Source organism: Ahaetulla prasina, chromosome 2 (genome assembly GCF_028640845.1).
Source record: "Ahaetulla prasina isolate Xishuangbanna chromosome 2, ASM2864084v1, whole genome shotgun sequence".
NCBI lineage: Eukaryota > Metazoa > Chordata > Lepidosauria > Squamata > Colubridae > Ahaetulla > Ahaetulla prasina.
Genome location: NC_080540.1, coordinates 173,339,798 through 173,411,346, shown reverse-complemented (window position 1 = coordinate 173,411,346; position 71,549 = coordinate 173,339,798). Strand labels below are relative to the sequence as shown.

The 71,549-nt window shown below is 41.5% G+C and overlaps 2 protein-coding genes and 2 pseudogenes across 2 annotated transcripts; all 4 read left to right on the top strand.

Moving 5' to 3' along the window:
* The first annotated feature begins 12,042 nt into the window (after window positions 1-12,042).
* Window positions 12,043-26,024, top strand: LOC131191594 (lysozyme C, milk isozyme-like). The gene is made up of 5 exons (XM_058169886.1): window positions 12,043-12,095; window positions 14,534-14,699; window positions 16,219-16,380; window positions 25,430-25,508; window positions 25,611-26,024. The coding sequence occupies exons 1-5, from the start codon at window positions 12,075-12,077 to the stop codon at window positions 25,693-25,695; spliced, it is 513 nt and encodes a 170-aa protein (XP_058025869.1). The 5' UTR covers window positions 12,043-12,074; the 3' UTR covers window positions 25,696-26,024.
* Window positions 26,025-28,479: 2,455 nt separating this feature from the next.
* Window positions 28,480-29,419, top strand: LOC131191403 (olfactory receptor 1361-like; annotated as a pseudogene).
* Window positions 29,420-39,148: 9,729 nt separating this feature from the next.
* Window positions 39,149-40,078, top strand: LOC131190619 (olfactory receptor 5C1-like; annotated as a pseudogene).
* A 12,223-nt stretch (window positions 40,079-52,301) lies between these two features.
* Window positions 52,302-53,231, top strand: LOC131190618 (olfactory receptor 5C1-like). Its single transcript, XM_058167965.1, has one exon. The coding sequence runs from the start codon at window positions 52,302-52,304 to the stop codon at window positions 53,229-53,231; it is 930 nt and encodes a 309-aa protein (XP_058023948.1).
* The last annotated feature ends 18,318 nt before the right edge of the window (window positions 53,232-71,549 follow it).

The following is a 71,549-nucleotide window of genomic DNA, read 5'->3' as shown; positions in this document are numbered from 1 at the left end:
CCTGGAACGTGCCGACATGAAGCTCCTAATAAATAACTGGATTTCTTTTGAAGCTTGGCTCGAGGCTCATGATTTAGTTAGGGCATCCGTTGGAACCCTGACAGCAAGGCAGCTCTCTCAAAACTAATCAAAATCACTGGGACTCCTGAGCCCCAGGGTCTCCAGCCGCTCTCCAACCCCTGAGGTGCGTCGATAGAAACTCAGGCTACCATGGAAGAGGGTGGAACATCTGAAGAGAGCCTGCTCCAGGAGACCCAGAGAGAAGCAGAACTTGTCTACAACCAGGGACTTCCAAGACTCAGCAGCCAAGTCGCAACCGGCATGCAGCCCTCCCTGACCATCAAAGCCAAGACGCCCATCCCAGAGACCGAAGCAAAAAAGGATGAGTATTCGTGGAAAAGAATCTCTAAAGCAGCTGAGGTCGAATCCCCACCACAGTGCCCAGAATGGGAGAAGGCCCCTGAGTGAGCTAAGAAGAGTGGATTGGATGTGGGTTTGGGCACAGGCCAGGCTCCCAAAGCTCCTTGCGGAACCCCTAGGGAGATCCATAAAGCAGCTGAGGGAGGAATTTGATTGGGCCACAATTTGTGATGAGGGGCCATGCTGCCCAAAAGAATTTGATTGGGCCACAATTTGTGATGAGGGGCCATGCTGCCCAAAAGAGAGGGAAATTACAGCTGAGTTCTTTGAAGTGAGGAGACACAGATGGGAACACAGCAGGGGTGAAATGCTCCTGGTTCGCACCGGATCGCCCGATTAGGTAGCGATAGCAGCTGCTGGTTCGGAGCAAAAATCTCTGGCCCCGCCATCCTCGCCTCTGCTGAGCCGCACCATCAGCTGAGGTTTTTTTTTTACTTTTAAAATTTTTTCTTCAGCTGAAACATACCTTTAAAAGTTAAAAAAACCTGCTCTGATGATCGCAGGGCTGAGCAGAGATCATCAAAACTCTTTAAAAGTTTTTTTTAAAAAAACCTCTTCAGCTGAAGGGGAAAAAAAACAAGAAAAAAACCCGAGGTTTTAAAAGCCTCCTGTTCTGTCTCCGTCCTCACTCGAGTAACGAGCTGACCTTCAGCCAGTGGATACACGGCTCTTATCAGTCCTGGCCGGGAAAACGCAGCTGCCTGCCAAAAAGTTCAAACAGATTAAGACTTCAGCTCACTTTGACACGGTTCAGCTAATTTGCTTCCCGTAGAACTGAAAGCAGTCCCAAAACTCTTTATATATTCTGTGGGGTGGGGCTCCTGCCCCACCCTTTCCTTTGATGACACCGCCTCTCTGATCTTCTGAAGTGCGGATCAGTCCAGGCTTGATTGGTATGGTTATCAGCTGCATCTGTAGGCGTAGCCTGAGGAAGGGAGGAATCAGGGAATGTTGGCCTCATTACGTCCTCTGACTGGCCTGGTTCTGGCTCCTGGAGCCAGGCCAAAGGAATCGGTGCTCCTGAGGTAAGCCTTACCGGCCCTTCCCCCTCACTCTCAGAGTCACTTTCGGACATGGGGCCAGGTTCGGAGGCTGGAGCCACAACACCTCCTCTGAGGATCCCAGAGGAGTTTCCTGATCCTCACAGGCTTTTAAACTCACTTTTTTAACAGCCCCCACTTACAAGAGCCCCCACCCATGCCCAGCCAATTCCCCCTCCTCACTTACCTATAATTATTGCTCTTTCGGGCTGGCAACCCCATGCTTTCTTCAGCTACTGAAGAAAAAAAAAGCTTGCTTTGACTTCCTGCTTTGCTGGCTGAGGAACTCTGGGATTTGAAGTCTAAAATAATAAAATAAAATAAAATAAAATAAAATAAAATAAAATAAAATAAAATAAAATAAAATAAAATATTTGTGCAGCTTTCTGAGATTTGGTGTGTTTCTGTAGTATTTCACTCTAACTACATAAACACACAAAATCTCAGAAAGCTGTATGTGGCATTTTGTGTGTGTGTGTGTGTGTGTGTGTGTGTGTGTGTGAGTTGTGTGTGTGTAAAGTGTGAAAGTTGGTTTTTGAGCTTTTTGTGGCTGTGTGAAGTGCAGCTGCTTTTACATTGTGTGTGAGTCAGTTGTGTTGTGTTATGCCATGCCCACCAATTAAGCCACGGCCACAGAACCGGTAGGGAAATTTTTTAGATTTCACACCTGGAACACAGCTCCACTTCTCTACCCACCAGAAGGAGAAGGAACCCGCGGCTGCAGCCAGTGCTTCCTCCATACAATAGGCAAGCCACCCAGGACAGACACCTAGAAGGAGAAGAAAAGGAATAGCTAGCAGCCCTCCACAAGAGGAGAGCCCCCCCAACTGCAAGACATAGACAACTTCCTACAACAGCTAGAGGCCAGATTTGAGGAGGCAGAAGAGGATCCAAATGTGGAAGATGAGGTCAGAAACCTAAAGCAGAGGTTAAAGAACACATCCGTGAGTTCAGGAGAGTCATAGGGAATATACCCCTTTTGCTGGAGTGGCTGCTAGTTCATTTTTTCAGAACAAGCCTGGACAAGCAAATTGGCTATCGGGACATCCTAAACTGAGGCTCTGAGTGGTTCCAAGTAGCCATAAAAATTGATGGCAGACATGAGAAAGCAACCGGACACCAAAGAGAGAGGTCAACTAGACCAGAGGCCATCCAACTGACGTGGAGCCACAGTACCACATTCAGCCCCAAAACCAATTCTCCTACAAATGCTACAGATGTGGGGGGATAGGCCACATGGCATCTGCATGCACGACCCCAGCCCCGAAACCAAAACCAGAGCCACCACCCAGGGCATGACCAGAACAAGGACCCAGGCATGCCACCGACACATCCCAAAAATTCCTCCAGGCTGCAGAGATCCCTACCTCTGAAAGGGGGGGGGGGAAGAACTCCAGCCAATGACGACCAGTCACTGGATTCCTACGACAGCAAGGACAAAAATGACCCAATGATGAGTGAATTGGTCCACCCTTTCATCTTTCCAATATGCCTCACAGCCCCAAAAACAGGAACCCAGGGGATTTTTCAAGCCCTAATAGACTCAGGCTGCACTAGATGCTTGATCTACCTAACCACAGTCCTGAAACTTAGAGTGAAGGATTAGAGTGAAAAGGCTGTCCCACCTGGTTCAAACAGGTCGATGGGTCCCTATTGGGGGGTGCCTATGCCACCCACCTGACCGAACCAGTGAAGCTAGAACTAACGAATCACTGGGAAATAATTTGATTCGTAATAGCCCCCAAAATGACAGACGCAGCCATACTGGGACTCTCCTGGCTAGACAAAAGGGCCCGAGCATTTGGTGGCAAGGGAGCAGCTGAACTTTGAGGATAGCAAGGGGACTCCAACCCCCTCCGCACCAGCAAACAGAAGCACCACCCATGCAGGGAACCCTCCAGAAGTGCCCACCAGAACAACTAACAGCCACCTCTGACAAAACCCCAGCGGTCTTCATGCAGTTAATAAACGAGGTGCTGCACGAGCATCTCTATATGGGGGTCCTTGTCTATTTGATTGATATCCTCATCTACACTGAGGCCATGAATGACCACATACCCTTAGTTCTCCAGATACTGGAAAAACTTCTGGCAGCCAACCTGTACATCAAGCTATCAAAATGTGAATTTCACTATGCACGGCTAGACCACCTGGGCTACCAAGTCTCAAATGAGGGCATAGAGATGGATGCAGCCAAAGTACAAGCTGTCCTAGGCTGGCAACCCCCTCACAGCTACAAAGCTACAAAGCTTCCTAGGGTTTGCAAATTTCTACGGGCAATTTATCCCCTTCTTCATGAAGATCGCCAAACCCATGATGGACTGCCTAAAGACAGGGAGCCCAGGGACAAAACCCCACCTGGGACAACCCCTACAGTGGGACCTAACCTGCCAAAAGGCATTTTAAACACTAGCACGGAGGCAATTCTGGTAGTCCGGCATAAAGAAATATCTGGACAGTTATGTGAAAAGTTGCATCATCTGTGCCACAATGAAGAAATGACCAGGAAACACTACCTTTCACTGAAGTCATGTACAATAATGCTGTTATCCAAGGGATCCCCCCTCCTTAGTCAGGTTAACCGACTAGATGTCAATGCTGAAAGCAACCTGGGAGAATGTCAAGAAAGTGCTAGCTAAAGCGTTGCAAATCTATAAGAAACAGCCAGACAAACACCGAGCCCCATGACAGCCATTCCACTTGGAGGAGAAGGTCTACCTCTCCACAAAATACTTGAGGTTAAAACTCCCCAGCAAGAAACTGGGACCAGAGTTTATGGGACCATTCCCCATAGTAAAGATCATCAACCCAGTCACAGTGCAATTAAAATTGCCCTGACTGCTAGGGAAGATACACCCGGTATTCCATAGTAGCCTCTTAAAACCCGTGGTCGGATTGACTCTGAGGCTACTACCCCACAAGCCTCTGGACCCTGTAGTCATAGGGGACCAAACCCATTATGAGGTGCAGCAAATCCTCGACTTGAGATGGCACAGGAGACAACTCCAATACTTAATCAAGTGGAAGGGCTACTCCTTATCAGAGGCATCTTGGGTAAAGAGTAGGAACATCCAGACTGACTGCCTCATAGCAAAATTCCACACAGACAACCCAAACAAGCCTGGGGGTGGGGTCGCAACCCTAAAATCTATACCTGTACTCAAATTGTTTTTGCTTTGCACAGGCTGTCTTGTGGGGAGCTGAATGTCAACTCGCAAAGCATCCCTAGCCTGCTCTCGAGTTGTCATAGGCAAGGGGGATGAGAAACCAACAAAGCAGCATGGCAGCCAAAGACAGGAGCACATTCCAGACATATCACTCTCAAGGCTGTCTCCCAGGGTTACCCACAGTGGCAGGAGGGGAGTGATCTCTACCACCCCTGAAATTGCTTCGTTGGCGACACACCCTGGGGGGAGGGGGGAAACAGGGTCATGATTGGGGTGCAAATTACATGGGGTCAGAGTTGGCTTCACCTGGAACATGCTGACATGAAGCTCTTAATAAATAACTGGATTTCTTTCGAAGCTTGGCTCAAGTTTCATGATTTAATTAGGGCCTGTCGGAACCCTGACAGCGAGCAACCAGACGGATTGGGCGAGTGGCCGGCTGCGCAGGCTCTTACGTAGGGCTTATTTTGGGGGGAGGGGTAAGGCTTTTATTAGGAGGACTAATATAATACATCTCTGATGACACTAAATTTTATTATTATTTTTATTTGTCACAACAGTATTTATAAGCATAAGCATGAAAATAACTATATAATATATAAGCATATATATGAGCATAAGTATGTAATAACTATATTAATTGGATATAATGAAAGGAAACAATAGGACAGGAATGGTAGGCATGTTTGTGCACTTATGCACACCCCTTATAGACCTCTTAGGAATGGGGTGAAGTCAATAGTAGAGAGTTTTTGGTTAAAGCTTTGGGGATTTTGAGAAGAGACCACAGAGTCAGGTAGTGTGTTCCAAGCACTAATAATTCTGTTACAGAAGTCATATTTTCTGCAATCAAGATTGAAACAGTTAACATTGAGTCCAGAGATGCCGTAGGATTTTAGTTTTAGGAGACATTTGTCATGTACCACTGAGTCAAAAGCTTTACAGAAGTCTATGTAAATTATATCTATTGTTTTGCCTTGATCAAGATTTATAGTCCATATGTTTTTGCAGTGAAGAAGTTGTAAGTTACATGATAGTTCTGAAACCAAATTGTTTATTAGAGAGTAGATTGTTTGTTTCTAGGTGGAGGGTAATGGACTGATTGATGATAGATTCCATAACTTTACAGATGACACAGCATAGAGAGATAGGTCTGTAATTTTCAACTAAGCTGGGGTCTCCTTTTTTGAAGACAGGGATGAAATTAGGGGTTTCAACTGGATTATTTGGTGATTATTCCATCTCAGAATAACCGCTGCAATACTTTTACTTTGGATCTTCAGGGCTGCCAATAGCATCAAATGGCATTTTACAAAAAGTAATAATTTAAATGACAAAGATCTCTTCTACATTTATACATGTTTGTGTAACAGAACAGACACCACTTTAGAAGATCATTACTTTCTGAATGAGGAAGAAGAAAAAATGCCTCTTCAAGGATGCAAAAGAAAAAAGAATAATCCCAAAGGCTAGTAAAAAATGTTTTTAATAGGCCTGAATGCAGATTTCTTAATGTCTCAAACAACAAGACTACCTCTGTGGTTTGGTTTCTTTATTTTGCTCTGAGTCTTACAATTTTGGTAATAGCTGATTGCATAGACAATAGTAGGTAAGTTTAAGCAGTCAGACATAATTTTTATATTTAAAAAAAATGTCCATGTGATTTTCTCTTCCCTCAAAGGACAATAGAAAAATCACCGAGCTAATTTGTCTTGCCTAATGTCTCAGGGCTCGACTCCTCAAAGATTTCTGTTGTCATTAAAAGTCCTATATGATTAATTATAGAAGTAAATAGATCTCATTAAAAGTTCTTTTAGTAACTAAGTTTATTAGCAGCTCTTTCATTTTTTTTTTAACTTGGCTGCTATATTGCCTGAGGTGTTCTCGGTGTCAGTTCCCCTGTTGCTATTCTTACTATGAATTTCTATCAAAATGTGCCGTTCATTATTTTTCAGTCTTATACTATGCCCGAGTGTACAGTTCTGGAGAAAAGTATTTGCCTCTTTCAAATTTTCTGAACGTTGGTAATTGTGAGAAACATATCACAAAATGCAAAAAGTATTGCATTGTAGCTTTTGCAAGTAAAGGCAACCCATTATCGAATGTAGTAATCTATTTTCCAATAAGCTGTGTCATAAGTCCTTAACCACTTTAGAGATCATTCATGTGAAAGGCAGTGGTGGGTTTCAATATTTTTTACTACCGGTTCTGTGGGCATGGCTTGGTGGGCGTGGCAGGGGAAGGATACTGTAAAATCTCCATTTCCACCCCACTCCAGGGGAAGGTTACTGCAAAATCCCCATTCCCTCCCCACTCCTGGGGGAAGGGTATTGCAAAATCTCCATTCCCACCCCACTCTGGGGCCAGACAGAGGTGGCATTTTCCAGTTCTCTGGACTGCTCAACATTTCCGCTACCGATTCTCCAGAACTGGCCAGAACCTGCTGAAACCCACCTCTGGTGAAAGGGACAGGCAGAAAATGAGGTATATTCAGCATTTTTTTTTTAACTTGGCTGCTATATTGCCTGAGGTGTTCTCGGTGTCAGTTCCCCTGTTGCTATTCTTACTATGAATTTCTATCAAAATGTGCCGTTCATTATTTTTCAGTCTTATACTATGCCCGAGTGTACAGTTCTGGAGAAAAGTATTTGCCTCTTTCAAATTTTCTGAACGTTGGTAATTGTGAGAAACATATCACAAAATGCAAAAAGTATTGCATTGTAGCTTTTGCAAGTAAAGGCAACCCATTATCGAATGTAGTAATCTATTTTCCAATAAGCTGTGTCGTAAGTCCTTAACCACTTTAGAGATCATTCATGTGAAAGGCAGTGGTGGGTTTGAATATTTTTTACTACCGGTTCTGTGGGCATGGCTTGGTGGGCGTGGCAGGGGAAGGATACTGTAAAATCTCCATTTCCATCCCACTCCAGGGGAAGGTTACTGCAAAATCCCCATTCCCTCCCCACTCCTGGGGGAAGGATATTGCAAAATCTCCATTCCCACCCCACTCTGGGGCCAGACAGAGGTGGCATTTTCCAGTTCTCTGGACTGCTCAACATTTCTGCTACCGATTCTCCAGAACTGGCCAGAACCTGCTGAAACCCACCTCTGGTGAAAGGGACAGGCAGAAAATGAGGTATATTCAGCATTTATTTTTTTTTAAAAAAGGCAAATGTTAAAAAGTTTTGGAGGCATCAATTTAATATTCTCAAGAAATCTAAAAAAAAAGGTAAGAGGAAAGCTGCCCACCATTTTAAGCAGTGATTTGCCATATTTCAGCACTTCAGCTGTTGCACTATGAGGATTGAGCATAAGACTGTTTTGATAGTTAAATAGCTCCACCTCCTTTTTTTACTGAAGAAACAAAAGTTTAACCATTATATTAAAAGCAATTCAAACAGATAGCAAATTTGAAAAAAACAATCACACACACACACACACACGATCTTAAGAAAAAATGCAAACATTTTGACATTAATTATTAAAACTTATAATAACATTTTTTTATTTCTATTATTAATTTATTATTTTCTATTTTATTATTTCTCAAACAACATTTTTAGAGACAGCTAAACATAATCTGGTACATAAAACATTTTTTACTGCATTTAACAAGTGATACCCCATAATTAAATAATTTTATGATTAATGTAGAGCTTTTCTAAACAGTTTGTTGCTGAAATTTTTGGTAAAAATTATTATTATTATTATTTTTTTTATTTGAATTTATATCCCGAATTTATTGAATTTATTTGAATTTATATTATTTATATTTTATTTGAATTTATATTCTCCGAAGACTCAGGGCGGCTTACATTGTGTTAAACAATAGTCTTCATCCATTTGTATATTATATACAAAGTCAACTTGTATTGCCCCCAACAATCTGGGTCCTCATTTTCTCAATTAATGGATCCATTAATCCCCATTCCTTAGTTGAGGAGACCCAAAGCATGCCAATCCACTTGGGCCAGGTTGGATAAATAAATAAAAACAACTGAGGAAAGAGAGTCCCTCAAGTAACTTGGTCCCAAGCCATAAACTGAGTGACAACCAGCACCTTGAATTGCCTCTAGAAACAAACCAGCAATCAGTGCAACTCACGAAGTAGTGTTGTCACATGTGCCAAGTAACCGGTGCTATTTACGACTCACGATGCCACATTTTGCATCGGTTGAAACTTTTGGATGCTCTTCAAAGGCAGACCTTTGTAGAGCACATTGCAGTGGCCCAGAAGGAGGTCCCAAGGGGATGAATGACGGTAAGCAGAGCCTTCCAGTCCAGGAATAGGTGTCACTGATGCACAGCCTGAAGATGTACAATTCTAGTGATACCTTCCTAGTCATGGCTGCCACCTGCTCCTCAAGCAGGAGCCATGACTCCAAGAGGAACTTCAGATGGTTCAACAGGTCTGTGTGAGGCAGTAGCATCTCATCCAAAACCAAAGATGAAGCATCCCAAGCAGCAGAAGGTCCAACTACCAAAAGCCACAGTCTTGCTTGGGTTGAGTCAAAGCCTGTTGCGCTCTATCCAAGTCTCCACCTACAGTCATAGATATGTGCTACATGACAATATAAATATAATAAATAGATTTTTTGGGGTCTTTTAATGACCCTGTAATCCCTTACATTGGGGTGGAGTCGGGGGAACTGAATAGAGTAGAGTAGAGTAGAGTAGAATAGAATAGAATAGAATAGAATAGAATAGAATAGAATAGAATAGAATAGAATAGAATAGAATAGAATAGAATAATAAAGTTGGAAGGGACCTTGGAGGTCTTCTAGTCCAACCCCCTGCTTAGAAAGGCATATACCATTTCAGATAAATGGTTATCCAATTTCTTCTTAAAAACTTCCAGTGTTGGAGCATTCACAACTTCTGGGAGCAAGTCATTCTTACTGATCAATTGTTCTAACTGTCATAAAATTTCTCCTTAGTTCTAGGTTGCTTCTCTCCTTGATTAGTTTCCACCCATTGCTTCTTGTCCTGCCTTCAGGTGCTTTGGAGAATAGCTTGACTCCCTCTTCTATGTGGCAGCCCCTGAGATATTGGAACACGGCTATCATGTCTCCCCTAGTCCTTCTTTTCATCAAACTAGACATACCCAATTCTAGCAACCGTTCTTTCTATGTTTTATAAAGTCCCTAATCATCTTTGTTGCTTTTCTCTGCACTCTTTTAGGGGGTTGGACTAGAAGACCTCCAGGGTCCCTTCCAGCCCTATGATCATATGATTTTATCTGAGTTCTTTTCCAGTGTCTTCCCACTTCACTCTACTGTATGTGCATGGAATTCTTGCCACTATATTTTCCCCGTTTAAATTGGTGCGTTAATAAATGGGCTGGGGGTGGAAAAGTCTGTAGTCCTAAAATAACTCTTAGATTATACATTAACTGCTTAATTTTCCTGACTGTGTTGAACAATAGTAATTCATTTGATTCAAATCCTGAAAATATTTGGACGATCTTTCTCCATATGTGGGCGACTTATCCAGAATAATTGTAACCATCATCCCTCGGTCCAGGTTTTTTTTATTTATTTATGTTTATTTATTTATTTTGTCACACAGTATATATAAGCATAATCATGTAATAACTATACAATATATAAGCATATATATGAGTATGTAATAACGATATTAATTGGATATAACGAAAGAAAACAATAGGACAGGAACGGTAGGCACGCTTGTGCTCTTATGCACGCCCCTTACGGACCTCTTAGGAATGGGGTGAGGTCAATGGTAGATAGTTTTTGGTTGAAGCTTTGGGGATTTGGGGAAGAGACCACAGAGTCAGGTAGTGTATTCCAAGCATTAACAACTCTGTTACTGAAGTCATATTTTCTGCAATCAAGATTGGAGCGGTTAACATTAAGCTTAAATCTATTGTGTGCTCATGTATTGTTGCAATTGAAGCTGAAGTAGTCTTCGACAGGAAGGACATTGTAATAGATGATTCTATGAGTTAAACTCAGGTGATGTCGAAGGTGGTGTAGTTCTAAATGATGATCTCTGTCCATTTATAGTTTTGCAGTGTTTGCATACCACTCAATCCTACCTTTTAGAAAGAATTGCAGGAAAGAATTATGGCAATCATATCATATGGAACTGAATTCTTCTCATAATATCTGAACTCTTAACCAGCTGGAGTTTTTGTTATCAGGGTTGTGCATTAGAGTTTTGGAAAGCTACGGTTCTGTATCAATTAAAAGAAAAAGGAAGATGCATTGCTATGCCAGTCCCAATGATCCTATTTCTAAAGACATATTGATAAGGTGGTGCAGCCTATTTCCCCTCATTTATGCTCTCCCTTTTTTATCTTGGCTAGGTCAGAGGGAATAATTGCTGAAGAATTATACTTTGATATAAATGTATAGATTTGCTGATTTTTATACATGACTAGGGAGTAAGATTTACAAAAGGCAGGTTAGAAAGCCACACCGTCTAGCCAACTGATGCTTAGTCAATCGCACATAGTTGAAATAAACCATGAGCCAGCACAATATGGTGTTGGAAGAAATAGCCATCTGGTTCAGTTCCAAGTGGGGAGAAAGACACTGGAAACATGGAGGCTGACTGCAAAGATGGTTTATAGATGAACAGGACCACAAGGGTTTGAAGTAAGTCCTGGTGTAGCTGAAAACATGGAGTGGAGCGTGAGGGTTATTTATACCCTCTCTTGGGCCTTACCCTTGAGCTTCCTGTTCCTGTGGCAAGGGCATGTATTCTATTGGTTGCAGTAGGGGTCACAGCAGGGGTGAAATCGAAAAATTTTCCCTACCGGTTCTGTGGGCGTGGCTTAGTTGGTGGGCGTGGCTTGGTGGTCAGATGACTGGGTTGGCGTGGCCAATAACAATAAATAATAAAAATAATAAACAAAGTATAATAAAACAATAAGAGGTACCAAAAACCAACTTTCGCACTTTACACACACACAACACAACACAACACAACTGACACACACACAATGTAAAAGCAGCTGCACTTCACACAGCCACAAAAAGCTCAAAAACCAACTTTCACACTTTACACACACACAACACAACACAACACAACACAACTGACTCACACACAATGTAAAAGCAGCTGCACTTCACACTTCACACAGCCACAAAAAGCTCAAAAACCAACTTTCACACTTTACACGCACACAACTCACACACACACACACACACACACAAAATACCACATACAGCTTTCTGAGATTTTATATGTTTGTGTAGTTTTGTAGAGTGAAACACTACAGAAACACACCAAATCTCAGAAAGGTGCACAAATATTTTATTTTATTATTGTCTTTTATTTTATTTTATTGTGGACTTCAATTCCCAGAGTTCCTCAGCCAGACAGCATTAATCACTCAGTGGTGAAATAGATTAGCTAAGTTTAGATTAGTTCAGTCTAGTGCTAAAAGCAAAGCTGGGGCTTTCTGGCTGTGAGAAAAGCGATGAGGTTGATCAGTAATCAGGTAAGTGGCTTAGACTCTTTTAAAAGGAGTTTTTCTACATGTTTTCTACAGAAAACATGTTTTTTAAGGTTCTGCCGATGAGGAACTCAGGTGAGATCCCCAGAGTAGCCTTTAATTTTAATTTTTAAGTTTAAAGGCTGCCGATCTCAGCTGAGGGGCAGGATCCTCAAAGGCTTTTTTTTACTTTTAAAGGCAGGTTTCGGCTGAAGCAAAACCAGCTTTTAAAAGTAAAAAAAAAAAACCTCTGCTGATGGTGCGGCTCAGCAGAGGCAGGGGGGCGGGGCCAGGGATTTTTGCTACCGGTCCTCCGAACCAGCAGCTGCCATCGCTACCGGATCGCGCGATGCCATCCGATCCGGGAGCATTTCACCCCTGGGTCACAGCTAACTTTGTAGGCTCTCTGAGTCCCAGGCTTGATTGAAGCTTGCTGGGTGACGCAATGAAGGGAAATTCCTATTGTGGCTGAATGGCTTTGCCCTGCCTTTGTTCAGAGCCAGACCTTGCTGCAGGCAGTAACGGGATTACCAAATCTGCATTTCTAAAGCTGCCCCAGCTCAGTATCTACTGGAGGTGTGTGTGCCAGGGAGCTGAGTTTCTGTCTCCAAGAGCATGTTTCTCAATTTCTCATCCAGGGAAATATAATATTCTGCCTTTTTAATATTTCCTAAAACGTTTCATTCTTCTTGGAGGGATGGGTGCTAACTTTCTACAATGGGAAGTCAGGGAACAATTATGAGGCTTGCTCAGCTGAGAAAGACCAAGCTGCATTGTATTAGCACAAAGAAGAACACTTTTTGCGTATTAATGTGCATCAACAATGTTGAAGGACCTAACTATTTGAAAGCATTGTACATAGTGATAATAGAGAAGAACATTCTGGTCAAAAAAAAAAAAACCCTCCCCAATCTTCTAAAAGACATGAGATATAAAACCAGATTGAGGAGGAAACAAAATCACAGGTGTTGATGTAGGAACTCCTTCAGTAAATAATGAGTTGCTGCAGGGAGAACAGCCTGTTCTCCTTGAGATTCTCTTTCTGAGTGACACAATGAATAACTTGTTCTCCTTGTCCAAGCCAATTTCACTTAAATGGTTTATATTTAATCTAAGAACTGGGAAATTATCTTCACATAGCCCCAGGCTTTAAAGAAGAAAACCAGTGGCAAACAGTGTTCCATGAACACATAAAAAAGAGGAGGGGAAACAAGAGGGAAAGACTGAAAGGGAGGTTAAGCTCCCGAGGCTCTCAGTGGTTTAAAGGATATTAAAAATGATAAGAAATTGTTAAGTTGTGATGCTCTATGAAGTAACAAGCTTTGTGGGCAATTTCTTTAATAGCGCCCATTTCCTTTTAATCATTTGGGATAAGCTGCCAGATCTCTCACTACAACTCTTTGCTGATGATGTCAAACTATTTAACACCACAGACAATACTTCTGTCATTCAAAACGACCTTGATCATCTATCCGCTTGGTTTAAAAATTGGCAGCTCCAAATTTCAACCAGCAAATGCTCAGTCTTACATATAGGAAAAAAGAACCCAAAAACTAAATACATACTAGATGGACATTACCTTACAGACGACCCCCATCCCGTTAAAGACCTTGGAGTTTTCATGTCAAATGATCTAAGTGCCAAAGCCCACTGCAACTACATAGCAAAAAAAGCTCTAAGAGTTGTAAACCTAATTTTGCGTAGCTTCTTTTCTAAAAACAATACACTACTAACCAGAGCATATAAAACATTTGCTAGACCAATTCTAGAATACAGCTCGCCTGTTTGGAACCCTCACCACATCTCTGACATCAATACAATTGAACGTGTCCAGAAATATTTTACAAGAAGAGTTCTCCATTCCTCTGAAAACAATAAAATACCCTATCCCACCAGACTTGAAATCCTAGGCTTAGAAAACTTGGAACTCCGTCGCCTTCGACATGACCTAAGCTTAACTCACAGAATCATCTATTGTAATGTCCTTCCTGTTAAAGACTACTTCAGCTTTAATTGCAATAATACTAGAGCAACTAATAGATTTAAACTTAATGTCAACCGCTTTAATCTAGATTGCAGAAAATATGACTTCTGTAACAGAATCATCAGTGCTTGGAATACTTTACCTGACTCTGTGGTCTCTTCCCATAATCCTAAAAGTTTTATCCAAAAACTTTCTACTATTGACCTCACCCCATTCCTAAGAGGACCATAAGGGGCGTGCATAAGCGCACAAACGTGCCTACCGTTCCTGTCCTATTGTTTTTTCTTCTTCTTTTCTTCTTCCTATATACTTATACCTCCTTATATTTACTCATATATGTGTTTATATACTATATAATCTTTTGTATGATACCTACATATATTGTTGTGACAAAATAAAATAAATAAAATAAATAAACAACAACAACAACAACAATAATAATAATTCTGGGTTACTTCAGGGAAGCCTGATCTTTAGGAAAGCTGCAGCAATGAAGGCTTTGACCCTCATCCTCCTGATTTTCCTCCCTGCTGGAAGGGAAGCCAAAATATTTGACAGATGCCAACTTGCTTCTGCTCTGAAATCGAATGGAATGGATAGATACTATGGCATCCACTTGGACGACTGTGAGTTTACTTTTCTTCTTCCTCTCCTGATGCCCTTTCCTGATACATTTTGTTTAGGGGACTGATACTGGTGGTGGTGGGTGTTCTGCTTTTCAAGAAACAGAAATTTCATCCAGTGAAGTAGAGAAGGAGGGGGACAATTCCTCTCTACATCTCAAGACACCAATGTGCACCAGTGCTCTTGCCAAGAGTTTGGTTTGTTTTTTTTAATTTGTCACATTTAAAGAAAGGAAGCTACTGCTGCTACTAGCTCAACAACAATCTCTCCAAAAAAGCCCTCAAGTCTGGTTCACTGCCTGCTCTTCCTGGAAAAGAATACAAACAGCATGAGACAGCCTAGCAGCTTGCAGGTCTTCTTTGCTGTAGGGTCTTTTTTGGTCCTTGCTGCCTTAGCCTCTCTGGCCTCATGCTCTCCCTGCATCTGCTGCTGAGCCTTCTCTGGACTCCTCAAGTGTTGGATCGCTTAGCACCACCAGACTTCTTCCCAGGGGTCCTGGTAGTCCAATTCTGGCCTTCCCTGCTATACCATCACAAGCCTGGCTGCCTCTGCTGGATCATCCAAGATCTAAGTTCCAAGCCTTACAGTCCCTTTTTCTGATGTGGCCTTATCTCTGCCTGCTTCCGCTGCTACAATGTTGCTTTTTCCATGTGCTTATGGACTCTGTCCATGCACAATGTTCTGCGTTAAGATACACTTAAAAACTGTGTACAAGCTGAGAGCCTCAGAAGGAATGTATTGCAAGCAACCACAAAAACTTGAAGAATGCCTTTGAGATAACAATATTTCAAATTCTTTCTAAGAAGGAAGTTGCTTTCCAAAGTGTGTATGATAGCAATAAATAATACAACTGCCTACTCAATGAGGCTAGGCGATGGTTCAATGGTTAAGATGTTGAGCTTGTCGGCTGGAAAGCCAACAACCAGGGATTGGCTTCAAAAAATTTAGCAAGGGGTTCTCTGCCTGGTTGCTGGGTGGGCGTGGGCATGGTGGGCATGGCCTAGTCGGCCTTCTGCACCATGGCGAGGGAGTTCTCCAAACTGCACAGAATCTTAGCTAGAGGTTCTCCCGAACCCCTGCAAACCCCCAACAGCCCACCCCTGCCAACAACCCAGGTTTGAGCCTCAAGCATAGCGTGACAGGGTAAGCTTCTAGCTCCTGCCAACCTAGCAGGCAAATGTGAGTAGATGAATAGATACCACTGCTCCATGACATCATGCTGGTCACATGACTGCAGAAATGTTTTCAGGCAGAGCTGGCTCAGGGGCCCTTGAAATGGAGATGAGCACTGCCTCATATAGCCAATTATGACCAGCGGAGTAAAATCCACAGGGACTCTTTTCTTTTCCTTCCTACTCCATGAGATCCATGAAAAATTGTGAAGGATAAACCATTATCCTTCAAAATATTCAATGAACAAAAGAAACGAAGGGTAAAAAAATTGTCCTCATTAGCATCCTGCCAACTGCTACTGGAGTCGCTCTCTTTTTTTAATCTAAGGATCTGTCTGGTTTAATCTAGGGATTTGTCTGGTTCATCATGGGAGCGGATTTGACAGCAAATCGGTAACCTCGCGAAAGAACGGAAAGATTAAATTCTTTGGGATTTTCCAGATAAGCAGCCAATGGTGGTGTAAAAGGAATCAGGGATATTCAGCTAATCGCTGCAAAATGCCCTGCAGTGGTAAGTAACCACTTAACATGAGGCTAAGCGGGGGAAACACTTACAAAATGTCCTAAAGAAGATGGATCACCTTATATTTACAGGGAAGTTCTGGTTCTTTTCCTCCCTGTATTCCTCTTCTCTTTCATCTTTTAGATGAGACGATGGAAGAGAAGGGCACAGCTCTTTCAGTAACAACAGCTCTTTATTAGTAGACCAGTACAACCCAACAACCTGCTTGTCTGGCAGCGTCCTCTTTTATAGAGGGCTGCCAGACGCCTTAACCAATGAGCTTTAAGTATTTTCCCGCCTTTTTGGAGGACCTGAGTGAAGCCTATAGCTCACTCCTTATATGGTACATAACACATCAGTCTAGCTATTCCCTGACTGAGCACCTCCTGCTTCCAAAATTTCTAGGCACATCCCTGCCCTCTGAACACACATACAGATTGTACTGAGAAATGAAAGGCAGGATATGAGTCTAACAAATGGGGGAAACCAAACAAATTAGTAAAGAATCATCTAATGCATTCCGGCTTTTACTTTTACTCTGACTGAATAGTAAACACAAATAGTAGTAAATCCTGAGTAAGGCAAGGCCAGTTCAGGACAGCTTTGTACATCAAGACTCTCCATTACCTAACTCCCCATCTCTCTAGAAGGCCTCATTATTGGTAGAACAAGGTTAAGCCCTTTGGCAGAGTGAGATTTGTCAAATTCGTTGATGCCCATGCAGTCTTCAGTACAGAATAGAATAGAATAGAATAGAATAGAATAGAAAAGAATAGAATTTTATTGGCCAAGTGTGATTGGACACACAAGGAATTTGTCTTGGTGCATATGCTCTCAGTGTACATAAAAGAAAAGATACCTTCATCAAGGTACAACATTTACAACACAATTGATGGTCAATATATCAATATAAATCATAAGGATTGCCAGCAACAAGTTATAGTCATACAGTCATAAGTGGAAAGAGATTGGTGATGGGAACTATGAAACGATTAATAGTAGTGCAGATTCAGTAAATAGTCTGACAGTGTTGAGGGAATTATTTGTTTAGCAGAGTGATGGCCTTCGGGAAAAAACTGTTCTTGTGTCTAGTTGTTCTGGTGTGCAGTGCTCTATAGCGTCGTTTTGAGGGTAGGAGTTGAAACAGTTTATGTCCAGGATGCGAGGGATCTGCAAATATTTTCACGGCCCTCTTCTTGATTCGTGCAGTATACAGGTCCTCAATGGAAGGCAAGTTGGTAGCAATTATTTTTTCTGCAGTTCTAATTATCCTCTGAAGTCTGTGTTTTCTTGTTGGGTTGCAGAACCGAACCAGACAGTTATAGAGGTGCAAATGACAGACTCAATAATTCCTCTGTAGAATTGGATCAGCAGCTCCTTGGGCAGTTTGAGCTTACTGAGTTGGCGCAGAAAGAACATTCTTTGTTGTCCTTTTTAATGATGTTTTGATGTTAGCTGTCCATTTGAGATCTTGCGATATGATAGAACCCAGAAATTTGAAGGTTTCTACTGTTGATACTGTGTTGTCAAGTATTGTGAGAGGTGGAAGTATGGAAGGGTTTTCCTAAAGTCTACCACCATTTCTACGGTTTTGAGTGTGTTCAGTTCCAGATTGTTTTGGTTGCACCACAAGGCTAGTCGTTCGACCTCTCGTCTATATGCGGATTCGTCATTGTCTCGAATGAGACCAATCACTGTTGTGTCATCTGCGAACTTCAGTAGCTTAACAAATGGATCATTGGAGATGCAGTCATTGGTATACAGAGAGAAGAGAAGTGGGGAGAGCACACAGCCTTGGGGGGCCCCTGTGCTAATTGTACAGGTATTTGATGTGATCTTGCTTAGCTTCACCTGCTGCTTCCTGTTTGTTAGGAAGCTTGTGATCCACTTACAAGTCTGTTCCGGTACCTGTAGCTGGTTTAGCTTAGTTAGAAGAATGTCTGGAATGATGGTATTGAATGCTGAACTAAAGTCTACAAAAAGGACCCTTGCATAGGTCTTTGGAGACTCAAGATGTTGTAGGATGTAGTGCAGAGCCATATTAACAGCATCATCTGTTGATCTATTTGCTCGGTATGCAAATTGCAAGGGGTCTAACAGTGGATCCGTGATGGATTTCAGGTAGGAAAGCACTAGCCTTTCAAAGGTTTTCATGACTACAGATGTTAGAGCAACTGGTCTGTAGTCATTCAGTTCCTTGATGGTGGGCTTCTTCGGCACTGGGATGATGGTAGAGCGTTTGAAGCAAGAAGGAACATAGCACATCTCTAGTGATTTATTGAAAATATGGGTGAAGATGCGGGCCAATTGGTCAGCACAGACTTTTAAGCAAGAAGGAGTTATCTTGTCTGGGCCTGGAGCTTTTCCTGGCTTTTGTCTGTGAAATAGGTCCTGCACTTCCTTTTCTGTGATCACTAGGGGTTGTGAACCCAATGAAATGGGGTCAGTTGTAGGAGGCTTGGCTGTTGTTGGTGTGTCTGAGATGGGGGTTGTGGAGATAGGTGGCTGTAGTTTCCTTTCAAACCTGCAGTAAAACTCATTCAGGTCATCTGCCAGTTGTTGATTACCTTCAGCCTGGGAAGGAGGTTTGCCATAGCCGGTGATATTTTAAGAGTTTTCCACATGTTTGCTGGTTCATTTGCTGAAAATTGATTCTTTAGCTTTTCAGAGTAGCTTCTTTTGCTGCTCTTATCTCCTTGTTAGTGCATTTCTGGTCTGATTGTACAGCATTTTATCACCTTTTCTGTAGGCTTCCTCTTTGGAATGTCGTAGCTGCTTAAGTTTAGGTGTAAACCAAGGTTTGTTATTACTGTGTATTCGCAAGTTCCTTGTAGGTACACATAGGTCTTCACAGAAGCTGACATATGATGTTACAGTATCTGTGAGTTCATCCAGGTCTGCAGAGGTATCTTTAAAATATTCCAATCAGTGCAGTCAAAACATGCCTGTAGCTTTAATTCTGATTCCTCCGTCCAGGTTTTCACTGATTTAATTATTGGTTTTATGGCTTTAAGTCTTTGCCTGTAAGCAGGTACAAGGTGAATCATGCAATGATCAGAGTGTCCTACAGCTGCACGTGGTAAAGACCGATAGGCATCTTTTAGTGTTGTGTAGCAGTGGTCTAGAGTATTCTTGCCTCTGGTGGGACAATTGACATGCTGAAAGTATTTTGGTAGTTCTTTCCTTAAGTTTGCCTTGTTTAGATCTCCCAAAACAATGGCCAGTGAATCAGGGTGTTTGGCTTCAGCCTCCATGATTTGGTCAGCTAGAGTTCGTAATGCCTCATTTACACAGGCTTGTGGTGGGACATAAACAGCAATTAGAAGAAATGAGGAAAATTCACGAGGCGAATAGTAAGGTTTGCAGTTGATAATTAGAGTCTCTAAATTGTTGTCACAGAATTTGTAAATTATGTTAAAATCTTGACACCAGGTTGAATTAATATATAGGCATAAGCCTCCTCCTTTCTTTTACCAGATGTTTCTGGAATCCTGTCTGATCGTTCAATTTGAAATCCTGGAATGTTCAGGCTGCTATTTTCAATTGATTCATTTAACCAGGTTTCAGAGAAGCATAGGACTGCTGAATTGCGAAAATCAGAATAGTATTTGTTTAAGAGGAGTATTTCATCCATCTTATTTGCAAGTGAGCGTATATTTGTTAGGAAAATTGAAGGCAGAGGAGTTTTAGTGCGAGTTCTTAGCTTGATTAAGATCCCAGATCGTTTACCTCGTTTCCTTCGTTTCCGTCGTTTGGTTTTTTTAGTAATCCATGGCTCCGTGGGAATTGCCTCCTCCTGTGTTAGAATCTCCTCCGTGTTTGTAAAGACAGGCGGGGGTGAGATTAAAGAAAGCTGCTCCTTAAAGAAATGTTCCTTAATTTTTAGCAGATGGTCTCGTGAGTAGGAAATCCGTAGTGAGTCACAGAGAACAATTAGAAATAAAGAAACAATTAGAGAGCATTTCACCGAGGCAGCCTTCGTCGGCGCCATCTTAGGTACAGGTAATCATCCTTGACTTACAACAAGTTCATTTAGCGACCTTTCAAAGTTACAACAGCACTGAAAAAAAGTGACTTGTGACCATTTTTTACACTTACAACCATTGTGGTATCCCTATGGTCAGGTGAACAAAATTTGGATGCATGACAACTGACTCAAACTTACGACAGTTGCCGTATCCCAGGGTCACACAATCACCTTTTGCACCCTTCTGACAAGCAAAGTGAAGGGGGAAGCCAGATTCGCCGAACAACCATGTTAACCAAATTAACAACTTCAGTGATTCACATAGCCCAGGGGTCTGCAAACTTGGCTCTTTTAAGACTTGTGGACTTCAATTCCTAGAGTTCTAGAGCTTTGCTGGCTGAGGAACTCTGGGAGTTGAAGTCCACAAGTCTTAAAAGAGCCAAGTTTGCAGACCCCTGACATAGCCAATGTGGCAAGAATGATCGTAAAACAAATGTCTCACTTAGCAGCAGAAATTTTGAGCTTAGCTGTGGTCGTAAGTCAAGGACTACCTGTATTTGGCTAGGGAGAGAGAATCTCAGCACATCTCTTCCAGTGCCTGCATTAGGCAGGCCTCATCCACTGCTTTCTGCTCCTTGTCCCTGATCCAGGCCCGAATGAAGGCTTTCTATCTGGGAGGCAAAACTGTGGGTGTACAATCTCTGAACTCTGCAAGAAACAGCTGCCAGTGCACTACAAAGCTTCTAATAGTTCTGGCAGAATGCAAATAGGAAGGAAAGATTTTTCAGATTGTTATCCAGGTGTTCCAAAAGGGTGCACCCTTTAAACAAGGAATATTCAATTTAGTGATGACCTCCTCACAAAATTTCCATTGGGCTGAAGCCTGCTTTCTAAAATAAAATTAATTTAAATATATATATATCCAATCCTGAGAAATATCTTGCGGACAGTTCTGATTATAAAAGATCCCCTTTTAAGAAATCCGTCATTATTCATTGATTTTTCCTCAGCCTTCACTAAATTGCCAATGAGTTGAAGCCTGCTTTCTAAAACAAAACCCAAATTAGGGAAATGAATACAATATACATATACATATACATATATATATATATATATATATATATATACTTCATGCTTCTGTAAGCACAAAGCCTATACATATATATATATACTTCATGCTTCTGTAAGCACAAAGCCTATACATATATATATATACTTCATGCTTCTGTAAGCACAAAGCCGAAAGCACCAGCCTGAAGATGACGAGTGAGACCTCGTCGAAACGTCGCCAAGATACTCTCAACCTTATACGGGAAAAGACCCGAATATGCCAAGACGTATATACCGATACTCATGAAAATCTACGAAAACACACACACACACACACACACACACACACACACACACACACACATACAGTATATATTAATGGGTCTTTGGTTATTCGAGTATTCTCCTGCGTAAAATTGGATGTGTCTTGGTGACGTTTCGAAGAAGTCTCATTCGTCATCTTCAGGCTGGTGTTTACAGCTTCATGCTTCTAGGAGCAATGTGTGATTGCAGCTGTTTCTTCCTTTTAACTGCTAGTGGGGGGTTGAACTGATTGGTGGGAGCTTGGCCATGTTCTGATTAGGTGAAGGTGTGTTCTGATTGTTTTTTTATTTATTTATTTGTTTATAATTTAATTTCTATACCGCCCTTCTCCCGAAGGACTCAGGGCGGTTTACAGCCATAATTAAAACACAGAATATAAATAGCAAATTTAAAAAGGAATTAAAAACAAATATTTAGTAGGCCAAATTAACTAAAACGGTCATAGACCGACATAAAACCCCTTTAAAATTACAATTAAAATACACCTAGGCTAGTCCCGCACGATGAAATAATAAAGTCTTCAGTTCACGTTTGAAGGTCCGGAGGTCGGGGAGTTGGCGTAACCCCGGAGCCAACTCATTCCAAAGGGCGGGTGCTGCCACAGAGAAGGCTCTCCCCCTGGGGGCCGCCAACCGACATTGTTTGGTCGACGGCCCCACAGGGAGCGCACAGGTCGTTGGGAGGCTATCGGTGGCAGAAGGCAGTCTCGTAGATAGCCTGGTCTAAGCCATAGAGCGCTTTAAAGGTGGTCACTAACACCTTGAATTGCACCCGGAAGGCTACCGGCAGCCAGTGCAGGTCATGCAGGATAGATGTTATATGGGAGCAACGCAGTGCTCCCTCTATCACCCGCGCAGCCGCATTCTGGACTAGCTGGAGCCTCCTGGTGCTCTTCAAGGGGAGCCCCATGTAGAGAGCATTGCAATAGTCCAGGCGGGAGGTAACGAGGGTGTGAGTGACCGTGCATAAGGAGTCCCGGTCAAGGAAGAAGCGCAACTGGCAAATCAGGCGAACCTGATAAAATGCTCCCCTGGCGACGGCTGTCAAATGTTCTTCTAGGGACAGCCGATCGTCCAGGAAAATGCCCAAGTTGCGCACCCTCCCCCTGGGGGCCAATACTTCACCCCCAACAGTCAGCAAAGGCGTAAGCTGATTGTACCGGGACGCCGGAACCCACAGCCACTCTGTCTTGGAGGGGTTGAGCTGGAGCCTGTTCCTCCCCATCCAGACCTGCACGGCTTCAAGACACCGGGCCATCACTTCGACAGCTTCATTGGGGTGGTTCGGGGTGAAAATGTACAACTGAGTATCATCAGCGTACAGATGGTATTCCACCCCGAAACTACGGATAACCTCACCCAGCGGCTTCATGTAGATGTTGAACAGGAGAGGCGAGAGAACCGACCCCTGTGGCACCCCACAAGTGAGGCACCTTGAGGTGGATCTCTGCCCCCCTGCCAACACTGTCTGCGAACAGTCAGAGAGATAGGAGGAGAACCACCGATAAACGGTGCCCCCCACCCCCAATCCCTCCAACCGCCGCAGCAGGATACCATGGTCGATGGTATCAAAAGCCGCCGAGAGATCTAAAAGGATCAGGACAGAGGAACATCCCCTGTCCTGAGCCCTCCAGAGGTCATCCACCAAAGCGACCAAAGCCATCTCAGTGCTGTATCCAGGTCTGAAGCCGGACTGGAACGGGTCTAGATAGACAGTTTCCTCCAGGTATTGGGGAAGCTGATATGCCACCACACTCTCAACAACCTTCGCCAAAAAGCGAAGGTTGGAGACTGGACGATAGTTCGCCAATACAGCTGGGTCCAGGGAAGGCTTCTTGAGGAGGGGCTGCACCACTGTCTCTTTCAAGGTGGTGGGGAAGGTGCCCTCCAACAAGGAAGCATTGGTAACTCCCAGGAGCCAGCCTCGTGTAATCTCCCGTGTGGCCAGTACCAACCAGGAGGGACACGGGTCCAATAAACATGTGATGGGATTCAGCCTACCCAACAGCCTGTCCATGTCATCGGGAGTCACAGGATCAAACTCAGCCCAGGTAATATCCACAAGACCCGTCCCCGCCATCCCGCCTGAATCTATCCAAGCAGCGTCCAGTCTGTCCCAGATCTGAGTGATTTTATCGGACAGATACTGTACAAAATCCTCAGCACGCCCCTGCAAGGGGTCCTCCCGAGCCTCCTGCATAAGCAGGGAGCGGGTCACCCTAAACAGGGTGGCTGGGTGATTATCTGCCGATGCGATAAGAGTGGAGAAATAGTTATGTTTCGCCGTTCTTATCGCCACTAGGTAGGTCTAGTCACTAGTGTTCGGTCAGATTCGGTGTGGCTGGACCTCCAACACTCTCTAGGCGTCTTTTCCGGCACTTCATTTCTCTCAGCTCCTCGTTATACCAAGGAGCTGGTCGAGTTCGGCACCGGGCCAGAGGCCGCAAAGGCACGACGCGGTCCAAAGCCCCGGCCGCCGCCTCCTCCCAGGTGGCCACCAGTTCTTCGGTCGAGCCGTGGGCTAGTTCCCCAGGAAACAGCCCAAGCTCCATCAGAAACCTCTCTGGGTCCATCAGGTGCCTGGGACGGAACCATTGAATCGGCTCCGTCTCCCTGCGGTGTGGTGCAGCGGTTCGAAAGTCTAGCTGAAGGAGTAAATGATCTGACCATGACAGGGGTTTAAAAATTAACTCCCCTAACTCCAGATCATTAAGCCACTGTCCCGAGACAAAAATCAGGTCCAGAGTGTTACCCCCAGTGTGGGTGGGACCATTAACTACCTGGGTCAGGTCCAAGGCCGCCATGGAAGCCATGAACTCCCGAGCTGTCGTCGATGATCCGCCCACCGACGGCAGATTGAAATCCCCCATAACCATAAGTCTGGGGGTCTCAACCGCCATCCCGGCTATCATCTCCAACAGCTCGGGCAGGGCTGCTGCCACGTAGCAAGGAGCCAGGTACGTAACTAGCACGCCCACCTGCACCCCATGGCCCCACTTCACAAGGAGGGCTTCATAACCGGCTATCTGCGGGACAGTGACCTCCCTCGGTTCTAGACCCTCAACCGCTACCCCCTACCCCTACCCTGGGCCCTCGGTTGATGGAATGCACAGAAACCTGGTGGGCACATCTCAGTAAGGGGTACCCCCCCTTCTGTGGTTGGGGATTTGGCTGTGCTCTGATTGGATGGTGGGATTCGTTGTGCTCTGAGTGGCTGGGGGTGTGTTCTGTTTGGGTGGGGGGGGCTTGGTTGTGCTCAGGTTAGTCTGAGTTGCAGGGGGATTTGAGTTGGTGAGCTGCATTGCTGTTGTTTGGCTTCACGTTTGTGGTCGTGCTACATTTTCATGGTGGGTGTCAGGCTGCTGCATGTATGGATTGGAGGGGTTTGAAATGGCTAATGATGCAGCTGCGGTCTGGCTTCTGGTCCGTTGTCGTGCTTCATCATTGGTGTGGGTTTGAGTCTGCTTTCCGCGTGGATGTGTGGTGGTGACATGCTGTGTGGCACTCGTGAGTGTGGGTCTTGCATCATTCTTCATGTTAGGGACTCGTTTGTTGATAAGGGCGGGTTTCCAAATGGCTGGTAGGTGGGAGGTATCACCTCATTTATTCATGCTGTGTGGGCGTTTTTCTAAGAAATCCTAAGAAATATCTCACAGATAGTCTTGATTTTAAAAGAGCCCGTTTTAAAAACCCTTCATTATTGATTATTTTTCCCTAGCTTTCATAGATGACGATCTTGGAGATGATATTGCATGCGCTAAGAAAATTGTGTTGGATAGGCAAAAGATGAATGCCTGGTGAGTCCACATCTCTTATTAATGTGATCCTATATCACTCAATATTATTGCTAAGCATGTCCAGTATTCTAAGATATGTAATATTCTTATTTTTGCTTTTAGGGAAGATTGGCAAGTAAACTGCAAAGGGAAAAATATCTCAAGGTGGACTTCGGACTGCAAATTTGATTTCTATGATTCTGGATAAGGCTGTACGTAGGTCTTTGATTAGATGCTTTTCTTAATATAAGAAACCTTCCGCACACTGTTTTAAGTAGCTATTATCTTCAGCCTATCTTGTTATATCACTTCTTTGGAACATCCTCAATAAATTCAAGAAACAGCGTACAATCATTTTCTCTTTGATGACTGAGAAGATCAAAAAATAGAAGAGTATTTTGCCTTCAGACATGGTTATAGAAGAGACAAACATTTGATTCTGACTTCTGTCCCACTATTTGTATTCACATACGGTTTACTCGGTACTGTTTCTGTATTTCCATTTAAAAAAAAATAAAGATTAATCTTTAGCTTGAAGTGCATATGTTTTGACACCATTTTTGTATGTACATGTACCCTCCCTCAACATATTCATTTTTCATCTACAGAAAAGCAGGACTCTTTAGATACAATACTAGATACAATCAGGATTTGGCTTTCTTTTTGATTCAGAATATAATTCTTTATTAATATTTATTATTCTTTATTAATATTACCCTTTACTTAGAGACAAACAACCTACTCTCTAACAAGTAGTTTGGTTTCAGAAAAAAATTGTCCTGTAATCTGCAACTCCTACACTGCAAAACCATATGAACTATACAACTCGACCAAGGTAAAACAATTGATGCAATCTACATAGACTTCTGCCTTCGATGTTTAAGCATATAGAAGGCTGGGTTTAATATCACTGAGTTCAAATAGCAGAATATTATATATTCATTGTTGCTGATCAGAAATTTTATTCAGTCTAGTTTTTGAATGCAAAAAGTGTTTGCGCCTAGAGGACTGTATTTTGGATATAATATTTAATATAATATTTCAATACTTAATCTCACCTCTCATGTACTCTGCTCCCCCTAATAAATTCAGTCATCCAACCATGGCCAAAGTTACCAATGGTGTTCCTCAAGGAGTGGTAATGATGGATTGAAAGGTAATGATTTTATTTCCATTGTTGCTAAAATTATGGTTGTATCTGTACATTGTTCCATTCGTATGGAAGAAAGTGGATGGCAGATGTCTCAGATTTAATATTGATAAGGACACCTGCCTTTTCCTCAATTCTGTGCTCTGGTTTCAATGAAAATCATTGATTCAGAATGAATTTTAAATATTCACCATGGTTCAAAATATATTTTAAAAATAAGCCGTGGAAAGACACAGAATACATTTTGCATAGATACAATATCATTAATTGCTTAATTAATGCCTTTTAATATCTCTAGCACCATCATAAATTTTTAAAAACATTTATCTAAAATTCCACCATATGCGGAAACATTAAAAACAGAGCTCGGTGACGGAAATATGCTCATTATAGTTTTACCTGCAATTGATAATTGATTAATTTGATGATTAGATTGACTTTTTATCTGGATCCAGATCAGCCTAAGTGGAAACACTTTAGTCATCTGATTGGCTGCCTGCCCACCTCTCTTTTTCCTTTATAGATATTGACACTTACTGTTTGTGTTGGCTTACCAATTCTACCAATTATTTTTATGAATGAAAGGTTCTCTGTTCACTAGCTTCTTTTGTGATTCTGCTGTTCCTCAGGCTTTATGTGATCAGATTTCTTCTTCTCATCCTTAAACCTTGCCAGTGAATTTCATTAGCCATTGTTTATCTCTTCTTTTATTCTTTCTGAACAAATAATTCCCTCAATACTGTCAAGCTATTTATGCACTACTATTAATCTTCCCATTGTTCCCATCACCCATCTCCTTCCACTTATGACTGTATGACTGTAACTTTGTTGCTTGTATCCTTATGATTTATATTGATATTGATTGTTTCCTGATTGCTTATTTGTATCCTATGACTAGCATTGTTGTACCTTATGATTCTTGATGAACATGTCTTTTCTTTTATGTACACTGAGAGCATATACACCAAGACAAATTCCTTGTGTGGCCAATTACACTTGGCCAATAAAAAAATCTATTCTATTCTATTCTATTCTATTCTATTCTATTCTATTCTTTCCCTCCTCCATTCCTTTGGTTCCTTCAAACCATCTAAGTTTGCTATGCGGTCTCCAGGGAAAGGAACAGTTACCGCAACTACTATATCACCTGACATAACAGCAGAGAGGGGAATAGTCATTGCAAATATATTTCTTTTGCCCTTCATTTTCCACCATTGATTATATTTCACAAGGAACAAAACTTGTTACATGTAATGGTGAGGGGATAACAACATGCATAAAATCTAATATACTTGAGGGAGTTGGTATATATGTGAGTCACATACTGATAAAATAAGAGTCTTTTTTCATCAGTTCCTCTGTTCCCAATAATAAGAAAATAAGAGTTTCTGATTATGCATGAACACGCCTTTTTCCATGCACGGGAGACAAATATTTGCATATTGTTAAAAAAAATCTTGTGAGAACAGAACATGCTTAGTAATATATTTATAGGTTTTATGATGTGTAATTTTATTATGTGAAGTTATATTTGACACAAATTGAATTGGGAGTTTTGACAAAATGAGAAGTGTCCAAATTAATCAATAAATAGCTTAAGTTAAAATATCAGAAAAACAGAAAAAGAATGCATTTACAGGTATGCAAAGAGGCTTAGATGAAAAAGATCAAACAGAGGTTGAAAAAAGATATAAAGTAATACTGGTAACAAACCAGTTCCAGAGCACTGCCATGAAAACTGGACAGAGACAAGCAAGGGAACTCAAACGTGTGTTTAGGGCGTCTTTACTTACTCTTGTTCCTTTTATTTTATTTTGCCTTTCGTCCTCACATTCCAGCAGGATGGAGACAGATAACGGAACCATCATATTAGACTTCATCCTCCTTGGCATCTCAAGCCAACGAGAATGCAACATGTGGCTCTTTGCCATTATCTTGATCATGTATGTCATCACAGTGTTGGGAAATCTCATCGTTATTTTGGCTATCCGACTGGACCATCTTCTCCTTCATACACCAATGTACTACTTCCTTAGCAATCTGTCACTGGTAGATATATGTTTCACATCAACCACAGCGCCCAAAATGTTGGCTGGTGAATTCTCTGGAAAGAGGACGATCTCATATGGCGGGTGTTTGTCTCAAATGTACTTCTTTATTGCTTTTGGCATCACTGACAGTTTTCTCTTGGCCTCCATGGCATTGGATCGCTATGTGGCCATCTGTTGACCCTTGCACTATGCCACCATGATGAGAAGACACATATGCCAGTTGGTGGTGGCAACTTCTTGGCTGGCTTCTCACCTCCATTTCCTCCTCCATATGCTCCTGATGGCCCGTCTCTCTTTCTGTGCCTCCAATCATCTTCCCCACTTTTTCTGTGATGTCTTTCCACTGCTCAAAATCACTTGCTCCAACACAGCTCTGAATACTCAGAAGGTGCTTTCATTGTCAGTGGAGCTCTGGTGGTTGTTGGCCTTTCCTATGCACGTATCCTGATGGCTGTATTGAGAGTCCCTTCAGCCAACGGAAAGAAGAAGACTTTTTCTACCTGTGGGTTCTACCTGATAGTGGTTTCCTTATTCTATGGCACAGTCATCTGGGTGTACTTCCAGCCTTCATCCAGTTTCTCACCTAAGAATGACACACAGGCTGCCATCATGTACTGTGTACTATGGTCACTCCTATGCTCAACCCTTTCATCTGCACTCTGAGGAATGACAGGATGAAGGAGGCCCTGAGGAAGCTATTCAGAAGGAAATTAAGCACCCAAAATATATAGCCCTAATACTTTTATGTCCCAGTTTGTGAGGTAATTGTTTCTGTTCTGCTATTTACAAGGTCCAAGATATCATCCTGAGATGTTCTGCACAATGAAGTTTAGTTATTTACATATTTAAAATATTTATATGATTGTCCAACTCAACCAAGATGACATTGGGTAGCTTACTCCCCCAAAAAGCAAAAAAAACTAACAAGAAGAATACAAATTTCAGTGCATACCTGTATATACAAACAATAATAAAACAAGAAAATAAGAAAATGGTGATCTGAACGACAATAATGCCATCATCCAATTGGAGTTCCAGCACAGCATCACTTAAAGGCCAGTGGAAAGAACCAAGTATTGGTAGCCTTTCTAAAGAAAGATGAGGCTGAAGGAAACCTTGGTCACATCAGTCATATAGGAAGAAAAAAACAATAAAAAAAACATTTTCTGTACTACAAGTCACCTTTGTTTTTATGTATTCTTTTCAATCTGCTACACATAAGTAGGTGTTCATTTTTCAGCCTGGTTTATTATTAACCATCCATCTTTCAGTGATCACACAGTAGATTGGTAATAAGAGCAGCCTGCCTTAAAAAAATGCTTGCCATACTTTCCTAATTCTTAACAAGCATGGGTATAGGACAGGAAGATACCTCAGGGTCTTGAAAATATTGGAAATTTCTGTTTCAGTTTACTTCAATAAATATAACTCATGGCAAGTAGCAATTAGCATCCTGAGCTGAAGTTTGCTACCCTGGCTATACATAGTGATGAACTCTGACCGGTCGCAGACGGTGTTGGCAGGGGGGCAGAGATCGACTGCGAGGCGCCTCTTGTGTGGGGTGCCTCAGGGGTCAGTTCTCTCGCCTCTCCTGTTCAACATCTATATGAAGCCGCTGGGTGAGATCATCCGTGGTTTTGGGGTGCGGTGTCATCTGTATGCTGATGATACACAGCTGTACATTTCCACCCCTAACCACCCCAGCGAAGCCGTTGAAGTGATGTCCCGGTGTCTGGAGGCCGTGCGGGTCTGGATGGGGAAAAACAGGCTCCGACTCAACCCTGCCAAGACCGAGTGCTGTGGATGCCGGCGTCCCAGTATAATCAGCTGATGCCATCGCTGTCTGTGGGGGACGAGTTATTGGCCCCCACAGAGAGGGTCCGCAATCTGGGCATCCTTCTGGATGCATGGCTGTCTTTAGAAGAGCATTTGACGGCCGTCACCAGAGGAGCTTTTTATCAGGTTCGCCTGATACGCCAGTTGCGTCCCTTTCTGGACCGGGTCTCCCTTTGCACAGTCACTCATGCCCTCATCACTTCCCGTCTGGACTACTGGAACGCTCTCTACATGGGACTCCCCTTGAAGAGCACCCGAAGGCTCCAACTGGTACAGAATGCGGCTGCGCGGGTGATAGAGGGAGCGACTTGTTGCTCCCATATAACACCTCTCCTGCGCAGGCTGCACTGGCTTCCGTTGGTCTTTCGGGTGCAATTCAAGGTGTTGGTCACCACCTTTAAAGCGCTCCATGGCATAGGACCGGGTTACTTATGGGACCGCCTGCTGCTACCGGCGACCTCCCATCGACCAGTGCGCTCCCATAGGGAGGGTCTCCTCAGGGTGCCGTCGGCCAGACAATGTTGGCCGGCGACACCCAGGGGGACGGCCTTCTCTGTGGGGACACCAACCCTCTGGAACGAGCTACCACCAGGTATTCGCCAACTCCCTGATCTTTGACCTTTCGATGCGAGCTGAAAACATTTCTGTTCCGTCACGCAGGACTGACCTAATGGGTTTTAAAATGGGGTTTTATTGGTTTTAAGTGTTCAGCCAATTTTGAATTTTCTTTTTAAACTGGTTTTAACTTTTGTATTAACTGTTTTACTCTGGCTGTAAACCGCCCTGAGTCCTTTGGGAGAAGGGCGATATAGAAATTTAAACAATAAATAAATAAATAAATAAATAAATAAATAAATAAATAAATAAATAAATAAATAAATAAATAAATAAATAAATAAACAAACAAACAAACAAACAAACAAACAAACAAACAAACTGAAATTGTGGAAGTTAAAATCTTGAATGACTTAGAACATCCTTATCTAAATATCCAATCATATTGGGATCTGCTACCAGGAGGAAAAGCAGTAGAAGCACTGCTTTTTTTGCCAATAGTTGAAAATAGAATCCAACTAGAGGGTGTGGGCAGAGTATTATACTGATGTATAATCAAGCAATGGTCTTGACTCTTACCAAAATCCTTCTAGAAAGAATTCTAGAAAGGCTACCAAAAATAGATTCCATTTATTATTATTATTATTATTATTATTTATTCGATTTTTATACCGCCCTTCTCCCGAAGGACTCATAACTGTACATTGCCCTGATTTGCTTCTTCCATCTTTATGCACATGAAAAGAGGGGGGAAATGAGCACATTTCAGAGGTGGGTTTCAGCAGGTTCTGACCAGTTCTGGAGAACCGGTAGCGGAAATTTTGAGAAGTTTGGAGAACCAGTAGTAAAAATCCTGACTGGCCCCGCCCCCATCTATTCTCTGCCTCCCAAGTCCAAGCTGATCGAGAGGAAATGGGGATTTTACAGTATCCTTCCCCTGCAATGCCCACCAAACCATGCCCACCAAGCCACGCCCACCAAGCCATGCCACACCCACCAAGCCACACCCACAGAACCGGTAGTAAAAAAATTTGAAACCCACCACTGGCACATTTCCTCTAGTCTTTTCCATTCCTATTGATCATTTTGTTCATTCCTATATGAACAAAAGCTGCCATATTAATAAAGCAAGTATAGTATTTGTGGTGGAAAATATGGACTTTCCCAATTTGATGTCTTCTGTATGTGATGGACTTCAATGCCTATAAATTATGAGAGTCCATCATATGCAGAAGGCGTCAGATTAAACATTAAATACACACTATTTTTAAATTGCCCTTAAAGTATACAGTTCTAATTAAGATACCTAACTATTAAAGCAAACTTGAAGTGCATTTTGAGAATGGTTTTTAAATTAATTATCCACCTTTTATTTAACTATTTTGCTGATAAGAGTATTCTACTTTGCTGAAATATGCTAGATTATTATACCGCTTGGCTATAATGTACCAAGAAAGTTATTTTAAAAAGGAAATAAAATTATTCTTATAAGACTTGTTCCTTTCAACTACCAGCAGACTTCTATTAATTGCTGCATTCTTTTTAAGGTGCTTATAGAGATGAACCCAGATGAACATATGAGGGAAGGAGGAAAGGATTGTCTGCCATCTTCAATACTTCCAGTGTAGTATCCGAAAAATTCAACATGAGCAGTTTGCCTCTGATCAGGGGTGGGCTTCTGGGGGTTTGCAAGGGTTCAAGAGAACATCTGGCTAAGATTCTGTGCAGTTCGGAGAACCCCCAAATCCCACTTCTGGCTGGCTCTGCTCACCCCGCCCCACTCTCAGGGGTCCTCATATGGCCCATTTTGAATGTGAGTAAGTGCAGGGCAAATGCGGAGGCTCAGGGAGGGTGAAAAATGGACTTAACGGAACTTCGGGAAGGCCTGGGGTGGCCATTTTCTCCCTCCCGATAAAGGCCTCCAGAGCCCGGGGAGGGCAAAAACGCCACCCCCGCCATGGTGCAGGAAGCCAAATAGGCCACTCCCACCATGACCACGCCCACCCAGCAACTGGGCAGAGAACCCCTTGCTAAAATTTTTGAAGCCCACCCCTGCCTTTGGTCATATCTATTTGTTCCATTCAACCCTCTCTCAAAGTTTCACCTGCTATATTAGTTTCCTGAGATATATTCAGTGTATTATAGAGATCATTGAATGTGAGAAAAATTAATATTCTGTATTAAAACTCTGTTTCCTGAAGTTGAAATCATAATTCTGCATTTATAGAGGCAGAGACAGACAGACAGATATGGACAGATAATCTATACTGGATGCTATTCATTTGGGAATATTTATTTAGTTTATGTAATTGATAGTGATTATTTCACTTGAGAGATTTTTTTTTTTACAAAAAAAGGCAGGAACCTATGATTTTGTTTAATAGGAAAATAATTGGAAGCATATTTGGTCTTCAGGACAAATACTGGCATTTCAATCGATTTTCTATATTTCTGCCTAAAATAACAGGCATAAAGATAGAGAGAATAGAAAAATGATTAAGCTGTTAAAGATAAACTAGAACAGCACTATCAATCAATATGAAATGTTGGCAATTCAAATCCTGAATTTTTTTAAAAGCACCATGCTTCCTTTATTGGCATTCTAATAGACTTTTACAGATACATACAAAGCAACTTTCTATTTGGGGGGGTTTACTGGGGAGTATAATATGCATGTGCACAGACACACATACAAAAACACACCTGGACTAATTAATTCGGCAAAATAATTGTTTTTTTTAAAGGTTCTCCTTGGTTTCAAATTTCAGTGTTGTATATGGTAGGCAAAGGTAGTAGCCACTCTGCCTTTGGTAGCCACTCTGCAACTAAAGTGAGTTATGCAAGCTATTAGAGAGCAAAGTAAGCAGTGAAGGAGTTTCCTTTTACATCTACAAAGTAGCTAAGAATTGCTGAAGTTAGTTGACATTAACAGAAGTATATAATCCCAAAAGTGCTCTTCCAAATGCATAGGAGTATTCAAGGTAACTGACAACTCTAATCTTAACCCATTCTGCAGCAGAGGCTTTTATAGAAATACAGAATGAAGAATTGCAACGTACATCTCTGTTTTTATTTATTTAGGAAGAAATGGCAAACTCATTAATATTTATTTAAAGGTATGCAAGAATTTACATTTATGGGTTAAAATCTAAAACATCTTAAATATGTCTAGTCTGATGAAAAGAAGGACTAGGGGTGACATAGGATAGGATAGGATAGGATAGGATAGGATAGGACAGGACAGGACAGGACAGGACAGGACAGGACAGAACAGAACAGAACAGAACAGAATATTATTATTATTATTATTATTATTATTATTATTATTATTATTATTATTATTATTATTATTATTATTTAGATTTTTATACCGCCCTTCTCCTGAAGGACTCAGGGCAGTTTACAGCCAGAATAAAAAACAATAACAATGTACAATTAAAACGAAATTTAAAAACTTATTATATAATTGGCCGAAATTTAAAAACATTTAAAATCTAAAAACCCTTAAAACTCATCTAAAAAATTTAGAATCTAAAAAATTTAAAATTTAAGCCAGCCCCGCGCGAGTAAATAAATATGTTTTCAGCTTGCGGTGAAAAGTCCGAAGGTCAGGCAATTGGCGCAAGCCGGGGGAAGTTCGTTCCAGAGGGTAGGAGCCCCCACAGAGAAGGATCTTCCCCTGGGGGCCGCCAGCCAACACTGCTTGGTGGACGGCACCCTGAGAAGTCCCTCTCTGTGTGAGCGTACGGGTCGGTGGGAGGCGTGAGGTAACAGTAGGCGGTCCCGTAAGTACCCAGGCCCTAGTAGTAACCAAAACCTTAAAGTGTACCCGAAAGACCACAGGCAGCCAGTGCAGCCTGCGCAGTAGTGGTGTTACATGGGAGCCGCGTGCGGCTCCCTCTATCACCCGCGCAGCTGCATTCTGAACTAACTGAAGCCTCCGAGTGCACTTCAAGGGGAGCCCCATGCAGAGAGCATTGCAATAATCCAAGCGAGAGGTAACAAGATTACAAGTAACAAGTAACAACAACAGAGTTGGAAGGGACCTTGGAGGCCTTCTAGTCCAACCCCCTGCCCAGGCAGGAAACCCTACATCATCTCAGACAGATGGTTATCCAACATTTTCTTAAAAATTTCCAGTGTTGGAGCATTCACAACTTCTGCAGGCAAGTCATTCCACTTATTAATTGTTCTAACTGTCAGAAAATTTCTCCTTAGTTCTAAGTTGCTTCTTTCCTTGATCAGTTTCCACCCATTGCTTCTTGTTCTACCCTCAGGTGCTTTGGAGAACAGCCCAACTCCCACTTCTCTGTGACAGCCCCTGAGATATTGGAACACTGCTATCATGTCTCCCCTAGTCCTTCTTTTCATTAAACTAGACATACCCAGTTCCTGCAATCGTTCTTCATATGTTTTAGCCTCCAGTCCCCTAATCATCTTTGTTGCTCTTCTCTGCACTCTTTCTAGAGTCTCAGCATCTTTTTTACATCGTGGCGACCAAAACTGAATGCAGTATTCCAAGTGTGGCCTTACCAAGGCATTATAAAGTGGTATTAACACTTCACGTGATCTTGATTCTATCCCTCTGTTTATGCAGCCCAGAACTGTGTTGGCTTTTTTAGCAGCTGCTGCACACTGCTGGCTCATATCTAAATGGTTATCCACTAGGACTCCAAGATCCCTCTCACAGGTACTACTATTGAGCAAGGTACCACATATACAGTACCTGTGCATTTTGGGTTTTTTGCCTAAATGTAGAACCTTACTTTTTTCACTGTTGAATTTCATTTTGTTAGATAGCGCCCAATGTTCAAGTCTGTCAAGATCTTTCTGTAATTTGAGCCTATCTTCTGGAGTGTTGGCTATTCCTGCCAGCTTGGTGTCATCTGCAAATTTGATGAGTTCCCCATCTATCCCCTCGTCCAAGTCATTGATGAAGATGTTGAAGAGTACTGGGCCTAAAACAGAGCCTTGGGGTACTCCACTGCATACTTCCCTCCATGTGGATGTAGTTCCGTTGAGGACTACATGTTGAGTGCGGTTGGTCAGCCAGTTACAAATCCATCTGGTGGTGGTGCTGTCTAACCCACATTTTTCTACTTTATCTAGTAGTAGGTTATGGTCTACTTTATCAAATGCTTTACTGAAGTCCAAGTAAATTATATCGACAGCATTCCTCTGGTCCACTAATTTTGTCATTTTGTCAAAGAATGCAATGAGATTAGTCTGGCATGATCTGTTTTTGACAGACCCATGTTGGCTTTTGGTCATTACTTTGTTTGCTTCTAGGTGTTCGGTGATTCGTTGCTTGATTATCTTTTCCAGAATCTTCCCCGGTATTGAGGTCAGGCTGATAGGTCTGTAGTTTGCTGGATCTGTTTTTTTCCCTTTTTTGAAGATGGGAACTACATCAGCTCTTTTCCAGTCCTCTGGCAGCTCCCCTGTGCTCCAGGATCTTTGAAAGATATAGTTCAGTGGTTCTGAGATCACGTCTGCCAGTTCCTTCAGAACCTTGGGGTGTAATCCATCCGGTCCTGGTGATTTGAACTCGTCTAGGGTAGACAAGTGTTCATTTACCATTTTCTTCCCTATTTTAACTTGTGTTTCTAATCTGTTTTTTGTAGTGCTGTTTTTGATAGGTTGGATTGTTTTTTCCTTTTGAAAAAGCATGATAGAATTTTTTATTGGCCAAGTGTGATTGGACACACACGGAATTTGCCTTGGTGCATATGTTCTCAGTGTACATATGTACCTTCATCAAGGTACAACACTTACAACACTTAATGATAATCATAAGGTACAAATTTAACACTTAATGATACAACACTTAATGATAGTCATAGGCTACAATTAAGCAATCAGGAAACAATCAATTACAGTATAAATCCTAAGGATACAAGCAACAAAGTTACAGTCATAAGTGGAAGGAGATGGGTGATGGAAACGATGAGAAGATTAATAGTAGTGCAGATTTAATAAATAGTTTGGCAGTGTTGAGGGAATTATTTGTTTAGCAGAGTGATGGTGTTCGTGAAAAAACTCTTATTGTGTCTAGTTGTTCTGGTGTGTAGTGCTCTATAGCGTCATTTTGAGAGTAGGAGTTGAAACAGTTTATGTCCAGGATGTGAGGTATCTGTAAGCAATCTGTAAGACATGATAGCAATGTTCCAATATCTAAGTGGCTGCCACAAAGAAGAGGGAATCAAGCTATTCTCTAAAGCACCTGAAGGCAGGACAAGAAGCAACAGGTGGAAACTAATCAAGGAGAGAAGCAACTTAGAACTAAGGAGAAATTTCCTGACAGTGAGAACAATTAATCAGTGGAACAACTTGCCTCCAGAAGTTGTGAATGCTCCAACACTGGAAGTTTTTAAGAAGAAATGGGATAACCATTTGTCTGAAGTGGTGTAAGTTTTCCTGCCTGGGCAGGGGGTTGGACTAGAAGGCCTCCAAGGTCCCTTCCAACTCTGTTATTCTATTCTATTCTATTCTATTCTATTCTATTCTATTCTTTTTCCCTCCTACCCTCCATAATCTCCTTAATTAGAAAGAAAGAGAAACAGAGAGAGACAAACAAGTCTCTGTGGAACAGAACTCCAGAAAACAGCTAACCATTTAAAGAAAAAAAAACTATAGTTGTTCCCAAAGGGTCTTTTTCAAGATGTAGTGAGAATTACATCACCTTTTCAGGGGAGTGGAGTGGATGGTGGACAAGGGAGGGTGGAGAACTTCATAATGCAATATAAGAAATCAGGAAGCAAGGGCATCTAAAGCTATCTCACAAGAACTGATAAAGGAGATTCATACTCTCAGCTCAGGTATGATGGGTCACAATCCATGCCACAATTAGCCAATAGGAGACTTTCTGTTTACATAATATTGTATTGTACCTCAGTGTATTCAAAATCAAGGTAAGTTGGTTCTTGCTGCATTGGGTTGGGGTGAGTAGAAAGAATCCTTTATCTATTCTGATTAAGGGACTCCTAGACTTCTAACCTACATCTAACCTGTTCTGAATGCACCACAGAAAGGGACTGAAGAATTCAGGCAGCTCAACAGAAAAGAGAGAGAAATAAAAAAGTTCCCAAACTATAGGGTGAGTTGAAGGTGGTGGATTGTTTTAATCCTGAACTTTAGAAGATAATGAAATGACCTATAGGATGTAATTTGTTGGAAGGGAGTAGAACCTATCAGACGAAAATGTATTAACTTTCAGTTGCATGCATATTAATATCAAAAGACATCCTTGTGGAGAAATGCTCACTGCAGCAGCTTTGTGAATCCTTGGATGAATAATATTGAGATCCATTTCAAGACTTGTTATTAGACAGAGACAATGGAGGTCAACTAAATTGATCATCTACATCAGGAGCTGGATGAGGAAAGTGCAACTATACATTAATCTTTAGTTTTAGGGTTTAATCGTCTCCTCCTTGCCATAACAAGTTAGTATTTAACAATTCCATGAAGGAGTTCTTGTCTACATTTGTCAATGAAACCCAGCATTTTTCTTTAAAATAATGGAAATTGCAATCCTTCAGAAAAAGAGTAGTTTCCTTCAGAAATGCAGTAATAGATTTGGTGGGGGGGGGGGTGTCAGTTTTGGCTACCCATAAGCAACCTTAAATCTGAATATATGTTTTTCTAGGATAACCATGACCGTTTTAAAGAATGGTCTGGAAATTCAGTTACATTAGTTTTAGGAACAGTTAGAGAGTGGGGTATTAGGATAGTAATACTCATAACCGGTGGTGGGATTCAGCCAGTTTGCACCACTTCGGGAGAACCGGCTGTTAACTTTCTGAGCAGTTTGGTAAACTGGTGGTTGGAAGAAATCATTAGGGCAGAGAACCGGTTGTTAAATTACTTAAATCCCACCACTGCTCATAACCATCTATCCATAAGCATCGGTAGATAGAGTACTTTACATATACGAGCCAGTATAATGGAAAAAAATATTGGAACCTATAAAAGGAGGATAGTAGAGCAATGAATGCATCTCGATTGCGAATATATCATTGTTTGACTAATTCCTCTTTTCACGACATTTTTTAATGCCAACAGGTACAATGGCTCTTCACCATAATACCACCAAGGTGACCAAGTTTATCCTCCTGGGCTTCACTTCTGAACGAAACCTTCAGCTCCTTCTCTTCAGCTTCTTCTTGCCCATCTACCTCCTTAGTGTGGCAGGGAATCTGGGTCTAGCCATTCTTATCCGAGCTGACCGTGCCTTGCACACACCCATGTACTACTTTCTAAGCCACCTGGCCTTGATGGATCTGTGCTCCTGCTGCACTGTAGCCCCCAAAATGCTTTTGGGGCTCTTGAAAGGTTGTGACACCATTCCCATCCCAGCCTGTGCCTTTCAGATGTTCTCCTTTGCAGCTGCTTCAGATGCTGAATGTTGTCTCTTGGCAGTCATGGCCTATGATCGGTAAGTGGCCATCTGCCGCCCATTGCACTATGGAACTGCCATGCCACAGCATCTCTGCTGCCTCCTGGCGGCTGCTTCCTATGTTGTAGGGATGGCCTCTGGAGTGATCCATTCCAGCATGGCTTTCCGCCTGCCCTTCTGCCGTGCAAATACTTTGGACCATTTCTTCTGTGATATCCCCCCGGTTCTGGCTTTGGCTTGTGCAGACACATATATTAACCAGTTCTTGCTCTTTGGAGTATGTGGAACTATCCAGAGCATCACTCTGATGGTGATTATAAGTTCATATGGAATTATCCTCTGGACTGTAGGATGAACAGGATCATTTCGAGCTCTGTCCACCTGTGGATCTCACCTTACAGTTGTGGGGGTTCTTAATGGTACTCTCATTTTCATGTACCTACGGCCAGATGGCACATATGCTCCACAAACAGACAAGATGACTTCTGTCTTCTACACAGTGGCCATACCTACCCTCAACCCTGCCATATACAGTCTTCGTAACACTGAGGTCAAGCAGGCAGTTAAGAAGAGGCTCAGTAGTGGAAGGCATCAGGTTTAAAAGACTGGAAGTATGATAGGAGGGAACAGCTCTTCCTAACTCATTGTGAGAAGCCCCCCACCCCCAAGAATGAAAATTTTAGGAAATATTTAAAAAGGCAGAATATTATATTTCCCCTAAAGTAAAAATGAAAAAATCTTAAGGGAGGCAGAAACCACCCCAGATTCCCTGCCCCAAGCAGAAACTGAGGAGGCCAGCTTTTAGAAATGCAGATTTGGTAATCCATTCAGAAAGACTGGGTCAAGGCAGAAACTCAGATAAGCAACAAACAAAAGGTTGACAAAATTACCTCAGAAAAGCACCTAGGGCAGTGGTGGGATTCACAGCCAGTTCGCACCACTTCGGGAGAACCGGTTGTTAACTTTATGAGCAGTTTGATGAACTGGTTGTTGGAAGAAATCATTAGAGCAGAGAACCGGTTGTTAAATTATTTGAATCCTACAACTGACCTTTCTCTTTTGCCTATAGACCCAGCCATGACCCCATAGGAATCTGACAACAGCCAATAGAACATTAAAGGACATATTCTTGCACAGGAACAGAAAGCTCAGCTACAAAGCCCAAAGAAGATATTTTTTTGTTTTTTTTTTAGTAAAAAAGTTTTATTTTTACAATCATTATATACATTTAGTCGGGCCTGCCCAGTCACCACCCCCCTTTTTAACACTCTTCTCTCTTCTACCTTCTTTTACTTTCCAGACCTTCCTCTCCTTCTCTTATCTACATCCTCTCCTCCCTCCACCCTACACCTTCCTTCTCCCTCTTCTACCCCTCTTCCTTCCTCTTCTCCTCTTTCCTACCTCCTACTCTCTCTTTTCTCCCTCCCCACCGTTCTAAAATGGTAACTGGGCAGACCCGACCCTACATTAATTATATTTATACATCTTCAATATTCCCTTTACATTAACCATTACTCCATCTCTAGCCTCAACCCCCAATTCCCTCCCTTACCCCCACCCCCCACCCCGACTTCCCAGAACAAAATGCAGGGTATCAAAACTAACAATCATAATCTAAAATAATTCCTAAATTATAATCTCTAGTCTCTCCACACTTAATCACACTCTCAATTCCCCTCTCCTTCAGAAATATATCTAATACAAAATATTTCCTAAATTTACTCATATGCTATTCGATATTTTTTTATCTGATACTTATTTTGAATATAATCAATCCACATTTTCCATTCTAAAATATATTTTTCTTGTGTATAGTCTTTCAAGTAAGCAGAGATTTTTGCCATTTCTGCCAGATTTGATACTTTAAGTGTCCATTCTTCAATTGTAGGTAATTCTTCTTTCTTCCAATATTGAGCAATCAAAAGTCTTGCGGCTGTTATTAAGTTCAAAATCAATTTAGTCTCTATAGCTGTACAATCCATAATTATTCCTAGTAAAAAGAACTGCGGGGTAAACTTAATCTTCTTTTTCAAAATATTCTGCATGATCCACCATACTTTAATCCAAAATGCTTTAACTTTTTTACAAGTCCACCATATATGGTAATAAGTGGCATCTTCACAATCGCATCTCCAACATTTAGCCTGTACATTAGGATACATACATGACAATTTTTTGGGGTCTAAATGCCATCTATAAAACATCTTATAAAAATTTTCTCTCATATTTTGCGCTTGTGTAAATTTAACATTCCTCACCCAAATTCTTTCCCAAGTTTCCAACATTATTGGTTGCTGATAGGCTGCTGTGTTTTAATAACAGGCTATCTTACAGCCAGAGCCACCATGGCCCACTGGTGATATTTGGGGGGGGAGGGACAAATCAATCAATTCAATCTATTATTTCAAGGAATATTTTTGGTAGTTTACTTTGCATCATTTTTATCCCCTTTGCTGAGGTTCTATTTGGTAAGCAATTACTGCATTCAGATCTCCCATTAGGCACTAATTTTCATATGGCAGCTCCATTAATTTTCCCATAAGTGCATTAAAAATGCAGATTTATTTTCGTTTGGAACATAAATCCCCACTAAAAGGATCTTAATTTCATTATAATTAATCTCCACTCTCAAATATCTGCCTTAATCACCAGAAAAAATTATTTGCGGTTGCAATTGTGGATTTATGTACAAAAAAACTTTATTTCAGCTTCCTTAAGCAAAAAATAAAATCCTCTCTCAAGTTTTTATTAAACAAATATTTTTCTTTCTTATAAGTATTTTTGTAAACAAACCACATCCAACTTTAATTTCTTCAAATAATGAAACAACTTCTTTCTTTTCTTTTTTTAAATAATTTTTATTAAACATTTTTTAAAAAACAAAAAAGAATCTTTAAACAATAGTTTCTTTCCAACAATTTCACAATGGTTAATCATTTACTTGTCCATTTTTTCTCCCTTATTTCAATGTATCCTTTATACATACAAGTCTAATATTAATTTATTTACATATATACATATAAATAACAGTGTGCCCAATTTCATTTCTACAAACTTTATTTTTTCTGCTTCCTCTTATTTGTTGTTACATTTCTACTCCTATATTGTCTTTATTTGATCTTTCCTTGCCTTTTATCGCTCTCCTCTAGCCATTCTTACCATTTCTCCCACACTATATAATATTCTGTTTCTTTTTTTTCTTATATCTCCTTTGTAAGTTTATCCATTTCTGCACTTTCCAAGATTTTCTAATCAAATTATCTTCGGTCGGTATGTTATTGTTTTTCCAATTCTGTGTGTATATTATTCTTGCTGCTGTGATAAGATGAAATTTTATAAATTTCAAAAAGTCTCTATCAATGATACCTAATGTAGTGATATCTTTCTCATATTCTTGTAATTGCATAGCTTCCCCAGTTTGTTTCTTTGGTATCTCCTCCAATTCAACCTTAATATCTTTCCAAAAATTCTCTCACCTTTTGAACTGAATTAAATCAAAATCGCTGCTGCTTAAAAATAAAAATCACTCCCTTCAACTTATTCTACATAAATGGTATCTTTGATTTTAATTTGTCAGTCATGAAGCTATAGTTTTTCCTTTTATGCAGTAATTTAGTAAGTATTTATTTAAGTAGGATTACATCAGAGTTATTTATCGTTAACTTTGTATTAAAATGTTGGTATAGAATTGTTGTAGTGATGTACCATGTTTTCTTCCTAACAAAATTCTGGGACATTTCTTAGTTTTGATGTATCCTGTATTATTATTATTATTATTATTATTATTATTATTATTATTATTATTATTATTATTATTTATTAGATTTTTATACCGCCCTTCTCCCGAAGGACTCAGGGCGGTGTACAGTCAGAAATAAAAACAGTAACAAATACAATTTAAAATAAACAGTTCAAAAACTTATTATAAAATTGGGCAAAATTTTAAAACATATTAAAAATTTAAAACCCATTAAAATACATCCAAAAAATTAAAATTTAGAATTTAAAATTTAAGCCAACCCCGCGCAAGTAAATAAATACGTCTTCAGCTCACGGCGAAAGGTCCGAAGGTCAGGCAATTGGCGCAAGCCAGGGGGAAGTTTGTTCCAGAGAGTAGGAGCCCCCACAGAGAAGGCTCTTCCCCTGGGCGCCGCCAGCCAACATTGCTTGGCGGACGGCACCCTAAGGAGTCCCTCTCTGTGTGAGCGTACGGGTTGGTGGGAGGCATGTGGTAACAGCAGGCGGTCCCATAAGTACCCAGGCCCTAAGCCATGGAGCGCTTTAAAGGTAGTGACCAGCACCTTAAAGTGCACCCGAAGGGCCACAGGCAGCCAGTGCAGTCTGCGCAGGAGTGGTGTTACACGGGCGCCATGTGTGGCTCCCTCTATAACCCGCGCAGCTGCATTCTGGACTAACTGAAGCCTCCGAGTGCACTTCAAGGGGAGCCCCATGTAGAGAGCATTGCAATAATCCAAGCGAGAGGTAACAAGAGCATGAGTGACCGTGCATAAGGCATCCCGGTTGAGGAAGGGGTGCAACTGGCACACCAGGCGAACCTGGTGAAAAGCTCTCCTGGAGACGGCCGTCAAATGATCTTCAAACGACAGCCGTCCATCCAGGAGAACACCCAAGTTGCGCACCCTTTCCACTGGGGCCAATGACTCACCCCCAACAGTCATCTGGAACTGCAGCTGACTGTACCGGGGTGCCGGTATCCACAGCCATTCCGTGGCTGGAGGGATTGAGCTTGAGCCTGTTTCTCCCCATCCAGACCCGTACGGCTTCCAAGCGCCGGGACAGCACTTCAACAGCTTCATTGGGGTGGCCTGGGATGGAAAAGTACAGCTGTGTGTCATCAGCGTACAGTTGGTATCTCACCCCAAAGCCACTGATGATCTCACCCAGCGGATGTTGAACAGGAGAGGCGAGAGAATCGACCCCTGCAGCACCCCACAAGTGAGGCGCCTCGTGGTCGATCTCTGCCCCCCTGTCAACACCATCTGCGACCGGTCAGAGAGATAGGAGGAGAACCACCGATAAACGGTGCCTCCCACTCCCAACCCCTCCAACCGGTGCAGCAGGATACCATGGTCGATGGTATCAAAAGCCGCTGAGAGATCTAATAGGACCAGGGCAGAGGAACAACCCCTGTCTCTGGCCCTCCAGAGATCATCCACCAACACGACCAAAGCTGTCTCCGTACTATATACGGGCTGGAAGCCGGACTGGAACGGGTCTAGATAGACAGTTTCATCCAGGTATCGGGGAAGCTGCCGTGCCACTACACTCTCTACAACCTTCGCAACAAAGTGAAGATTGGAGACTGGACGATAATTTCCCAAAATAGCTGGGTCCAGGGAAGGCTTCTTGAGGAAGGGTCTCACCACCGCCTCTTTCAAGGTGGCAGGAAAGACCCCTTCCTGCAAAGAAGCATTAATGATCCCCCGGAGCCAGCCTCGTGTCACCTTCTGTGTGGCCAGCACCAACCAGGAAGGACACGGGTCCAATAAACACGTGGTGGCGTGCAGCCTCCCCAACAACCTGTCCACGTCCTCGAGAGCCACAAGGTCAAACTCATCCCAAACAATCTCGACAAGACGCATCTCCGCCCTCTCACCTGGATCATTCCAATTTTGGTCCAAACCATCCCGGAGCTGAACAATTTTATCGTATAGATAACCACTAAACTCCTCGGCACATCCCTGTAAGGGGTCATCCTGCACCTCCTGATGAAAATTCTATAAAGATTATGCAATTATGCTTCCATATGTTTTTTGTCCTGTTGCAAAAATGTTGTAAGACTGAACTATCCTGTCCCTTATATCTTTCCCGCATTTTTCTGGGTCTAACTTCAAGCAAAAGTCCTTCTCTCTCAATTTTGACAGTGCTAAATTATATAAATTGTTTTCTGTATCTTAGCTTATTGCTTCAGTCTTGGTTTCTACCATTTATATTATTTCCTTAACTTGATGAATCTCATCTTTACCTCTGTATTATTAATTCTTCAAATTTCTTATTCATTATTTCCTCCAAATTCACTACTTTATCCTCTACGGAGGCTGTCACTGCTGCTGTTATAGATGGTATGACAGTCTTTCCCATCTCTTCAAACATCCTTGGTAAATTCTCAAGTATATTTTTTATTTTATTTATTTTATTTATTTATTTATTTATTTTATTTTATTTTTTATTTATTTATTTTGTCACAACAGTATATATAAGCATAAGCATGAAATAACTATATAATATATAAGTGCATAAGAGCACAAACGTGCCTACCGTTCCTGTCCTATTGTTTTCTTTCATTATATCCAATTAATATAGTTATTGCATGTTTATGCCTATATATATATAGATACATACATATATATATAGATAGATAGATATATATATAGGCATAAACATGCAATAACCATATTAATTGGAGCTCCCAGAAGCACGAAGCTGAAGCCTGAAGATGACGAATGAGACTTCGTCGAAACGTCGCCAAGACACTTCCAATTTTACGCGGCAGAAAACCCGAATAACCAAAGACCTACATACAAACACCCGCGAAAACCTCAGAAAACATTTAAATATATATATATATATATATATATATATATATATATATATATATATATATATATATATATATATATATATATATATATGATATTCAACTAGTTGATCAATCAGTGATACTCGTCTTTCTTCTTTCATTGCTTTTCTTATAGTGACTCTCTCTCCATCTTCTCTCTCTCTCTCTCTCTCTCTCTCTGAGTGTGTCTGTCTCTGTCTGCCTGTCTCTGTCTGTCTGTCTGTCTTTGTCTCTGTCTCTGTCTCTCTCTCTCTGCGTGTATCTTAATTTACATCCAAATAAAAGGAAAACCAGTTTTAACCTATGTTTCCCCTTTTTCTTGTTTCTCAAATCCTCCACTTTTACAACAGTCCATGTTTCTATGCTCTTGCAGTCTGTGCATTCTTATGTCTGTGCCTTACCCCTTTTGTTTAAGAAAGCTGGCCAGTCATTCTCCTTGGTGAGTCACAACAAAATGCTTGCCCATGAAGGTACGTGCTATTTATTTAATTGATTGTCAGGAATTTAAAGTAAACAAAGTTTCCTTCATTTGAGCCATTCAACCTGGGGTGGGGGGGTGGGGGGCAGGGCTCCAATTACTTCATTGTTGAAAAAGAAGTGGTTTTGGAATTTATCTTTCAAATGGACAATAAGTCATGCCTTTTACTTCTTAAACATTTGATTTGACTATTACTTTTATTAAGCTAAAAGAGGCTCTCTTCAGTCACAGCCTATTATTCCTTTTTGAAGATCTGCACCATTTTTAAGACATCACTATTGTTCAATGATAATGATTAGGATTGCCAGAGGTGACTTAAATAAGAAGGTGTAGGGGAAAAAAAATCTTCTAATTTTGATAGGGACACACACACACACACACACATGGTCTTATTGTTATAGATTCCCAAGAAGGCTCTTTATAGTGACATCAAAATTATAGTTGAAAGGAAGAAAGTATGACAACAAAGGTCTGTAATAATAAAATAAAAGTGTCATCCATCATGGTGCATCTTCTCAGCAGCTTGCTCTATCAAAACACAATCTCTAAAATTCCTATCAAGCATGGTGAACCTTTCTGTCCCCAAGACAGTATAAGGATTAGGGTTAGTATTGGCTTTGGGCTAAAGGAAGAAGCCACGTCTTTATTAAGATTCTTTATTAGACTTTATTAGAAGTTTCTAACGTTATTAGAAGTTCATGTCAAGATGTGAGAATTGCTTCTCCTGCCTGCTCTTCCTCTTCTAAATTAAAAGGGTTGAGGTCCCTGACCGGGAGTTTAATGGCAGTCTTCCACTCTCTCATTTCAACAAGAGTAGATGAATGGGCAAGGAGAAGGTCAGGGCAAGGATATGGAGAGAAAATCCTTTTAGGCAGTTGCTAAGAATCAACACCAACTTGATGGCACATGATGAAGCACCTACATCAAGACCTCCAGTAAGCTGAAAATGAACTAAGGAAATGCTTTATGTCATCCCCAAGAGGAATTTTAGGCCATTCAAATCATGTAATATTTTAAGGATGTTTGCTACGTTTGCCTCCATTTTAAAAGGTACACACATAGTCATTTGCATGAAGTAATTATTGTGTTTTCTCAAGAAAACTAAGTATAATAATATGCATCTATTAAACAAACAAACAAAAATGTCCAGGAAGAAACTAGCATAAGAAAAGAAAAATGGTAATTTTAAAAAAAGATTTCTGTCAAGTTTCAAGCCAGCAACACATAGTAGCCACTCTGTTTTTCATTACTGCTAGTAAAAAGTTCATAGGAGCTATAATTAGAGAATGCAAAGTAAGCAGTGACTCAGTTGTAGGGATTTCTTTCTTTACAAAGCAGCCAAAGAATTGCTGAAGTTAGCTTGTCACAAAGAGAAGCATACAATCTCAAACGTGCTAAAATATAGGAATATTCAAAGTGATGAAACATGGAAATTAAACGTTAGAAATGGAGCAATTTGTACTGAGGATGGCAATGAGTCGGGAGAATAAGAAAGTGACATCATCCATTTCTGCTCTCCAGAAACAGTTGCCTAAGCATTTGTGGCAACAGGGCAACCAGGAATCGTGTATACTCTTAAGTTCTGAGAAGAGCTAAAGTCTCCAAATAATTATATGCATCAAATTGCCCATCCTGAGGTAGAGGCTTGTGTAGCAATACAAAATGGAGAATGTTACCAACATCCATCTTTGTTTCTATTAATTTAATCAGATATGGCAAACTCATTAGTGTGTAATTAAAACCATGCAAGATTTCTCATTTGTAGGTCTAAAATCTAAATATCTTAAAGACCTTTTTTTGCTAGCCACCAGAGGGAAAGGGAGAGGGAGAGGGAGAGGGAGGGAGGGAGAGAGGGAGGGAGGGGGAGAGAGAGAGAGAGAGAGAGAGAGCGCTAACAAGTCTCTTGGAAATAAAAATACCTAACCATTTAAAGAAACAAACTATAGTTGTCCCATGAGGATTTTCTTCAAGAAGTAGTGAAAATTACATCATCTTCTCAGCCCGAGGGGAGAGGATGGTGGAGCAAGGGAGGGTGGAGAACTTCATAATGCAGTATAAGAAATCAGGAAGCATCTAAAGCTATCTCACAAGAACTGATAAAGGAGATTCATACTCTCAGCTCAGGTATGATGGGTCACAATTCATGCCACAATTAGCCAATAGGAGACTTTCTGTTTACGTAATATTGTATTTTACTTTAGTGTATTCAAAATCAAGGTAAGTTGGTTCTTGCTGCATTGGGTTGGGGTGAGTAGAAAGAATCCTTTATCTATTCTGATTAAGGGACTCCTAGACTTCTAACCTACGTCTAACCTGTTCTGATGGTATCACAGAAAGGGACTGAAGGATTCAGGCAGCTCAGCAGAAAAGAGAGAAAAATAAGAAAGTTCCCAAACTATGGGGTGAGTTGAAGGAGGTGGAATTTTAGAAGAAATGAAGTGACCTATAGGATGTAATTTGTTGGAAGAGAGTAGAACCTATCAGACGAAAATGTATTAACTTTCAGTTGCATGCATATTAATATCTAAAGACATCCTCATTGGAGAAATGTTCACTGCAGCAGCTTTGTGAATCCTTGGATGAATAATATTGAGATCCATTTAACAAAATAGCAGAGTTTAAAGGGGCCTTGGAGGAGTCCAACCCGCTGTTCAAGCAGGAACCTTACACCACTTCAGACAAATGATTATCCAATCTCTTCTTAAAAGTCTTCAGTGTTGGAGCATCACAGCTTCTAGAGGCAAATCATTCCAGTGATTAATTGCTCTGTCAGGATATTTCTCCTTAGTTCTAGTTTGTTCTCTCTTTGATTAGTTTCCATCCATTGCTTCTTGTCCTCCCTTCAGGTGCTTTGAACAATAGGTTGAGCCCCACTTCTTTGGGTCAGAAGGCCCTTAGGGTTTGTTATTAGAAAGAGACAATGTATGTCAGCTGAATTGATCAGTTTCATTACGCGTTAGATCAGGAAAGTGCAACTCCACCATCAATCATTTTTTATTGACTGACCAACATTACAAATAAAAGCATTAAAAACAATAATAATAAAAAATAAAAATAAATGGCAGATAATATAGTAAGATTGGCGGTGGATTATCAGTGGGCAGTTAGATCCTGCCTAATTCTGCATATAGCAAAATAGGATTTGGCCACATTTAGAGAAACTACTTCATACTGATCTGATAACAGTAGTTGTATGTAGAAGAGATCAGTGTTCCCCAGATATTGTATTACGTAAGGTATTATAAATTGAGTCCGTGAGCCCTTGTTGAAGATGCAGTGTAGCAGGCCATGAGCTCTAGTTTCAATGGCCCCCTGTCCACAGGAGAACAGTTTTAGTTCATCTGATCTTCTTTTGTATCATCCCTTTAAAACTGCTATGAGAAAGTCATTGCAGTGAGCTAAGGTTAATGCACTTCAAATTTTGGGGACAGTTATTCAATATAAATAACTTGCAGCTTTAAAAGACAGAGAATGACTGCTCAAAAAAAGCATTCTTGGAAAGAGCAGCCCAATGTTGTTGGCTTCCAGATCTTTAGTACGTTGTTTAAGTGTACTAAGTTCACACTCATACTCCATCATTAAATGCACTTCCCTGGAGAGACCAAGATACTGGAGTTTTTGTGAGATGGTCCTGAACCATAGAGTAGAGTAGAGTAGAGTAGAGTAGAGTAGAATAGAATAGAATAGAATAGAATAGAATAGAATAGAATAGAATAGAATAGAATTTTTTATTGGCCAAGTGTGATTTGACACACAAGGAATATTGGTGCGTATGCTCTCAGTGTACATAAAAGAAAAGATACATGCATCAAGAATTCTAATTCTAATTCATACTGTCTTCTATAAGGAGGGAATTCAAAGCTGTAGGGGGAAAGAGTAGTTATAACCAATGTACAAAAATGTAAATCCATATACCTGTTTCTATTTTGGCTAGTCCTGCCTCCCTCCTTAGTACTACATTTGGGACGTAGTGGGCTACCTGAAATATAGTTCTTAGGAATTTGGATTGCACCCTTTCCAGAGGAGTAAAAGTAAATGAGGAGTAAGATCCCAGCTGAGCACCAAAGAATAATTATACATGAGCCTTAGTGGAATATAACTTTAGTGGTGCTGGAATATACTGTGTTCCTCTGGAGAAATATAAAGATTGATTTGCTACTGCAATAACATAGTTTTGAAGTGCACTGTGTTTAGTGAAGCTATGGAAAACCATGCCCAAATGTTTAAAGGATTTGACTTGCTTGATTTCTGGCCAATTATCTTCCAGATAATTGACAGTGAGAGCAACCAACTAATGGAACAGCTTGCCTTCAGAAGTTGTGGGAGCTTCATCACTGGAAATTTTCAAGAAGAGACTGGACTGCCATCTGTCAGAAATGGAGTAGGATCTGCTGGGCTGGGGGGTTGGACTAGATGACCTACAAGTACAAGGTCCCTTCCAACTCTGTTAATCTGTATTTCTAGATCACAATCTTAGTTTTATAGATCACAATCTATAACTGATTTCAGAGCTCTTCAAAGCAATAACTAGCCAGAGCATTCAAGGCTCATCTAAGTCCAATTTGTGTTTGAGATAATAGTACTATATCATCAGCATACAACAGGGATACAATATGCTACTAGCTAATTTGGGGGGAATGGTCCTCTAACGTTTAATTGGGCCACTAGTGGATTTATATGGAAATTAAATAGCATAGGGACTAAAATGCATTCTTGCCTTACTCCTCTATAGGCTTACTCCTTGGTAGTGGCTTTGTGTGCTGCATAGAACTTTGATTCTAGAGTTCTTATAAATATTGTGCATAAGCAATAATAGTGTCTGTCAATAGTTGTATGCAGAAGCATAAACCATAGCCTTTCTCTGGGAACTAAATTAAATGTAGATCTGAAATCAATAAATGCAGTATATAATGGTGAACCTGGTTTGGACATGTATTTTTTGACCAGATGTTGAAGAATAGCAATAGCACTTAGCACTTAAATTTATATACTGCTCCACAGTGGTTTTACAGCCCTCTCTAAGCAGCTTAGTCAGCATATTGCCCCCAACAATCTAGGTCCTCATTTTACGCACTTAGGAAGGATGGAAGGCTGAGTCAACCTTGAACCAGTCAGAATCGAACTCCTGGCAGTGAACAGAGTCAGCCTGCAATACTACATTCTAACCACTGCACGACCACTGCTCTTATCTTGGTTGATAAAAGAACATTGTTTGATGGAGTCCTTTTTAAAAAGAAAAAAACACTTCTCTAGCTTGGACAGTTATTATATTCTTTCATTCAAATTTCCGCTATCACTTCTTTTCATATCAATCATTAATTTCTGCATTTAGTTCAAGTCTGGAAAGCTGGAGGTTATATATGCAAAACCTCTGCTTTAAAATGAAGTGAAATTGCTGTCCTAGTGTCAGTGGGGTAATTGAAAATTTGTTCCATTCCTGTTGTGTTTTTTATACAGAAAGGAAAAAGAATACTTTCCAATATCCAATGCTTTAGAACAGGGGTCTCCAACCATGGCCACTTTAACACTTGTGGACTTGTGGCCAGCTTTGCTGGCTGAGGAATTCTGGGAGTTGAAGTCCACAAGTCTTAAAGTGGCCAAGGTTGGAGATCCCTGCTTTAGAATAGCTCTGAAACAGTGGTGAATCCTCACTAGGTGAGGGAAAGTAGGTTCAAACAATACCTTGACAAAAGGAGAACTGAGTCAAATTTCTTGTGGAATAAGGACAAGAATAGTATGATATGATTTTTCATTCCAACAGGTACAATGGCTCTTCACCACAATACCACCAAAGTGACCGAGTTTATTCTCCTGGGCTTCACTTCTGAACGAAACCTTCAGCTCCTTCTTCTCAGTTTCTTCTTGCCCATCTATCTCCTTAGTGTGGCAGGGAATCTGGGTTTAGCCATTCTTATCCGAGCTGACCGTGCCTTGCACACACCCATGTACTACTTTCTAAGCCACCTGGCCTTGATGGACCTGTGCTCCTGCTGCACTGTAGCCCCCAAAATGCTTTTGGGGCTCTTGAAAGGTTGCGACACCATTCCCATCCCAGCCTGTGCCCTTCAGATGTTCATTTTTGCAGCGATCTCAGATGCCGAATGTTGTCTCCTGGCAGTCATGGCCTACGATCGGTATGTGGCCATCTGCCGCCCATTGCACTATGGAACTGCCATGCCACAGTATCTCTGTCATCTCCTAGTAATTGCTTCTTATGCAGCAGGGATGACCTCTGCAGCAATCCATTCCAGCATGGCATTCCGCCTGCCCTTCTGCAGTGCAAATACTTTGGACCATTTCTTCTGTGATATCCCTCTAGTTCTGGCTTTGGCTTGTGCAGACACACAAATTAACCAGCTCTTACTCTTAGTAGTGTGTGGAACTATCCAGAGCATCACCCTGTTGATCATTATAGCTTCCTATGGAATTATCCTCTGGACTGTAGGACGAACAGGATCATTTCGAGCTCTGTCCACCTGTGGATCTCACCTTACAGTTGTGGGGGTTCTTTATGGTACCCTTCTTTTCATGTACCTACGGCCTGATGATACCTATGCTCCACAAACAGACAAGATGACTTCTGTCTTCTACACAGTGGCCATACCTACCCTCAACCCTGCCATATACAGTCTTCGTAACACTGAGGTCAAGCAGGCAGTCAAGAAGAGGCTCAGCAAGATATGTCATCAAACATAAAAACAGCATAAATATAAAGGGAGGAAAGAAGTCTTCCAAACAGTTTAGAATCCCCTACCTAGCCTAGTGGACTCCATGGTTGCAAATTGTAGATCTGAAGATTATAGGAAATGGACTCTAACACATCTAGAGGCTGAAGAAGCCAATTACCAAATGTATCTAAGACGAAGTTCCGTTGAAGCAGCAAGACCTGTTTCTGGATTTTTGTGGAAACAATGGTGAACGGAAGACAGCTCCACTAAAAGCAGAATTAATGACCACTGAAGAATGATGAGACAGTGAGTAGACCATCTCTTCATAATTCTTCTCTAGAGAAGGAGAGGACTTGAGATCACACAATCGCAGTTTCTAGCAGGTTTAGAATGTAGAAGACAAAGGAAATCCATTGTTTTGCTCAGACTATGATCAATGCCTTTCTGAGGACACTAGATTTGCATATTTCATTTTATAATCACTTTCGGAAATTGAGTTAACTACTTTTTAGCTATTAGGATTATTGTGGCTAGATGGGGAGGAGATTAATTAGTGCCATTTTTAGTGTGTTCTAGACAAGGAGGAGGAGGAGGAGAAAAAGAAGAAGAAGAAGAAGAAGAAGAAGAAGAAGAAGAAGAAGAAGAAGAAGAAGAAGAAGAAGAAGAAGAAGAAGAAGAAGAAGAAGAAGAAGAAAAAATGCAGAAAAGATGCAGAATTCAAATTTCTTGTCATGTTTTCCATTCTATTTTACCAAGTTCCTAATAGCTAAGTGTTTTATTATTTTTAACTAACAAAGAATAAACACTTCTAAATAGGAAGGATGGGCAGTCAGGGACCCCAATCTATTTTGCAAAATTGCCAATGGGGGAATGCGATGTTTGGCTTAATCAAAACAATATGCAGTCTAAAAGATGGCATTTTCTATCTAGTCTTTCCAAAGACTCAGGCAGAGAACACTGCTTCCCATCACCCATTACCTGACTTTTTAGCCATGGGGAGAGCAACTACGTAAAATATTGAAATGGATTGAACTACTTTAAACATGGAAGGGGAAAAGTATTATGAATTAACTTCATAATGTTCACAATGTTCCATGTCTAGCTCAGCCTTAATTACACAGTGTCCATTTTTCTGTATATGAAACGCTATCCAATCACACACCAAGTTTCATTTTAAAGACAAGATAAATATTTTCCCTCTCCAGTCATTTCCAACTCTAGGGGTTGGTGCTCATCTCCGTTTCTTAGCTGAGGGAGCCAGCGTTGTCTGAAGAAACTTCCATGGTCATGTGGCCAGCATAACTATATGCTGAGGTCAGTGGTGGGTTTAAAAAATTTTTACTACTGGTTTTGTGGGTGTGGCTTGGTGGGTGTGGCAGGGGAAGGATACTGTAAAATCTCCATTCCCACCCCATTCCAGGGGAAGGTTACTGCAAAATCCCCATTTCCTCCTGATCAGCTGGGACTCAGGAGGCAGAGAATAGATGGGGGCGGGGCCAGTCAGAATTTTTACTACCAGTTCTCCGAACTACTCAAAATTTCCGCTACCAGTTCTCCAGAACTGGTCAGAACCTGCCGAAACCCACCTCTGGCCGAGGTGGATTGGTGGGAACATTATTATTTTCCCACCAAAGTGGTACCTATTTATCTACTCATTTGCATACTTTCAGATTTCTAGTCTGGCAAAAACTGGGCAAGTAACGGAAGCTCACCCTGTCACGTGGTGCATGGGTCTCCAACCCGGGCTGTCAGCTTTCCATATCTTTAACTGCTGAGTCATCACGGTTAAATATTTTTATATTTAAATATATTTATCTATAGTATTTGCTATCCAACCACACACCAAGCTTCATTTTAGGTATCATTAAAATTATATTGAGACCTGTGTAATGGTTAAGGAACGGGGCTAAACCCAGGAGACTTTAAGTTCTTGTCCTGCCTTAGGCATAAAGCCAACTGAGTGGCTTTGAGCTGGTCACTCCTCTCAGCCTTGGGAAAAATGCGGTGGCAAACCACTTCCAAAATCTTGCCAGGAAAACCCCAGGCACTAGTCTAGCCAACCAATAGGATTAAATAATGAATCAAAATTACATAAAATTTAACAATTAATACAATTAAACACCAAGTATTTTAATCCCTTTTCTACGTATTTGATATATTTAATATTATATTTCATTAGAAACTTTGGGAACAATGGCCAAAGTTTGGGATTGGGAGTGGATGCACATCATGGTTTTCAATTTGAATCGGAGCTGCTTGGGACTGAGCCTGGATTGATCTACACTGTCACTGACACCTCATGTTTTCCCAAACCAAGCAATCTTCTGCATGTTCACTAGCTGCCACGGGAACTGTGGGCATAAATGGTGTGAATTTGAATGTCCACTAATTGCACTGGATCCATTTTAATATTTGAAAGCGTATCCAATACGCACATTGTGAAGAAAATGTTGCAGTGCGCTTGCGCCTTGGCTGACAACACAGGTGTGCCCACAGCTCTTGATTTAGAAGAAGCAAACCTTCTAAGCATCAGGGGGAAAAAAACAATTCTTGCCCACACCAATCTCTTTAGTTACATCAAAATAAGGAGCTGGTTTTGGGAACTCTTCTCTATAGCTGTGCTCAATTCAAGGAGCATCCAGCTCAAGGGGAAGGTTTCTTATTTTCTTCTGTGAACAGATTGAGGGTGGGAACCAAGAAGAACCGACATCATAGAAAGAATACTCCCTCTAGGCCAACTCTCCACTCACCCACAGGTTTCCAAGGAGACTTTATAATGACACCAAAATTATAGTAGAAAGGAAGACCAAAATGGCAGCAAAAGACCAAAATGACAAAATCAGAGTGCATCCATCATGGTGCATTTGTTCCAGCCTTCTCAACTGCTTAGTCTCTCAAACCAGGGGTCTCCAACCTTGGTCCCTTTAAGACTTGTGGACTTCAACTCCCAGAGTTCCTCAGCCAGCTTTGCTGGCTGAGGGACTCTCGGAGTTGAAGTCCACAAGTCTTAAAGGGACCAAGGTTGGAGACCCCTGTCTCAAACCACAACATCTGTAAGTCCTATCAAGCATGGTGGACCACTCTGTCCCTGGAATATACATGGTGTGAGATTAGCTGTGTGGGCTAAAAGAAGATGCCATATCTTTATTAGGATTCCTAGGAGTTCATGCCAAGAAATGATGAAGCATGTGAGAATTGCTTCTCCTGTCTGTCCTTCCTCTCCTCAAGAAAAACAGATACGGTCCTTGCCCTGGAGTTTAATGGCAGTCTTCCACTATCTAGTTTCAACAAGAGTAGATGAATGGGCAAGGAAAAGGTCAGGGAAAGGATATGGAGAAAATCTAACTGCACAGTTGATAAGAGTCACCACCACTTTGATGGCACATAATTATTCAATTGGAACATAGGTCAATTCTCTATTTCTTAATTCCCAGTTATAACCTTCAAAAGCTGTTTCTCATTTTTTATAAAATGAGAGAATTGTTCCGTGTCTAGTTCAACCTTAATTGCATACTGTCCATTTTTCTGTATATTATATGCTACCCAATCGCACACACAACTTCATTAAAGCATATTGAGAGAATTGAAGGTCACTTCTGAATGTTTTACTGCCAAAATCAAAACTTAGCAGGGTCGCAACAAGATCTAGGAGATTCAGAAGTTTAAAAGCAAAATTGGAAATATATTCTTCAAAGGTAAGCTCAGTAATAAAGTCCTGAGAGCAGCCAAGAATAATTAATTACACTCTTGACAGACGGAAGGAAAACATGCAAAGGTGGTGCGATAGGAAAAACATTCTTGTTAATCATGGCAATAGATGTAACATAAAATAGTAAAGTACTAATAGCTGATTCATAGAATTAAAATTGGTAGAATAAAATAAAACTTTGTAAGGGAGTAAATAAATGCAAATGGAATTACTATAAAAAGGAAGGGACCGATGAAAAAGCCCTAAACGCTATGACCCTGAGGGAAAAGAGGTCACATAACCAAAAATTATTATGAAGAATAGTATTTCTTTGAAAAGAATGAATATAATCATTTATTGTTAGGATAAAGTATAGAAGTTTATTATTTTGTTCAATTAATACCAGAGGAGCAAAAGGGAAGTTTAAGAACTGCAGAAACATGGGGATTGCATATTAATTATGTTTGATCATTCCCATTCTTATATATAATCTTTAGCCTGAAGGCCTCAGGATTTTTAGATCTTTGGTTAGAGGACCAGTGCCCTGGTCCTGAAAATAGGAACTTTGGCATCTATCTCCAGAGGAAATGCTGGCTAGAGAATTCTGGGAATTGAAATCCACATTATTTTAAAGTTGTTAAGCTTTTTTTTTTTTTTTTTGCATTTATATCCCGCCCTTCTCCGAAGACTCAGGGCGGCTTACACTATGTCAAGCAATAGTCTTCATCCATTTGTATATTATATACAAAGTCAACTTATTGCCCCCAACAATCTGGGTCCTCATTTTACCTACCTTATAAAGGATGGAAGGCTGAGTCAACCTTGGGCCTGGTGGGACTTGAACCTGCAGTAATTGCAAGCAGCTGCTGTTAATAACAGACTGCATTAGTCTGTTGAGCCACCAGAGGCCCTTAAAGAGTGATAAACACTGAATTAAGTAAAGGTTCCCTTCCACTAGCCTCTTTCTCTTCTTTATTACTATTAGCAAAGAAAATACTGTATGTCCAAACAAAAGGGAGAAGTTAAACTCATTCAGAGGTGTGTTTCAGCAGGTTCTGACCAGTTCTGGAGAACTGGTAGTGGAAGTTTTGAGTAGTTTGGAGAACCGGTAGTAAAAATTCTGACTGGCCCCGCCCCCATCTATTCTCTGCCTCCCAAGTCCCAGCTGATCGGGAGGAAATGGGGATTTTGCAGTAACCTTCCCCTGGATTGGGGAGGGAATGGAGATTTTACAGTATCCTTCCCCTGCCACATCCACCAAGCCACGCCACGCCTACCAAGCCATGCCCACAGAACCAGTAGTAAAAAAATTTGAAACCCATCACTGAACTCATTGGTCAAGAACAAAAATTGAAATTATATGTTATAGTTATACATAATGATTCAACCCCAAAATAATACACATATATAGCAGAATGGTTTTGCGTTAGGTTATCACAATAATAAGAACAACTTCCCAATGTTGACATGGAATTTAGCAGAGGGAGAAAAGCAATAACTGCACCTTGTAATGGGATTCAACATCATGGGAAAAATGGTCAAGTGAGCAGCAATTTTCATTGTCAAGAAATATAGAGATTAATTTAAAAATATGTACCAAATTGACACCTTAAGATGAAAAAAAAAACTAAACTTGACTTGGCTAGGAAAAATTGAAGCCATCAGGATGAATTATTTTGCCAAGACTTCATTTTCTATCTCAAATGATTCCAGTATATATTGAAAACAAGGCACAAAATAAGTGGCCAAACAAGTAATAAACTGTATATGGTCCTATAAAGGACCAAGGGTTCAATTCAGTATCCTACAAGATTCAAGACAGTAAAGTGGATTGAGAGTTTTGAACATTAAATTATATCCCTGGCTGTCTCCAATATTGACATGAGCCAAGTATATGGTGTTGATTCTTCCCTGTGTACAAATAACGATCCCGACACTTTTGGTCACAAAGAGAAGCTTGACAAATTTTATTCGTTATTGTGCTTACACTGTGAAGTGTGTAACTTTGACTCCTCCTTTCAGTAAAAAGGGGAACTACCTTTATTGTACACTTAAAGCAGGAGATTAAAAAGAAGTACCAGTGAGGGAAGAGGCCTTCCATTAAGCCACAAATAGGTGGGACCAAGTCCTTGTGGTAATCTCATCCTTCAAGAACACTGACCAATGCATTATAAAACCCAAGTAGCCATATTTCTTGGGAAGTGGGCTGCTCCTAATTATTATGGAAGGCTGCGAGTACTTTCTACAGCTTCACATGCTTCTGCAAGCCTCGCACAAAGGCTCCATTGCAACGTCTACTCGAAGGTTCTTATAGACCATTCCCTTCCATGCTCCGGTTTCATTAAATTGTTCCACGTCGCCATGGGGTTTCACTTTTTGGATTGTGGCAAGAAATGGTACGACCACACTATGTACTATATCAACCCAAAAGCTTGCTATTGCTTTGGTACTGGGAGGCACCTCCACCTTCTTCACTATGATCTCCAGAACTGGCCTCACCAGAGAAAAGTTTTGCTGATTGTTCTCTGTGTACTTCACGACGGGTGTAGCATCCTCAATCCTGAAACTGCAGGAAGAAGGCAATCCCAGTCCCCAAAGATGCTTCCAAATCACTCTGTCGGTGGTGTTGGTCACCCAATTGAGGCCAAACGTGTGCAGGACTGAGGTCGAACTTCTGTTGTAGAAGGTGTGTTTATCCACAAAATGAGAATGATACTGGATTGGGAAAATGTCTTTTGGGACCACGCATACAATTTCAAAAGTTGGGAGATCAATATCTCCAATCTCAGGTAGAAAACAACAGGTCTCATCAGGAAAGAACTTGGCTGCTTCCAGGCCATTGAATTCTCTAAACGTTCGGCACAAAAAGAGGCCATTGGAGGCCCGGAAGGCCACCATATTGTCCCTGAAATACACTTCAAAACTCAGGGATGGTTTTGTCGAGTACTGAACAGGTTGGATGGGGAAGATTTTTTCTGAACGTACATCCACTGCAGCAAGAAACAAGCCTAGCCAGTTTTTCAACATAACCCTTCCGGATGGTGCTGGAATCAGCCAAAATTTGCTTGACTTTCTCTTTTCAGGTACGCCTTCCACAGCCCAGTGTGAACCATTGCCTAGTGAATCCCAGTACATCTTGTTGTCCATCTGGAAAGCCACCCCTTCATCTGCTCCAATGTAGGCTTCAAGCTGGCCCAGGCCTTTCCAGACTTGCAAAGCCATTAACTGAAACAGGAAAATAGTGGTTTTAATTCAGATGTAGGCTTTCAGAGTATCCCTACCACTCCAGTCTTAAAATCTCTTACCAACATACAACATGCTAATGATATGAAAGTGGTATGCATAGGCTTTATTCTATGGGAAATGGCATAGGCCCATTGATTTTAATAGGACCGTGTACATTTAAAATTTGTTTGTGACTTCATACAAGCACAGCCTCTATGATTCATTAAAGCAAGCCAGACTTTTGAAGTCTAAAAAAAAATGCTATTAAGTTTAAGTGTCATATTGGTAGACTCCTTAGAGAGCGGCATCCTATTTTCAGGTACATGGGGAAGCTTGATAAAAATTGGACTGCTTTAATAAATGGTAGAGAAGTGCTGTAGTCATATTTGTAGAAGGTTCAAAGCATTTTTAAAACATGTACAACCATTATGAATTGTAATTGGCACAAAGGTGGGGTGTTCGTTTGTTTGTTTTTTGGTTAGGAAGATGCAAATCTTCCTAATTGATGCAGCACCATTTTGCTTGCAGTTGGTTTGATTTTGGTTTGTGAGCCCAGCTACCAAAGTTAAGTATTGCAAATTACAGCACAATATCTAAATGTAGTTATTTATGGTTCACAGCTGTTGAAATACACTTTTTTGATTATCCTTTCACACCAATGGCTCAAAAACCCAGAGTCAATGGGAAACACACATACACCCCCCCCCAAAAAAAACCCTTGGAATTATGTTTGGTTGATTCATGGAATCTACTTAAGTGAGATGTTTTGATCCATCTCCTTCCAAATACAGAGCTATACTTCAAAGGTACGGTTTGTTGGGGCAGTTCTCTATCTGCCTCCAAAAGGGACCGAGTGGTTGAAGTAATTGGTCTTTGGTGAATGAGGAACTATGAAATGGTTAAGAGTGCTAACTGATAAATCGTAATGGGCTTTTTTTGCAAAAACAAAATAGCCCTGCTCAGTTAGTGACCAAACTCGTGCTGACAATATAATTACTCCCTTCCTCAACATTCAGATGGGTCTCTAATCCCAAGGCTTCCTTACATTCTATGTAGTTATCCCACTGGTATGTTAAAATGAGTCTTAACAAGGGTCTGTCCCTTGAATAATTTAGCAGTGTGGATTCTCACAACTCCCCTTCAGATCCCTACCATGATCCTAGCAGGTGCCACATGCATGTTATGGGGACAGCAAGAAGTTAGGAGTAGCTGGCAGACAGGCAACAGGCCAGGACTTCTCCATTCCAGTTCCTGCCTAGTCGCTCTCTAAGGTAAACCTTTTTAAAGCCCATGAACCCAAGTTTAATTTGCCAGGTTCATGGTGTCAATATAGCTCTTGGCTCCTCCCATCAAGGCTTCAGCCCACTCTGAACCCCTCTGTAAAGTGCTAATTCTTTTAAAAGTTTCTGTAGTCCTTGCAGCAAGTCCCTTGCAAGCTAGAAGGGGGAAAAAAGAGTGCATCACATTCATGTAACAGCGATCACCCACTGGAATTTTTCAGCAATTGAGAAGTAGCTGAAAGTCTGGAAATGTGCAGAGTTTGGCCATTTGCCACCTTGAACACTAGCAAGGGAAATAGGGAAAACTACCAACAGCTGTCTGTCCTGGAAGGATCAACTATGCTTTCCTTCAAAATATTTTCCTTCAATGTTGGCATAAAAGCGGAATCTCTAGCTCTTTTTTCCCTCTCACTTTTACCCATTCCTCTTGATTCTTTTTTATTTTATTTTTTTTTTTTTTACTTTACATTTATATCCCGCCCTTCTCCGAAGACTCAGGGCGGCTTACAGTGTGTAAGGCAATAGTCTCATCCTATTTGTATATTTATATACAAAGTCAACTTATTGCCCCCCCCAACAATCTGGGTCCTCATTTTACCTACCTTATAAAGGATGGAAGGCTGAGTCAACCTTGGACCTGGTGGGACTAGAACCTGCAGTAATTGCAGGCAGCTGTGTTTTAATAACAGGCTTCTTACAGCCTGAGCCACACCGCAGCCCCTCACCGCACACCGCACACTTTGGCCTATTGCTTTCTCCTTCCTATGCAGTTGAACAGCCTCTCCCAAGGGCCCCATGGAAAGTGTGCGAGTTGTATGAATGCCTTTACCTTTGTACATATAAAATAATTCTGGGCAATTAATAGAGAATGTTAATCTGTTCAGTGGAGATAGGTTTGTGCTGGTACAAGTACAGTAGCTAAACATGCAATGGAACTCCTTTGCCTTTAAGTATCCCACTACCAATGTTACCCCTACATCAGTTAGGAGGGGATGCAATATTTGGATATATTCATACCACTCAGCAGTGTTAGACTCTGTGCTCTGCTGTGGAGCTCCAGCCAACTAGGGCAGGAAGTAATCCTCAGTGGCTTTTTCCAGAGATGGGACAAGCTTTTGCTGCCTCTCAGATGCTCTCCAGAAGTACAGAATAACAGCATTGGAAGGGACCTTGGAGGTCATCTAGTCCAACCCTCTACCCAGGCAGGAAGCCCTACACCATTCCAGACCAATGGCTATCCAATCCCCTTCAGTGATAGTGTGAAGCTAGGGCAGGAAGTCTTTGGGTTTCAGCAAGTAACCAAACCTCATATTTCTATTCCACATTCATATGGGTGGAAGAGTATTAGATTCAGATTCAGATTAACAGAGTTGGAAGGGACCTTGCAGGTCATCTAGTCCAACCCCACACCCAAGGGCCTCTGGTGGCTCAACAGACTAATGTAGTCTGTTATTAACACAGCTGCTTGCAATTACTGCAAGTTCAAGTCCCATCAGGCCCAAGGTTGACTCAGCCTTCCATCCTTTATAAGGTAGGTAAAATGAGGACCCAGATTTTTGGGGGCAATAAGTTGACTTTGTATATAATATACAAATGGATGAGACTATTGCTTAACACAATGTAAGCCGTCCTGAGTCTTCGGAGAAGGGCGGGATATAAATTCAAATAAAAAAAAAAAGCAGACCCTATACCATTTTTGACAATGGCAGTACAGTCTCTTCTTGAAATCTTCCAGTGATGAAGCTCCCACAACTTCTGAAGGCAAGCTGTTCCATTGGTTGATTTTTCTCACTGTCAGAAAATTTCTGGTTTCTGACAGTTATTTCCAGGTTGAATCTCTGCTTGTTCAGTTTCCATCCATTATTCCTTTTCTGGCCTTCAGATGCTTTGAAAAATAACCTAACCCCTTCCTCTCTGTGGCAGTCCCTCAAATATTGGAATACTGCTATCATGTCTCCCCTGATACGTCTCTTTACTAGACTAGCCATGCCCAGTCCCTGCAACTGTTCATACGTTTTAGCCTCCAGGTTAAGAAGAATGTGTGATTGCTACAACCTTCATCTCCTAGACCCCCTTAAAATGAACTACACATCTAAAGCAGGTTTTAAAAGAGACAAGGGGAGATGGGAGAGAAAACTACACTCAGAAATCTAAAACAGGATTCACGTATTATGCTGAGACACTATTTCAGTACTACTATTAGCAGGGTTTCCTCAATAGACTCTAGTTTGCAAATCACAATAGTCAAGTTCACATTCCACACTAAGCTAAAACCTGGTTTACCACGAAACGTGGAATCAAGGAAAGAAAGAAAAAACAACCCTCATAAAAATACTTACCACTAAAAAAATCTGCCACAAGGCGAGTCCTGAGGAGAGGTAGAAAAGAAAAGCATAGGAATTCTTGTCCCAGTTAGCCTTCATATCTGCCTAGCTCAGTGTATCTACCAATCAAAGGCCAGCAAGGGCCATTGCTAATTGGTTGCAAGTGAGGTGAGTGGGTTATGGAATGAAAAAGGATGGGAGGGGGAAGGGTTAAAGTGCTGAGGCATTTTCCTCAGAATTCGTTGGCTTGCTACACAGACCCACCACATCTGCTTGAAGATCAAATAAATAATAATCCTTTCATTATTCTTCTCAGAAGTTTCTAAACTATTAAACAAGGTCATTCTTTCAAGTTTCCTTGCTAGTCTTAGATGCATACACTTCAATTTATCCCTTCTAACTGACATCCCCAAGCTGGATTTTAAATGAATTTCTATAAAATGGGTTCTCTGTTGCTGTTGGTGTAGCTGTAGTTTTTTTTTTTTTTTAAGACTTGTGGTTTGCTGACTAACCTAGAATGACTGGGATTATGCATCCAGGCATGCATCAGGAATGGCCAACCACAATGGCTTGAGTTCACATGCTAAACCATCATTGAGTGAAATCCATTAAACTTAATGCAATGAGCATGACTTGTGGTTTGCACTACACAGTCAGTAAGAAAACCTTCAGTAGGCACACATACTTGGTTTGTGTCATGCACAACTCTTTCTTATAGGTAAGGATTAAAGGAATCCCAAATGGCTCCCATCTTGCTGAATTGTATCTATGTCTAGATGTATATGTTACCTTAAATGTTTAAATTTTTATTAATTTTAAATGGGGTTTTAGCGTATGGTAAATTTTTTAAATTTTCAGGCCAATTTAAATAAGTTTTTTAAATTCCGTTTTAATTGTATTTTGTATTGTTTGTTTTATTCTGCCTGTACACCGCCCTGAGTTCTTCGGGAGAAGGGCGGTATAAAAATCAAATAAATAAATAAATAAATAAATAAATAAATAAATAAATAAATAAATAAATAAATAAATAAATAAATAAATAAATAATGCATTTAATTCACAAACTACCATAGTCCATTATAAGACCTATTGGCTTAATATATGATGAACCCATGATTGTGCTTTGTTTAAGTTATATGCAAACTGTTTTAAGCTTACTCAGCCAGTCAGAAAGGTTGGCAGTTTGGCGGTTAGAATCTCTAGTATAGGACTCCTGTGTGAGCAGGGGGTTGGACTAGATGACCTCCAAGGTCCCTTCCAACTCTGTTACTGTTATCAGTTATCTTCTTAACTATCATTAAAATGGTTGCTACTCAATGTGTGAACTAAGTCACCATGTAGCTTGTTTATTTGTAGCGTAGCATTTGTGCCATCCATTGTTCTTAAAACATCCTTTAAACTTAAGACTGTGACCTCAGAAAGTTGTGGTTTATTCAATAAATCATAGTTTTAAAAAACTGCATTTGCATATATGTGAGTAATGGAGATATTGGGAAAGTCATAGCATGGAGGGTAAATGGTTCATTTTTCCAGTTTAGGGAGGAGATTTAAGATGAGCCCCCCCCTCTCCTTTAAATTGATGGATCCCTTAATTGATGTCCATGAAATTATTTTTAACAATTTAAAAAAAAAAATTATTATTAAATAAATAATTTAACTAAGTTAAAATAATTTCTTTGAACTCAAAGAAACGGTAATTAAAAAATAAACCTTGATTCATCACACTTGTCGATTTATATAATGCAATTAAAATGTTTTTCAAGTGACACTCTTTAATATCTATCTATCTATCTCTATCTATCTATCTATAAAATTATATATAATTATATATAATATAATATATCTCATGCACCAAGCACCTATTGTGTGTGGGGGGGGGGTTCTCCTCTTTTCTCAGCATTTCCTTTAAAATTATGCTTTCTATTTAATACAATGGAAGACCAAATCTAGAATTCATAACTTTATTTTATTCCAATGTTGATTTTTTTCAATATACATAATTTGCCTTCCAGCTTCTCTTAAAAAGGAAAAATGAATAACTTAACAACATGCCACCCCATATAATAAACATTTTAAAACATTGAAACATAGTAAATCAATACATTCGTGCTTATTGCCTCAGAAATGTATTTTTCATATCAACATGCTTTTTCTTTTTTCTTTTATTAAGCATTGTTAGGAAAAGGAAAAAGTTATACACACACACAAAGATGGGAAAGATAACAAAGTAAAAATAAAGCACAAGATACTGTAGATAAATATGTAACAACATATCTTTATGCTTTTTGTTAGTTATAAAACTGTGTCAAACTTTTACAGAAAACAAGTTGTGCTTTTTTTAAAGCAACAATGTCTTCATATTGATAAAGGGTATTGAAAAGTTAGTATTTGCATAAATTCCAATTTTCCCTATAATTTCTATTTTTTGGGGGGGAGGATTGATTTTTCTCATTATTCCAAAACTTCTGAAAATTATGTATCTCTTAATTCTTCCTCATCATGGGAATTATTGGGATGACATGAATGAATTCCTTGCAATAAGGGATGGTCTCCAGAATTATCCTGTTCCTGGGTAACTTATTTTGTTAACAAGTCCCCAGATGCCACACCTGCTAAGGTGCCTGTTGGGTTCTATGCTTCTGTTCCTCTGCCTTAATTTACCTATATAATGAGTTCCTACATATAATCATTCATCTTACACTCACTGTTTTCTATGGAGGCTTCCACACATTGTGTGACTTTGGTACCAAACTGGAAGTAACAGCAGTGGCAGTAACTTCTTAGATGCTCTTCCTCTAGAATCACAAGACCTCAAAGACCTGGTAAGCAAGGAATCCCAGGGAAATGAAATAGGAAATTAGAAAGAAAGTGTAGGATTTTTTTAGTTTGTTTCTCAAATAATTGGAAGAGGGAGTCATATAAATTTTCCTGTCCCTTTTTAAAAATTATTTTTTACATCATTAACCTTAGATGATTCATTGTCCTGAGAATGAGTAATTTTTTTCAAATGCTCGTTTGTAAATATATGAACATATTTCTGTAATTGTATTTTAAGAATGTTTATATTGGAGAGAGGATATTCACTTCCTTCCTTCCTTCCTTCCTTCCTTCCTTCCTTCCTTCCTTCCTTCCTTCCTTCCTTCCTTCCTTCCTTCCTTCTTTCCCTGCCTGTCAGCCAAAACTTCAGATTACCAATAAAATCCAATTGAAAGTAATAAAATCTCAGGTAAACACAATAGGTAAAAGTAGCTGACAGTCAACAAGCTATATCAATATGAGAAATTTAACCAGGTTACACTTTGATTAAATCATTTGAGGACCCCCCCCCATTTTTCTACAGCCCTGTTTTCCCTCATCTTTTGAACTACATAAACTTTGCTATTAAACCAATCTGTTTCATCGACATACTCATTATCTCACCAAATTCCCTTCCTATTTGATGTACTGTGCACTTCAGCTGGTCAAAAACCTCCAAGTCTTTATGACCTAATTATTTGTTTTTGTCCCTCCCATCTAATATTCAGAACCAAGAATTTGTTTGGTTTTTTAAAAAAAAACAAAAAACCTGAAGTTTCCTTCATAGTTCATGACTGCCACTGAATAACACACATGCAAAAATGTTGTCTACTTGTGTGTGCATATGTGTTAAAATAAATACTGTAAGATCCAAGGAGTTATTTTAATCTGGGACAGCAAAATGAGTTAAAAGTCTGTAAAGACTGAAAAACTATTATCCCTTAAGCTTTAGTCTATTATCACATAAGCTTCATCCACAAAAACCAGGATCCATGAAAGATTAGAAGACAATAAACTTGTTGACGATTCAAATTGTTTTTAATTCACAAAAATGCCCCCTTTTTCCCTTTTCCTTAAAGAAAAATGCAATTCTGATCAGAGCAGAACTGTATCAAAAGAAATGGCTTGTTGAACACAATTCAGCCATTTTCCTCTTTAAACTTTTTTACCCATTCCCAGATACTTTTTTCTATGCAAAGTTGAAAAAGAATAGAATAGAATAGAATAGAATAGAATAGAATAGAATAGAATAGAATAGAATAGAATAGAATTATTTCTTCTAATTTATGTTGTTAATGAACTCACTGGCTGTATCATTAGAATGCTTTTTCTGGCTCTTCTGCTTGCAAATGAATTGTGCGATTTAGCCTGTCTTTCCCATGCTGTTGCATACTGGCAAATTCAGCTACATTCTAAGGCTCTGAAACTTTTGGCCTTTCCTTCCTTGCTGTATCTCATGGCATATTAGAAAGAAGCATCCAAATCAGTTTTAAACATTGGAAATTTATATACAATCATCTTTGACAGCAAACATTTTAATTTAGCTTGAGCATTGACATTCCTCATAGGAAACAGTTTGTGCAATCTAGCCTTGCTATTGCCAATTTTTTTTTAAAACCCTGCAGGATTCTTTAGTTGATTTAATGATTCCATCTACTTGCCCCAAGATCTCTCCCCTCCTCAAATGACATGTCATGTCATGGAAGAAAGCAATCAACTCCAGGTAATTAAAAGCGAATGATTGTAAGGAAGCTGTTCTAATTGTCCACTTTGTAATGCAAAATTGTGTCAGATTTATGTTTTCCTTTTCCTGTTGAAGGTGTTGAAAAGGCAAGAAGTCTTGACAAAGTTCTCATAATAACGGTCAGATTACCTGCCTATTCCACAGAGAAAATAGCTTCCCATAAATACACTTTCTAACACATTCTCATTTCTTTCTATGAACACATGATGTTCCTCTCCAACTTTATCCCCACAATAATTGTGGACATAATGATAGGACCATCCCTAGTGTTGCCATATCAAGGCTGCAAATATCCAGAAAGTCACTATATGATAGCAAAAATCTAAATGTATCCCTTTGCCTCCATCTAGCTGCATGTTGGAGTTTTGCAGCCCAAATGCACAACTGTATGCACCATCCAGGGAGTTTCTTAATCTAGTAATCCAAGAATTAAAGCAGACTGAAGTATCATACAAGATCCCTAAAAAGAATAACAGAGTTGGAAAGGACCTTGGAGATGTTCTAGTCCAATTCCCTACTCAAGCAGGAGACCCCATACCACTTCAGGCAGATGGTTGTCCAATACATGCAACGCACGGTCCAATACATGCAACGCACGGTCCGTGGCCAATAAGGCCCCCCTAATACACGATCTTATCCAGGGGGGCGCCGCGGATCTTATAGGCGTTACGGAGACCTGGTTGGGCACTGAAGGCGTGCCCTGGTGAAATGTGCCCACGGGTTTCCGTGCATTCCATCAGCCGAGGGCCCAGGGTAGGGGTGGGGGGGTGGCGGTTGCTATTAAAGAGAGTCTAGAGCCGAGGGAGACCACTGTACCTCAGATTGCCGGGTGTGAATCCCTCTTTGTGAGATGGGGTCATAGGTGTCAGATGGGCTTGCTGGTCACGTACCTGGCTCCTTGCTGCGTGACAGCTGCCCTGCCTGAGCTCCTGGAGGTGCTTGCCGGGGTGGCAGTGGAGACCCCCAGACTTTTAGTCATGGGGGACTTTAACTTGCCATCTGCCGGCTCGTCATCGACAGTGGCTCGGGAGTTCATGGCTTCCATGACGGCCTTGGACCTGACTCAAGTAGTTGATGGCCCCACTCACATCGGGGGTGGCACTCTGGATCTTATTTTTATCTCTGGTCAGTGGTTGAAGGATCTGGATTTGAGAGATGTAGTCATAGAACCTTTGTCATGGTCAGATCACTCTCTCCTTCGCCTGGACTTTCTGACCGCCACTCAACACCGCAGGGAGACGGAACCACAACGTTGGTTCCGTCCCAGGCGCCTGATGGACCCGGAGAGGTTCGGACGGAGCTTGGGCCACTTCCTGAGGTCTGGCTCACGGCACGGCAGAGGAACTAGCCGCAGCCTGGCAACGGGCTGCGACTGGGGCTTTAGACCGTGTCGTGCCTCTGCGACCTCTGACCCGGCGCAGATCCCAACCGGCTCCTTGGTTCTCCGAGGAGCTGAGGGGATGAAACGCCGGAGAAGGCGCCTAGAGAGCTCCTGGAGGTCTAGCCGTTTAGAAGCTGATCGGACACTAGTTGGGTCCTATACTAGGACCTACCTAGTGGCACTGAGGGAAGCGGCGTTGCTCGCCTCCTCCTCATTGCGTCGGCAGATAACCGCCCAGCCGCCCTTTTGGGTGACCCGTTCCCTCCTTCACCAGGGGGCGGGATGACCCGTGCAGGGGCGTGCTGAGGAGTTTAACGGTTATCTATACGATAAAATCGTTCAGCTCGAGGCGGTCTAGACCAAAATTGCGCGATTCAGATGAGGCGTCTGAGGGTGGTCTTGGTGACATTTGTTGGGATGAGTTTGACCCTGTGGCTCCCGAGGACATGGACAGGTTGTTGGGTAGGCTGAATGCCACCACGTGTTTACTGGACCCGTGCCCCTCCTGGCTGGTGCTGGCCACTCAGGAGGTGACACGAGGCTGGCTCCAGGCGATTACGAGTGCCTCCTTGTTGGAGGGGGTCTTTCCGGCCGCCTTGAAAGAGGCGGTGGTGAGGCCCTCCTCAAGAAGCCTCCTGGACCCGGCTGTCTTAGGTAATTATCGTCCGGTCTCCAACCCGCTCATGCGAAGGTTGTAGAGAGTATGGTGGCATATCAGTTTCCTCTGCACCTGGATGAAACTGTCTATCTAGCCCCGTTCCAGTCCGGTTTCCGGGCCGGTTACAGCACGGAGACGGCTTTGGTCGCGTTGGTGGATGATCTCTGGAGGGCCAGGGATAGGGGTTGTTCCTCTGCCCTGGTCCTATTAGACCTCTCAGCGGCTTTCGATACCATCGACCATGGTATCCTGCTGCGCCGGTTGGAGGGATTGGGAGTGGGAGGCACCGTTTATCGGTGGTTCTCCTCCTATCTCTCCGACCGGTCGCAGACGGTGTTGACAGGGGGGCAGAGGTCGGCCCCGAGGCGCGTCACTTGTGGGGGGCCGCAGGGGGCGATTCTCGCCTTCTGTTCAACATCTATATGAAGCCGCTGGGTGAGATCATCAGTGGCTTCGTGTGAGGTACCAGCTGTACGCTGATGACACCCAGCTGTACTTTTCCACACTGGGCCACCCCAATGAAGCTATCGAAGTGCTGTCCCGGTGTTTGGAGGCCGTACGGGTCTGGATGGGGAGAAACAGGCTCAAGCTCAATCCCTCCAAGACTGAGTGGCTGTGGATGCCGGCATCCCGGTACAGTCAGCTGAGTCCTCGGCTGACTGTTGGGGGCGAGTCATTGGCCCCGATGGAGAGGGTGCGCAATCTGGGCGTTCTCCTGGATGAACGGCTGTCTTTTGAAGACCATTTGACGGCCGTCTCCAGGAGAGCTTTTCACCAGGTTCGCCTGGTGCGCCAGTTGCGCCCCTTTCTAGACCGGGATGCCTTATGCACGGTCACTCACGCCCTCGTGACGTCTCGCCTGGATTACTGCAATGCTCTACATGGGGCTCTCCTGGAGGGGCATCCGGAGGCTTCAGTTGGTCCAGAACGCGGCTGCGCGGGTGATAGAGGGAGCCCCTCGGGGCTCCCGTGTTACACCTATCCTGCGCAGACTGCACTGGCTACCTGTGGCCTTCCGGGTGCGCTTCAAGGTGTTGGTGACAATCTTTAAAGCGCTCCATGGCATAGGGCCGGGCTATTTACGGGACCGCCTACTGCTTCCAAATACCTCTCACCGACCCGTGCGCTCCCACAGAGAGGGACTCCTCAGGGTGCCGTCAGCTAGGCAGTGCCGTCTGGCGACACCCAGGGGAAGGGCCTTCTCTGTGGGGGCTCCCACCCTCTGGAACGAACTCCCCCCAGGACTTCGT

Coding starts and splice junctions, on each gene's coding strand:
- LOC131191594 (XM_058169886.1), top strand. CDS start 12,075: ATGAGGTTGATCAGTAATCAG. Junction 12,096..14,533: donor TGAGGTTGATCAGTAATCAG/GTAAGTGGCTTA, acceptor GGGTTACTTCAG/GGAAGCCTGATCTTTAGGAA. Junction 16,381..25,429: donor CTGCAAAATGCCCTGCAGTG/GTAAGTAACCAC, acceptor ATTTTTCCCTAG/CTTTCATAGATGACGATCTT.
- LOC131190618 (XM_058167965.1), top strand. CDS start 52,302: ATGGCTCTTCACCACAATACCACCAAAGTGACCGAGTTTATTCTCCTG.